Source organism: Zingiber officinale, chromosome 10B (assembly GCF_018446385.1).
Source record: "Zingiber officinale cultivar Zhangliang chromosome 10B, Zo_v1.1, whole genome shotgun sequence".
Lineage (NCBI taxonomy): Eukaryota > Viridiplantae > Streptophyta > Magnoliopsida > Zingiberales > Zingiberaceae > Zingiber > Zingiber officinale.
In genome coordinates this window covers 38,777,607-38,849,695 of record NC_056005.1, presented here as the reverse complement: position 1 = coordinate 38,849,695, position 72,089 = coordinate 38,777,607, and the positions used below count along the sequence as shown (strand labels likewise).

Sequence of the window (72,089 nt, the reverse complement as noted above, 5' to 3'; positions counted from 1 at the left end):
ATTTTTAAGCCTTATTCATCTCACCCGATCTATATTATCAATCAGGGAATCCTATGATTTTGTGAGATGAAATTGGTTTGATTACAGAGTTTTGGTTTAACTTGTGTTAGATTCAGACTTAGCTTTGGTTTCCACAAATAGGCATTTTTCGGATAAACTTCTAAGCTTGGTGAGTCACAAGGACATCATTAGAAGTAACCAACCTTTCGAGGTTTTCCGAATAGTCCTATCCACGGAACTTAGTACTAAATCTTGGTCTAACTGGTTAGGATTCGTTTAAGGGTAGCTTCGGTCAGTTCCACTTGGCCAAATGCACCAGATCGAAACCATATCTTTCTAGACATGCGATGCCCAAGTTTCCCTAACGTACTATCATCCAAAAATTTCACCAATACCATGATTCAAGTTAAACTTGGTCTCTAATTCTAATTGCCCTGCCGGGTTTGTTAGATTTGGGTTACCCTGTCGGGTAAGTTAGTTTTGGAGGTGCCAGCTATTCTGAAGCCTCCCCCTGAATTATTGGCTATTAATTTAAGTTTTGATTTTAGGCTTGTGTCGATTCTTTTATAGTTATAGTTAACTTGGTGATAATTTTGTTGTTTTTTAAACTGTTTAGATTTTGAATTTGATTTAGGTTTGTATTTTGGATTTTGGTTTGGTTTATTTAATTTTATATAATGTATTTTTTCTTTAGGTATATAATATTGATTAAGTCCTACTTGCGTGGTTAGACACGCTTTCGGAACCCAAGCTAGATTGGTTGACTTGTATTGGGTTATTAATGATTTGGAAGTTTTATTTGAATTCGACTTATATCCTAGTCCGGTTTTATTATAACATGCTTTTTGATTATTTAGGATTAAGTCTAAATTTTTTGATCTTGTTGTGAATTTTTCTAACATCTCCTTTAAATTGTCTATTTCATTTTTTAATGATAAATTCTCCTCCTCAAGTGTTAGATCTTGAGTTGGATTTGAATTTTTTAATTGTTCCTTGAGGTTTTGATTTTCCTCAAGAAGTAATTTGTTTTCATTTTCTACTTTGGTTAATTTACTATTTAAACAAGAAATGATTCTAAAAAACTTTTTGTTTAAATTAAAATATACCTCATTCGAGCCTTCGGAAATGAGTACGGACTCGTGGCTTGTTTCGGGTTCAGACCCGTCTTCATCTTCCGACTCATTTTCAGTTTCGGCTTCGCGGGCCATCAGTGCGAGGTGGCTCTCTGATTCGTCCGAGGAGTCGTCCCACGTTGCTTTGAGTGCTTTCTTTTTTGTTGGCTTTGGTTTGTCGAACTTTAGTTTTGGGCATTCGTTCTTGTAATGTCCCTTTTTGTTGCAGCCGTAGCAAGTCACGTTCTTTTGTTCTGAGGGAGAGCTGATCTTTTGAAGATCATTTTTGCTGAAGCTCCTCTTTCTCCTGGTGAACATTTTTCTTACCAAGTTCACCAGGTGTTCTTCATTTTCGGAGTCTTGGTCAGATTCTTCTTCAAATTCAGGCTTGCTTTTCTTTTCTTTGGAGGACCCTGCAAATAGAGCTATACCTTTCTCGGCTCCAGCATTAGTTTGTTCATGTAATTCTAATTCACAGAAAAGCTCATCTAATTTTAAGTTAAAAAGATCCTTAGAAATTTTGTAGGCATCCACTATTGATGCCCACAAACTATTACGTGGAAAGGCGTTTAATGCGTACCTTATTAAGTCTCTGTTCTCCATCTGGTTGCCTATCGCATGGAGCCCGTTGAGGATGTCCTTGATCCTCGCGTGTAGTTGATTCGCTGTTTCACCTTCCTGCATTTTTATATTAAAAATTTTATTTAAGAGAAGGTCTCGTTTTGTTACCTTGGCGTCGCTCGTTCCCTCGTCAATTCGATCAACTTGTCCCATAGCTCTTTAGCGTTTTTGTGTGGACCGACTCTGTTCAGTTCTTCTCTTGTCAATCCGCATTGTAGAGTGTTGATCGCCTTATTTTCTGTTGATGCTTTTTTCTTGAGATCTGCTGTCCAGTCTTCAGGATCCACTAGATTCCCGGCGTTGTCCACTGGAATTTTGTAGGGTCTCGTGATGCTCATCCACTGGTCGAAGTCTGTTTTGAGGTAGACCTCCATGCGCTTCTTCCAGTAAGGGAAGTCGTCCCCGTTGAAGAGTGGAGGTCGCACTGTGCTGAATCCTTCTTGTTGGGACATTCTGTGCACAGGTAAATAACCAAAAAAAACCCAAGACTTGGTCTTGGATTAGTAGTGCGGGAAGAGAAAAATAGAAAGGAATCTAGATTCGTGTTGCACTAATTTAAATTGATTAGAGAAATATTAAGTTAACGAAACAACAGTTTTAAAGTTAATTTAAAAAAAATTCACCCCTTGTCTGATTGGTGGTTGCACCAAATCAGAGCGGTACCTGCTCTGATACCACTTGTAGGACCGTTAGATTCGATAGAGGGGGGGGGTGAATATCGATTCGAAAAACAAGAGTATAAGCGCAGCGGAAAAGTAAAATAGACACAGTTGTTTTACTTCGTTCGGAGCCTGTGACGACTCCTACTCGAAGGCCCGTGGTCCTTGACCACTTTCGTTGGGCAATCACTAGCAATTCGAAATAATGATTACAAAAGAACCGTACAGTGAATGCTAATGAAAACTAAAAACAAAATACCGACAAGAAGGGAAAAGAATGGAGCGTAGTGTCGGAGCTTTGTTGGCGTCCCACTGAACGTTGAGCAGCAAGACCAGCAATAGAAGAATTCTCAGCTTGATTGATTGATCCTGAAGCTCCTGTCTGGGGCTTCTTTTATATGATGTTCCAGGCGCCTGGATCCCTTCCGGGCGCCTGGAATGTGACGTAGCTGCACAAACCATGATGCTCCACGTGGCGACGACTCGGCTGGATAGAATTCATCTTCCGGGAGCCCGGATCCCTTCCGGGCGCCCGGACCACCTTGTTCCAGAAACCTCCTTTTTCCTGCAAAACAAAGTTAGTCCGAGGCAAATGTATATCCTGTAACACAGATTGTCAGCACAGTTAAAGTTCAACAGATAAATAAAAAGAGTATGACTTAGATTCCGTCTTTCCGAGACCGGAATCTAGTCACGATCTCGACTTAGACATCCGAAATGGATCTAAGCCGGATCGACGCCTAATGTCCCCTTCCCGGGAACGCGTCCTCACAGTCACTCCCGTCGAGTGACTTACCTCACTTACCTGCCAGACGTCCGGTCAGCCCGTCGACCCGTCTGGACTTCTCGCCAAGCGTCCGGTCAGCCCGTCGACCCGCTTGGACTTCTCGCCAGCTATCCGGTCAGCCCGTCGACCTAGCTGGACTTCTCCTGCACACTCGATCAAAGTGTCAGACAACAACAAGACTAACTTAATCTATTTGTCATTCATCAAAACCTAGGTTAAATCGTTAGTGCTAGCCGCACCAACAGTTGGTAATAGGATATGGGAGTTATTAAGGAAGATCTTGGTTTAATCCCGTGACCTAATTACCTTACCTTTCTCTCTCGCGGCGCGTCAGCGCTTCTCGTCTCGGGCGAAATCGCAGCAAGAAGCAAGGGCTTCTCCGACGGCCGGCCAAAGGGGATTTTATTCCACGAGCTCTTTTCGGATCCGAGCTCCTCTCGTCAAGAAGGAACGGTGAGGACAAGAGGAGGCCGGAAAGCTCGAGCTAACTGGAAACCCTAGAGCTCTTCTTCTTGGGTTTGAGTCCAAAAAGCAAGGTAAGTTGCTACTCACCTGCGGTAAGGGTAGTTTCAAGCTTAAATTCTTCTTTCCTTGCTTCGGAATGTTGAATAGAATTGAGGATGTTGGAATTTTGTTTTTTTTTCCTTGCCTTCGGATCATACCGTGCAGTATTGGGATAATTAGAGGCTTTAAGGGTAGCAATCGTTTTCTTTTGCTTTCCTTCTTCTTTCTCTTGTAGTAGGATTAAAGGTTCGGTTGCATATGAAATTTTCGAGATTGGTTACAATGAAGATGGGTATTTTGCTTCGGTTCTTTTGCCAATTAATTAGACATGTACAGGCAAGTGTTAAGCATTGCAGATTTTATTATGCATTAAGCTTCTAGTTTCCTTTAGTATATGCAGTAGGGGTGAATCGCAATTATAGCATTTCAGTATATCTCCTTTAACAGTGTAGATTCTTTGTTTTATTTTGAAGCATGCTTAAAGAATTCAGATTTGCTTCCCTTTGTTTTAATTCTAACATAGCATGCTTAAGGAATTCAGATGTGGTTTCCTTTATTTAATTCTGTTGTAGCATACTTGAAGAAGTCAAATTTGCTTTCCTTTGTTTTAATTCTGACGTAGCATGCTTAAGGAATTCAGACGTGGGTTCCTTTATTTTATTCTGATGTAGCATGCTTGAAGAATTCAAATTTGCTTTTCTTTGTTTTAATTCTGCTGTAGCAAGCTTAAACCCTCTTAAGAGTTCAAGAGGGATTGTAGGTAAGGAAACACCAAGGTCTTGATAGAGTCCCAATTTCCAAAAATTTCGGATCAGCAACAGACCAAGTGCTTGTAGAAATGCCAAGGCATTTTATTATAAGAGTATTAAAAGATAACAAGTATTTTATTTTAAGAGGCTAGTACCTGACTTCCAAGGTTGTCGTAAAACTAAATCTAGGTGACCAATTCCGAGGTCTTGGCCCTGGTAAGACCAAGGTCTTTACCCTCGTAGGACTGGTGGCTCTCTACCTCAGTCTCTATTTAGGGAGCGCGCTTGGTACTACGGCTAGGGCCTAAAAGAAAAGTTGATTATTATTTTGAAATATTAATCTATATGTATTTGGACTAGCAAAGCAAGTGTCATAGAAGTTTAATTCAGCAAGTTAGCTTCTTTATTCCCAAGTTCAACAAGTTAGAACTGTTTGTTCCTTTTAGCACTGCAAACCTTAGTTTAATTGCTATTTTTATTGTGCATGAGCAAATTTTTCCACTTTACTATTAGTAGAGCTCGAGTAGTATCTTTTTCTAGCTTTTCCCTTTGCTATTGAATATGCATGATCAACTTTCATTTTTCTATTTCATTGCTATAAGTTTGAGCATGAGCAGTATTGGATCTTATTTCCATTTCTATGCTATGGATTTGAGCATGAGCAGTATTGAATTATATTGCTATTTCCTTGCTATAGATGCAAGCATGAGCAGTATTAATTTTAGATTTCTAGATTTCTTTGCTATTAGATTAACATGAGCAGCTATATATGTTTTATTTTAGAGCATTCAGTTTCTAGTTCTTCTCGTATACATGCACATTCGAGTTTTTGTGAGTTAGATAGCGCTTACTAAGCATTCGCTTATAGTTGCATTTCCTCTTACCGCAGATAAAGGAAAGGAAAAGCTATAGCAAAGGAAGACGACGAGGAGGTGCGGATGGTGTGTGATGCCAGGACTATGGGAGAGACTTGGGATGTTATTGAGTTTTCATGTTTTAGTGGATAAGAAACATTTGAGATGCATTTTATATTCCATGTCATTTGAGATTATATTTTATACTCCATGTCATTTGAGTTCATTCTTGTTTTAGATTACATGCTGAGATGAGTTCTGTTTAATAAGTAGATACTATTGTGTTTGCATTGAGATATAGTGTGTATGGTTTCTGTTATTATGTGTTATATATGCATGTCAGTATTGTATTGCATTTTAGTCCTGCTGTACTGCATACACTCTGCCGAAATTTTAAGTTTTCTGGAAAAAAAAACTTAAGTACAGTTTGTCATACTAGTTAAGTAAGAATTTATAGTAGTTAAGTAACGGTCACCCTTAGAGAGTAGTAGTAAGAAGGGTGGTCGTTACAGTTGGTATCAGAGCAGTTCCTATTCTCCAGCATCACACATCAGCACCAGCCTTGCCGTCTTCAAGTAAGAAAGTATTTAAAAATTTATTTTATTAGTATTCTTTTCCTTATTATTTGTGGTATTGAGAAATCAATAGATATATCTGCTTATATGCATTTAAGTGAGAAGAAAATTTTTGTTTTATTTTTCTATGTTTTAATACATATGTCTAAGAAGAATAGAGGCGATTTAGTTTTGTTTCCTTTTTCACATAACTAGATGTCAAGAAGAGGACGCCTCGTACCGTTCGTACTGAGGACCGAGCACAGGAGAACGAAGAGCCCAGAACAGTTGAACCAAATCTCTCTGAAGTTGTTGCTCAACTCCAGAGACAAGTGGTGGAGCAGCAACAAGTGATCGTCAATCTGATGGCGAATCAGTAGCCAGTCCCTCCCACTCCTCCAACTATTAATGTGGAGACACCAGTGGTGACTGAGGTTCCACCAGCCGCCCTGGAAGTCCCCACAGCACCTAGAAGACAAGAAGCATACCTGATACAGTGGCTGAAGCTGAAGCCAGAAAGTTTCTCAGGCACGACTGAGCCCTGGGATGCCCAGGCTTGGTTCAAGACACTAAAGAGCACCATGGAGCTTTTTGACTGGCCAGAAGTTGAGAAGGTCAAGTGTGTCTCTTTCTGCCTATCAGGAAATGCTCGTATGTGGTGAGAGAGAGAGTTAATAGCAAGAGAGTAGTCAATCAGATGAGCTGGACTGACTCCGAGACAGAGTTTCACGAAGAATTCTTCCGCCAACGGATCACCAATAAACATTATGAAGAGTTTATAAAATTCAGAAGGTGAACCATCCTTTGAGTTCACGGGAGTGCCGAAGAGGAAGACCCAAAAATTTCTCTCTTCCCTCACAGCTCACCAAATGTTAGCTAAAGGGTGTACTGGTTTTCTTGCGTATATTGTGAATGCAGAAGAACAAGAAAGACCCAAGCAGGAAGATGTTCGGGTGGTCTGTGAGTATCCAGAGGTATTCCCAGAAGAGCTACCTAGACTACCTCCCAACCGAGAATTGGAGTTTGAAATTGAGTTGGTTCCTAGCACCGGTCCAATTTCAAAAGCTCCATACCGCATGTCTCCAGCAGAGCTGAAAGAGTTACAAGAACAACTTCAGGAGCTGCTTGACAAAGGCTTCATCCGCCCTAGTCATTCACCATGGGGAGCTCTTGTGTTGTTCATCAAGAAGAAGGATGGATCTATGCGGATGTGCATAGATTATAGGGCTATGAATCAAGTGACAATCAAGAACAAGTACCCACTGCCCAGAATCGACGACTTATTTGATCAATTGAAAGGGGCAACAGTGTTCTCCAAGATAGACCTGCGCTCTGGGTACCATCAGTTGAAAGTGAAGGAAAGTGATATACCCAGAACAGCTTTTAGGACCAGATACGGACACTATGAGTTCGTAGTCATGCCTTTTGGTGTGACTAATGCACCTGCAGTCTTCATGGACTTGATGAATAGAGTGTTCAGAGAATACCTTGACAAATTTGTCATCGTGTTCATTGACGACATTCTAGTCTATTCCAGAACCCCAGAGGAGCATGACACGCACTTGAGAATAGTCCTGCAGACCCTACAACAGAAACAACTTTATGCCAAATTCTCTAAGTGCGAGTTCTGGTTAAATTAGGTGATGTTTCTAGGTCACATTATTTCTAAAGAAGGCATCCAGGTGGATCCTGCCAAGATAGAGGCAGTCAATAATTGGCATAGGCCCAAGAACATTAGAGAGATCAGAAGTCTCCTTGGTTTAGTTGGGTATTACAGAAAATGTATGGAGGACTTTTCCAAGATATCCTCTCCACTAACATCCCTAACGAGGAAGGACAAGAAGTTTAAATGGTCAGACAAATGTGAGCAGAGTTTCCAAGAGTTAAAGAAGAGACTGACCAGTGCTCCCATCCTGATAGTTCCAGAAAGTGACAATAGTTTTGACATCTACAGTGATGCTTCCAAGATGGGCCTAGGAGCTGTACTCATGCAAGAAGGAAAAGTTATAGCTTATGCTTCCAGGCAACTCAAAGACTACGAGAAGAACTACCCCACTCATGATCTTGAGCTAGCAGCTGTGGTCTTTGCACTAAAACTCTGGCGATATTATTTGTATAGAGTTCAGTGCAGAATCTTCACCGAGCATCAGAGTTTAAAGTATTTCTTTACTCAGAAAGATTTAAACATGAGACAGCGCAGGTGGCTAGAGTTAGTCAAAGACTATGACTATGAAATCCTCTACCACCCAGGCAAGGCTAACAAAGTGGCAAATGCACTAAGAAGAAAATCCAGTGCATCCCTGATGTCTTTGTCATCATTAGCCCTACCACTGCAGAAGGAGTTGTCAGACTTTGGAATGAAAATTATTTATGGGCAACTCTCTGCATTGACCTTAGAGTCAACCCTGCTTGAGGATATACAAAGAAAGCAAAGTGAAGATACAGATATCCAAAAGATCAAGCAAGGGGTACAAAAAGGGGAAAATTCAGAGTTTCGAGTATCAGACGATGGAATTCTTTATCAGGGGAGCCGCCTTTATGTCCCCAATGATGAAGAACTGAGAAAGAAAATTTTAGAGGAAGCTCATAGTACACCTTACTCCATGCATCCTGGTTCCACCAAGATGTATCAGGACGTGAAACAGTGGTTATGGTGGTCTGGACTCAAAAGAGATGTTGTGAAATATGACAGTACTTGCCTGACATGCCAGAGAGTCAAAGAAGAGCACCAGAGACCAGGAGGAGTCCTGCAACCCCTCCCAATACCAGAATGGAAGTGGGAAGACATATCCATGGACTTTATAATAGGTCTTCCAAGAACCACGAACGAATATGATGCGATATCGGTAATAGCGGACAGGTTGACAAAGTCTGCCCATTTTCTAGCCATCAAGGTGTCCCATTCTATAGAGTAGTTGGCACAACTGTATGTTAAGGAAGTGATCAGACTTCATGGAGTTTCAAAATCTATTGTGTCTGATAGAGATGGGCGCTTCACCTCTCATTTTTGGGAGTGTGTTCAGAATGCACTAGGCACCAAACTCAAGTGGAGCACAGCCTTCCATCCTCAGACTGATGGATTGACAGAGCGAGTAAATCAGATTTTAGAAGATATGCTCAGAGCTTGTGCACTAGATTTCAAGGGAAGTGAGTGCAAGTATCTGTGCTTAGCTGAGTTTGCCTATAACAATAGCTATCAGGCCACCATCAAGATGGCACCTTATGAGGCGATGTATGGCAGGAAGTGTAGATCACCCATTTGCTGGCAAGAGGCAGGTGAAAGAAAAGAAATGGAAGTGGAACTGGGCATCCAGACAGAGATGATAGATTAGACCACTCAGGCTATCCAGAAGATCAAACAGAGAATTGAGACTGCCCAGAGTAGATAGAAAAGTATGCTGACACATGCCGTAGGCCACTTGAGTTCCAAGTAGGGGACTCAGTTTTTCTCAAAGTCGCTCCTATGAAGGGAGTGATGAGATTTGGGAAGGTAGCATACAAGCTGGATTTACCTCAAGACATGTCAGCAATACATAATATATTTCATGTTTCCATGCTAAAGAAGTGTCTCCACGACCCTAGCCAAGTGATTCAGCCTCAGTCAGTGCAGATCCAGGAGGATCTTAGCTATGAGAGCAAACCTACACAGATAGTGGACAGAGCAGTTAAGAGACTAAGAAACAAAGAAGTGCCACTAGTGAAGGTCATCTGGCAGAACCAGAAGCATGAGGAAGTCACTTGGGAGCGTGAGGACAGTATGAGACAGAAATATCCAGAACTATTCTAAGTTCGAGGACGAACTTTTTATAAGGTATGGGGGATTGTAACGATCCAAATTTCCTTGTCTTAAGTTCTAAAAGTCCTTATTAATAACTTAGAAATGTTATAGAAATATTCTAGAGATTTTTAGAAATTTTTAGAGTATTTTTATGTAATTTTTGGAGTTCGTTTGGTATTTTTACCAAAAGGATGAAGTTTCAAAAAAATAAATAGGTTTAGCCGAGGTACGAACCCGTGACCTCCGGCCGGGCCAACTCTTAAGCGAATCCGGCTGACCAACTGTCCAAGCGGACGTTGCTGATTAAGGAAGGAGCAACCTTTATTTAAGAAGTAGTTGGTAATAGGATATGGGAGTTATTAAGGAAGAGCTTGGTTTAGTCCCGTGACCTAATTACCTTACCTTTCTCTCTCACGGCGCGTCGACGCTTCTCATCTCGGGCGAAATCGCAACAGGAAGCAAGGGCTTCTGCGTCGGCTGACCAAAGGGGATTTTTTCCGCGAGCTCTTCTCAGATTCGAGCTCCTCTCTTTAAGAAGGAACGGTGAGCACAAGAGGAGGCCGGAAAGCTCGAGCTAATCGGAAACCCTAGAGCTCTTCTTCTCGGTTTTGAGTCCAAAAAGCATGGTAAGTTGCTACTCACCTGCGGTAAGGGTAGTTTCGAGCTTAAATTCTTCTTTCCTTGCTTTGGAATGCTAAACAGAATTGAGGATGTTGGAATTTTGTTTTTTTTCCCTTGCTTTCGGATCATACCATGCAGTATTGGGATAATTAGAGGCTTTAAGGGTAGCAATCGTTTTATTTTGCTTTCCTTCTTCTATCTCTTGTAGCAGGATTAAAGGTTTTGTTGCATATGAAATTTTCAAGATTGGTTACAATGAAATGGGTATTTTGCTTCGGTTCTTTTGCCAATTAATTAGACGTGTACAACCAAGTGTTAAGCATAGCAGATTTTATTATGCATTAAGCTTCTAGTTTCCTTTAGTATATGCAGTAGGGGTGAATCACAATTGTAGCATTGCAGTTTATCTCCTTTAGTTGTGTAGATTCTTTGTTTTATTTTGAAGCATGCTTAAAGAATTCAGATTTGCTTCCCTTTGTTTTAATTCTAACGTTGCATGCTTAAGGAATTCAGATGTGGTTTCCTTTATTTAATTCTGTTGTAGCAAAGAAGTCAGATTTGTTTTCCTTTGTTTTAATTCTGACGTAGCATGCTTAAGGAATTCAGACGTGGGTTCCTTTATTTTATTCTGACGTAGCATGCTTGAAGAATTCAAATTTGCTTTTCTTTATTTTAATTCTGCTGTAGCAAGCTTAAACCCTCTTAAGAGTTCAAGAGGGATTGTAGGTAAGGAAAGACCAAGGTCTTGATAGGGTCCCAATTTCCAGAAATTTCAGATCAACAGCAGGCCAAGTGCTTGTAGAAATGCCAAGGCATTTTATTATAAGAGTATTAAAAGATAACAAGTATTTTATTTTAAGAGGATAGTACCCGACTTCCAAGGTTGTCGTAAAACTAAATCCAGGTGACCAATTTCGAGGTCTTGGCCCTGGTAAGACCAAGGTCTTTACCCTCGTAGGACTGGTGGCTCGCTACCTCAGTCTCTATTTAGGGTGTCGCCAAATCTTCAAAGCAAAGATAATAGTGGCTAGCTCCAAATCATTTACTGGGTAGTTTTTCTCATGCTTCTTCAACTGACGAGAAGCATAGGAGACTACCCTGCTGTTCTGCATCAAAACAGCGCCCAAACCCTGTAGAGAAGCATTGGTGTAGAGCTCAAATCTGTCCTCTCCAAGGGAAAAACCAAAACTGGTGCCGACGTTAATCTCCTCTTCAACTCCTCGAAGTTGGTCTCGCAGGCTTCTAACCATGTGAATTTCACGTCTTTCCTAGTCAGGCGTGTTAGTGGCATAGCAATATTAGAGAAACCCTCAACAAACCATCTGTAATATTCGGCCAGCCCTAAGAAACTGCGAATCTCCTGGACTAATTTCGGCTACTCCCAACTGATGATAGCCTCGATCTTCTAAGGGTCTACGAAAATACCTCGGCTAGACACCACGTGTCCTAGAAAATCGACTGAGGATACCCAAAAAACACACTTGTTGAACTTCACATATAGTTGATGTCGTCGAAGAGTCTCCAAGACTATACGAAGATGCTGTGCATGTTCCTCCTCGGAACATGAGTAGATCAAAATGCCATTGATAAAAATGATAACAAACTGATCTAGATACTCTAGGATGATGCAGTTCATCAAATCCACAAATACCACTAAAGCTTTGGTAAGCCCAAATGACATTACCAAAAACTCATAATGTCTATATCTGGTGCGGAATGCTGTCTTCTGAATATCAAAATCTTTGACTCTCAGTTGATGATATCCAGACCGCAGATCAATCTTAAAATACACTGATGTACCTTTGAGCTGATCAAACAAATCCTTGATCTGTGATAAGGGGTATTTATTTTTGACAGTCATTGTATTCAGCTGTCTATAATCGATGCACAACCTTAGAGTACCATCGTTTTTCTTGACGAACAATACCGGAGAACCCCACAAAGATACACTAGGGTGAATAAATCCCCTTTCCAATAACTCTTGAAGTTGGACCATTAGCTCATCCAACTCTTTCAGTGCCATACGGTAAGGAGCATTCGATGACAGCGCGGTCCCCAGAATTAGCTCAATAGCAAACTCCACTTGCCTTCAGGGAGGCAAGCCTAGTAGCTCATCTAGAAATACATCCAGATACTCTTGAGCCACTGGAATGTTTGAGAGATGAGATCTCACTACAACACAAACCTTCATAGACATCGGTTTTCCACCGGTGTCTATTTGATTTTCGACCGATGTCTATGAAGCCGATGTTAAAAGTCTGCCATTTTAGACATCGGGTTAAAACCGGTGTAGTATCACTTAACGACACCGGTCTTCGAATCGGTTATTAACCGGTGTAGTATCACTTAACGACACCGTTTCATCAACGGTGTAAAACCGATGTAATATTGTATGTTAATAACACCAGTTTTGGTAGCGGTAAATGACCGATGTAATATTACTTTATAACACCGGTTTTACATCGGTGGAAAACCGATGTAATATGTATATTTTTTAACAGCACAGATTTGATTTTAAAATCGATAATAACAAAAAAAAATACACAAATATTCACAAATTGTACAAATATTCTTCATTCAATAATATCCATAAAATACACAAATATTCACAAATTATATAAATAATTTTCTTACAACAATATCCATAAGATACCCAAACATTCTTTTTACATCAAAAGCTAACTAATAGATATCAAAATCAAAGTATAACATTCTGTTAACACATCAAGGTACAACTGTCTCAAATGTAATCTAGCATGCATTCAGCCCACTCGAACCGCACTTCATCAATTTCAACTCTGGAGTACTTGAGATTTGTAAACTGTAAAAACACATAAATCCACCATATGTCAAATAACTAAAACAAATGTGTGCATGTATCAAATAAAATAGAATACTGAGTTTTTAAAGGCTGCTGTGGAAGATAACGAATATAACAGTGAAGGAAGCATAGAAGAACAAAGAAAATGTTCATAGTTAACAAGCAAATGAAGAGATATACTATTTATTGTACTACCTCTGATGCCATCTTCCAAATCTCATAAGTAAGAATGCAACTGTGCCCTTTGTATACACATGGCTAATAGACATAATACAATAAGGAGCAAAAGCTATAAAATTCACCATCACCACGCAATCAATGAAGCAGGCAAACACAAGGTGGGTTGATATGCAGTGAAAGTGTTAATTAAGTGGAACTGCAGCAAATCATGACTCAAGTCTGAGCTTTTTTTGCGGCTTTCATCTCTCCCAGATAATTCCTTCAGTGATTTTTGCTGCTAACTTGGTTTTTGTTTTTTCACATCTTTGTATTAGCGGAATGGATTAAGATTATAAAACCCTCTTACATTTCTTTTGCAGTTGGTCGATTTTGAGAGCTGGAAAATTATTTTCTCAGAATCTAAGAAAAGTGCTGGTTACTTCAGCAGAGTCTCTCTTCCAGAATATAACATTATCTTCCCTTTGGAGATTCATTAGTTGGAAAAGACATAACATTGTTTGCCCTTTGGGTTCGCTAGTCTCAAGATATATCCTTCTTGATCCAACAGTTTGTGATTCATATTAGTATATTCATGCTATATATCCACGGCTCATTGTTCTTCTATGTTATACAGGCCACAAAGTATCTTCAAAACCCAGAAGAGATAAGTAAACTAGTAGACCCTGAACTGAAAAACACAAAGTCAGAAGACCTCGCGGGTTACAGTTAGCCATGTGCATGAAGATGGGGGATTAGTATTGATTACCCATTTATCTTAATAGGTTAGGTTAAATTCAAGTATCAATGTGTTAGATATTTAGAGGAAGTTGAGCAGGTTTAAAAAATGTAATCAATCCTTTAATCCTAAGGTTACCATTTAAGATAGCTTATCCAGCCACTCTACTCACTGCATCTCCTAATCTCTAATTCCTTTCTTCTTAGGCAATCATTTAGTCTCCAACTAGTATCTGGTTTGTAACAAAAGCATAGCATTCGGTTTGTATAAAAAAATCATTGTAACAAAAGCATAGCATCCGGTTTGTATCAAAAAATCATAGCAAGCACCAGGGGAACTAAATCGAAATTATCAAAATCACCAGGGGTAAATATTGTATTATTACCATTGCTGGAAGTGAATCCTTGTGGTCAACTCCAAAATTTTCAATTATATCTTTCATATATCGCATGATATAAAAATCACATTGCTCCGCATCCGGTTGTTGAGGAGCCTATGTTAGAAAAGAAATATTGGAATAACTCCTTCAAGGATAGTGAAACAGTTGCTAATCAAAAGGACATACCTTGACAGCTACCCATGTTGGTTTTTTTTTCCCTTTCCTTCCAGCCTCCGCATTATACATTTTCAAGGCCCTACATGCATATAACCCGTGGGAATTGTATTGCCACATCAAAATACTTACATGTTTCAACAAAGGTAAGAAAAGAAGCCAAAAAACTTACATGTTGACAACATATTTCCAATCTTGATCACGAATGCGGTGACTAAGAGGATCCAACAAAAAAATAATCTCGTTCTCAACATTGATGATAGTCAAAATCTAGTGAAAACTACACAAAGAAATATAATTAGTGTATATATGCATCTTGCAAGTTCTCAAAATATGCAAGTGAGAGTGATATATAATGTTATTCTTACTCACCCAACGTTGCATGGAACAACAACCAATTGACCAGATGAGGTACCAATTAGCCTACTGCTTAAGTAACAAGCCCTTTTATTCAACTATTCTTGGATGAAATCTCTATTCTGATTTCTTGATGGTACATATTCCACAAGCACTGGATCCACCAATCTGAAATCTTGCAGCAACATCTTTTCCTGCATCTTTCTATATAGATGCCTACAAAGAGTGGATCTGAGCTCAAGAATGGTTATTTGCAATAACCACGCAATGGATGAGAATGTCACTAGGCTACACATTCTAAACGTCGAGAGCTAATATTAAAATGTGGTTCCAGGGCATTCAATCTCGGAACTCTAATGTTGTCTATATTTCTCCCTTATACATAGTTTGGTTTGTCAATAATGTTTCCACAGGTTTTGGTACTAACATCCATGTGATTAGATAATCTTGCTATCAAGTAGACATGGTAATAATTCATATTTATGCTTTAAAATGCTTCATGCCTTTCGGGAACCCGTGGCAAGTGTGTCTGCATCCATGAGGTGGTAAGCAGCTTAAATCATTCTATCGCTAGACTTTAATACCTAGTACAGTGCCACAACAACATGTTCTCTCTATCATAATTCACTATATGCTTTCTGAAACTATTGAGTTCACAAATCTGTAAATTAGAGATATAATTTCCTAGTTTGAGTGAATGATCCAAACTGAATCCTGATCACTCAATATGGTGTACAAAGAGTACAAAGTGTTTCATCTGTATGAAAGATTGAAATTCTAGGTGACTGGGAAGTTGTACAAAAACTTGAGGCAGCATGCATTCATAGGGAGGCAACATTTGGTGAATCTGTGTAATGAGATATAGTAAACAAGCCATGATTCATCAAAATGTCAAACATAAAGACTACAAGGATTACAAGAGAGGAGACTAGTGAGACAGAAAATATCCCAAAAAAATGATGAAATCTAAATTAATGAAACACATAAATAAAGTCCAATTCAATTGAAAGCTTACCACATATACACAACTATGCAAGTGTCTGTGATTGGCTTCAATTCACAAAAGGGAAATATGTCATCGCAATTAACATGGACTGTGCGCTCCATGCCAAATACATCAGGAACTAATTCCAAAATCACATTCTCTGTTTCATCAAGACGCTGAAAATAACTATATAAGATGTGTAAGGGTCTTGGCACATTGGACGATTGTAACTTAGACTTCTCTTGTCTGTTGTCAACTTGTTTCTTCCTGGTCTTCTACATATGTAGATGCAACCATATATATATTAGATATGTGACATACTTTAAATGTACACAAAATTTAGACAACACTTTATCACATTTACCTCATCCCGCATGCTGATTATGTGCACAGGCCAAGCCACATGGCCACCTACAGCATCCCCAATACTCTGACATACAGACGGGATTGCAATAGGCAGTGGTGCTGATTGATCAATTGCTTTATCAATGGCAATCCTCATGCAATTCACAGGTAATGGAACATCATCAATAAAGTTGCCAGGTCCATTAACAGAGACAATTGTCCCATATGCAACAGTCTTGTCGTTAGGCTTCAATAACAACATCACTGCTTTTCCCTATAAGACAAACAATTTATGAATCTTCAACATCACTGCCAGATTCATTAGATACTAACGATGGGATAATAATATCAACGTGAAATATAAATTTAACCTGTAAAGCCGAATCCTTCTCAATAACTTTCACATCATCATCATCATGTTCTTCTAGGCCTTCATTTGAGAGGCGCGTATGACATTCAACTTCAGGTTTTATATCGAGGAGGCATTGTGGTTTAACTGAGCAGCTACCCTTCTCCTCACTCTCAAATTCTCGACCAGAAAGTTTCAACACCATTTCTTCCAATTTTTCTATTCTGTCACCTTGATCAGAAAGCATAGCTTTTGCCTCCTTAAACTCTTTCTGTTGCCTTTCATAGGCAGCCTTATCAATTTGCACCTTCCCTCTTGCAAGCTTGAAGAAGGATGATGGAGTGACATTTGCTCCTATGCCTCTCACACGTCCACCATGTTCGTTAGAATTCAAGGCCTTTGTGAGAATATCCTCAAATGGTTTGGTAAAGGGCATCTTACCATCCTTCTTTTGGACAATATAATCATCCTGTCATGCATCCAAATACAATAACTTTAAATATATACATATATCATATATGTACAAAATAAGCAATTTATGTATACTTTTGCTTACAATCTTATTCACTGTTTGCTTCAACTCATCGCCAACATATTCCCCAGCTTTGTTGAGCCGCCCTTTCTTCCAGAGGATGGCTCTGTTTATCTCTTCGTCATCACATAAAACACTGGACTGATACCAAAAACCACATGAAGTCAACCTACTCAACACCAACTATGACAACCATAAGTAGGAATTTATTAATGTTAACTAAATACTTACTATTTCTTCAGACAAACTCGCATATCCTTTTCGAGAAAGACGATGAGGGTATAAGTTTGCCTTGCTTCTCTGACTTTGTAGTTCACTTTTCCTCTACATAGTGATAGATGAATTATAACCACATATATCAACTAGAATTTAAAAAGACCACCTTAAACAACTTACTATAAAGTCTTCAGAGATCCGATTAATCACAAAACTACTCCAATCTTCACGTGAAATGCAATGCCCTTGAGGTACCTTATTGAGAAGCTTCGGATTATTTCTATTTGGCTGGATGAATTTCCTGGTGAGGTGAGTTTTATACTGACGCCACTTGGTGTTTGCAGAGATCAAACACCCATTCCTCCATTTTGGGTCCAGTTGGTATGTCAACTACACAAACAAATATCTTAAGTATATAAATAACAGAACAGAAAAAAATGCATCACATAAGAAAGTTTCATGTTACTTACATTGACGGATTCCCATATCATGTTCTTAACTTCATTCAGCACTTGCTTCCAAGAGTTGTAATTAATATTAACTTTTTCTCGAGCAAGCACACCAATAAAACTTTGCAATTCAGAAGCCTTTTCGCCAACTGGCTGTCCATACTCATTAAATTTGACACTTTGTTTGACTCCCTGAATCCTTTAAACAACAAGCTTATTCATTTGTGTACGACATCTTTTTGATCTTGTTGTTTGGGCCGTCCCGTCTGATCCTATGTCCTGGCTATCCTCAGCACCCTCTTTTTGATCTTGTTCTTTGTCTTTTGCATTTGTGTGTGAATACTTATCATCTTCACGTGCTAAATGGGCCTTTTTTCTAGTGTTCATTGTGTCGAAAACCTAATGATAACAGTGAGCATTTGAAATAGAGCAGAGCATATCATTCAAAATCACAACAAAGTAAACATTCGTATATTTAAAAAAAAAAACTAATACCAAACAATGAACCAAAGTTACCAAAATAAAGTAAATAGTCACATATATAAACCATACATAAAGTTACCAAACTAAAAATTCTCATTATCAACCCAAATCCCATCACAATCTCCACGAATACAGGATGGTTCATTGTCATCAGTTTCGTCAATATCCATTGATGGCATCCCTTTTGTGAAGCATTGGTAGTGGATTGAAGGATCTCCCAACTTATCATCAGTGATGTATTCAAAATACTCTCTATTTGTAGTTGAAAGTACAATAGACCATGTGGGATCTTGAGGGTCTTCTACATAAAATACTTGCTTTGCTTGAGTGGCCAAGATAAATGGGTCGGATTTGAATCCCATTCTCTTAAGATTTACCAAGGTGAAACCATTATCATCTACTCTAATACCAGTGTTATTCTCTACCCAATCACACTTAAACATTGGAACTCGAAAATCATGGTAATTGAGCTCCCATATTTCTTGTATCACACCATAATACATCATGTCTGTTATAATTGGATTCTTATCCTTTGAACTTGCAACTTGCATTGTTTGTGCCAGCAAGCTTACACTCGAGTTTTGAACAACTGTAACATTATCACGTTCTTTCGTGTAATAAGTGACCCCATCGATCATATAACTAGAGTATTTTAGCACTTGCTTGCTAGGTCCATTTGCCAACAGCTTCACTCTTTTTGATAATTGATTGGAGGAAGATGATGTTGTATTTGTAACCTACAATTCATCATAAGGGGGTTTAATTATTAAAAGTCTTAAAGTTCTTGTGTTCAATAATAAACATGCTAATATTTATGGTACTTACATGTTCATGGAACCAAGAAATAAAACTTCTGTGGTGTTTATCTTGTAACCACTTTGCACCTTTAATAGGAAATTTTTGCTTCAAGTGTGTCATATGTTCCCTAATCAAAAAATTTTGAAGAGATTAATCATATATTTTTTTAAACAATTTCAGGAGATTATTACTGAATTAGAGGGCTTACACAATGTAAGGATCAACCTCAGCTTCATTTTCCAATACATACCGATGTGCTTGTTCCCACTCATCGTGACAACATAAGTGCACCTTGGCACCTGACAAGGACTTAGTGAGTATTGTTTCACGATGCTTTGATGGAATCCCTATCGTGTTCATATTAGATAGAAATTCTGAGCAAAACTCTACAGCTTCTTCAGCAATATAACATTCAGCCATGCATCCTTCTGGTCGATTTCTATTCCGCACATAACCTTTCAATGTTTTCATATATCTTTCAAATGGAAACATCCATCTATACCAAACTGGTCCACACAACTTGACCTCACGCACGAGATGAACTGTTAAGTGAACCATTATATCAAAAAATGAAGGTGGAAAATACTTTTCAAACAGACACAACGTCGTCACAATTTCTATTTGTACTTTATCCAACTTTGAGGAATCTATTACTTTGTTACATAACACATTGAATAAGAAACAAAACCTTGTGATAGCATTTATGACATGCTTGGGTAGAATACCACGGATGGCAATTGGAAGCAAATGTTGCATTAAGGTGTGATAGTCATGTGATTTAAGACCAACCAGTTTTAGGTCCTTCATTGAGACAAAGTTTTTGATGTTGGAGGAGTAACCCGTGGGTACCTTAATTCCGAACAATGAATTACAAAGTCTTCTTTTCTCATCCTTGCTTAATGTATAACATGCTGGGGGCAAAAATGTCCTTTTCTCCCCTTTTTGTGGTGCTAATTCTCCCCTAATTTTCATATCCACTAGATCGTTTCTTGCTGCAATTCCATCTTTTGTCTTTCCTGGCATATCAAGTAATGTACCAATCAAACTTTCGCAAACGTTTTTCTCTATGTGCATCACATCAAGAACATGTCGAACATGCAGATCTTTCCAATACTCAAGTTCAAAGAATATTGATTTTTTTTTCCAGCAGGACTTACCATCATTTTCCATTGATTGAAAATTTGCTCTAATTTTTCCCCATCAGCATGTAATTCCTTCTACTTTTTTTAAAACTTCATCACCGCTTAGTGATTTTGGGGCCATAGTAAAGTCTTGCGTCCCATCAAATGCCTTCTTCTGCCTTCGATAAGGATGATCTCTACGAAGAAACCGTCTATGACCTGTAAATGACATTTTTTTACTATGCTTCAACCTTTTTGCACAAGTTTCCTCACCACAGATAGGGCATGCTTGATATCCTTTTACAGTGCATCCTGCCAGGTTTCCATATGCCGGAAAATCATTAATTGTCCACAATAGGACAGCTCTAAGCAAGAATCTTTCTTCTCGGTGTGCATCATATGCTTCAACACCAACTTCCCATAATTCTTTTTAAATCGTCAATCAAAGGTGCCAAGTACACATCAATGTTATTTCCCGGCTGTTTGGGACCAGAAATCAACAACGTGAGCATCATATATTTTCTCTTCATACACAACCATGGAGGAAGGTTATAGGTGATCATTATAACTGGCCAACAACTATATGTAGAACTCATCAAACTATGAGGATTGATCCCATCAGCTGCTATGGCCAACCTTAGATTTCTTGTCTCAGAAGCAAAATTTGGCCAATTATGATCCACAAGTCTCCAACAAGGTGCATCAGCTGGATGTCGCATATAGGCATCACATACTCTTTTATTAGCATGCCAAATTAACTCCTTAGATATTTCCTTGCTCCGAAACATTCTTTGAAATCTAGGAATAGGAGGAAAGTACCATAAAATTTTTGCAGGGACTCCTTCAATTATCCTAGAATTCTTGGCCAACTTCCACCTTGACACCCCACAAGTAGGACAATCGGTAAAATCCTCATACTCCTTCTAGTATAAGACACAATCATTAGGGCAAGCATGTATTTTCTTATAAGTCATCCCCATTGCACATAAGCTTTTCTTTGCATCATATAAAGATAAAGGCAATTCATTGTCAACGGGAAGCATTTCTCCAAACAATACAAGTAGTTCAATAAAACTATTATCACTCCAATTGTATTTCGCTTTCAAGTTATATAATTGCACAATTGCAGATAACTTTGTAAATTTAGTACACCCAACATACAGGGGTTTCTCAGCATCCTCAAGTAATTTTATAAATTGATCTGGATTCTCTGAACTTTCATATGCAGCGTGTACCATATCTATAGGTTTATCAGCAAAAGAGTTTTCACTTTCTCCAGCTGCATCATTCTCTTTCTTTAAATCTCCTAATACAGATTCTTCCCCATGCCATATCCATTTTTTGTATGTTAAGTCTATACCATTACAGTACACATGTGCCCTTATGATGTTAATATTAGTGTTCCATAGATTGCCACATTTCGTACAAGGACAAGGTATACTAGTAGGATTAGTAGCATGTTGCAGCGCAAATTGCAAGAAAGATTCTAGTCCAAGTTCAAACTCATGTGATAATCTATCCTTTGCCATCCATGCCTTGTCCATTTTGTTGTACTAATGAATCTAGAATCAATCAAAAATATCAAGACAATTACAACAATGAGCCAAAATTCTTAATCCATCATTATACAAATAAATTAACTATGCGGGTCCTCCAAGAAACCAACTACGCTTACCAAGGAAAGGATACGAATAAATTTCATAAACCAGAAACCAACTACTTCATCATTATACCAATAAATTTTATACCAGAAACCAACTATTTCATCATTATACCAATAAATTTCTAAACCAGAAACCATGACATTTCAGTGAAAACAATTAGCCTAGACATAAAAGAAACTTGATAGTTCAAGGATTACATAAAACCAACTTAGCAACAGGAACTAACAACTCCTCAATCTATCAAACAAAAATGATCAAATCAACTCAAGGTAGTGTTTGAGGAAATTCATCAAACACATTGCATGCATCAATCAATTAATACTTGCAAACAAGAGATCAAGAAGATGAAACTGTCGAAGATGAGGAAGAAATTCAGTAGCGATGATGTATAAAGGAAAAATTACCGGAATGTGAAGAAGGGCTCGAGCGGTGGCAGTGAATGCTGGACCGGAGATGGATGAAGCAAAAACTACTGGAATGCGAAGAAGGCCTCCTCTTCTCAACCAAATGGAGGAGTTGGAGGAGATGCAGTGTGGTTGGACGGAGAAGCAAGTTCGTCGTGTCTTGATCCTGATCGGAAGAGGATCTAGGAAGGGGGGAAGAGGGAGATGAGGTTGAGAGAGATGGTCGGAGGTTTAGGTTTAGGCTGAGAGAGATGGTCGGATGGTCGGATGGTCGGAGGTTTAGGTTTCGGTTTAGGTTATCGCGAGAGAGATGGTCGCGCGGAGGAAGGGCGGGATAAAGATTTAGGTTTCGAGGGAATTCACAGTGTGCAGATTTTGGCTTGTGGGGAAAATTAAAATATTTTATTTGGGTTCATTAACATCGGATATTAAAAACCGATGTTAAAATCGGTGTCTATTAACCAAAAAAAGGGCGCTCATAGACATCACCTAAAAAACCGATGTCTATGAGCTAAAATCTGCGCTCATAGACACCGGTTTTTAGAAAAACCGGTGTAAAATACTCAAAGGCATCGGTTTTAGCCTAAAACCGTTGTTGTTCCACTGATGTCTATGAGCGATTTTGTTGTAGTGTCTACTGCTGTTGTCAGTATTAAGTAACGATAATAGAAATCCTTGACAGCAACTTTTGAGCCTGTAATGCAGAAATGGTCGATATACCGTCATCCCTGATACCAATGAAATCCCACGAGGGTTGGTTCAGAGGTCGGAATGTGACCATCCTCGTCTAGCAATCAACTGTGGCATGATATGCTGACAGCCAATCCATGTCAAGGATAATGTCGAACTCGACCATTTCTAGTACCAATAAATCTACAAGGAGTATATGGGTGTTGAAGTCCAATGGGCATCCTCTGACCTCCTGAGTGACGTTTAATGCATCACCAGACAGTAGGGCAACAGTCAGTCGCCGTGGTCTAAGGATAGGTAGTCTACCAATCTCCCTCATAAATACCCAAGAAATAAAGGTATGCGAACTACCAGTATCAATTAGCATATCAACAGAAAATGCATAAAGTAAAATTGTACCGTGAAAAATGGATCCGTTGGCCCGCTGTGCATCCTCTCTGGTAACCGCCTGAATTTGTCCAGTCTCTGGCCTACATGCTCAGTGGATTAAATATCGGTGCCGAAATTTAACTTGGTAGAGGTTTGATACAATGCATTTTATTTGCTCATTACTGTTTGATCAGGGCAATATAAAGAAAAGGTCAACTACAAAAGGATTCTAACCAAGTTTTGAAAATTAGTTCCAAGATAGGTTTCCAATCCCTTGTCAGAATGAGACATTTCAAGTGTCTGAGGTGCTAGTATTGGTCCCTAGCACAATCTCTAAGTGGAGGGAGCTCTTGAATTTTAGTGGTTGTACTAATCACCAACCCTATGTTAGAATGTATACTAAAAGTCTAGCTTTTTGTATAAACATTTATTTTGAAATGAGAATCACATTGGTCAAATGTCTGCATTTAGTTAAATGCAGTTGTCCATTTAATTTATATTGCAGATAACATGGTGTGTGGTGTCACACAGAAGATCATGTTATCAGTTTCTTATAAATTATAAATAGTAGCTCACAACCAAGATGGATTGGGATAAACCATTGGAATGGTTGTAGTGTAATTTGGTACTAATTTATCTTGACTATAAAATTACACTAGTACACTATGTGTGTATTAAGCAGGACCATTTGAGGTTGTTTCTTTTTATACTGACTGCATAAAAGAACATAACCTCTGTTATTATGGATGTACGTACTCTTAATCCTGATATAATAACAAGCACATGCACTTAGTATTTATTTCTTTAATTTATCAAAGAGTGAGATTTATTCGTTAAATCAATAGGCCTGATAAGTTCGAAAATAATATTATTTATATGGTGTGTTGTTAATTATAGAAGGAAACTATGTCCTAGTTATCTAGGTTGATGATGGCCCCTTGAGGAGCTCATAAGGATTGTCATGTAAACCCTGTAGGTGGACTTAGTCCGACATGACAATAAAGTTGAATGGTACTACTCTTGGAGCTAGATGTTAATTAAGTGAGTTATCAGTAGCTCATTTAATTAATGGACATTTGATATCTTAAACACAGAGAGATTAACGCATTCATGATAAGAAGGAGCCCATAATATAATATAGAATTGGTGCGGTAGTTTAATAATAACTCTTTAGTGGTATGAGTTATTATTGATGAACTTGAGTTGGGTGTTCGGGTTGAACACAGGAAGCTCAAGCTCATCAGGAGGCCAATGTCAATTCCTCCTCTAGGTCCCTGTTGTAGCCTCTATAAAGCCTCGCATTCACCCGTTTTGATTTTCCTTCCTACCCAAGTGAGGGGTCGGCCACATCCATGCTTGGTACCCAAGCAAGTGGTCGGCCAAGCCTTGCTTGGTGCCCAAGCAAGGGGTCGGCCACAAGGGAATTAAAAGGGAGTTTTAATTTTTAAATCTTTCCTTTCATAGCCATCCTCTAAGGGATTTAAAAGAGAGGTTTTAATTGTAAAAATCTTTCCTTTTAGTAGCTATCCCATAAGGGATTTAAAAGAGAGATTTTAATTTTTAAAACTTTCCTTTTATAGTCATCCACAAAGAGATTTAAAAAAGATATTTTAATTCTAAAATCTTTCCTTTTTATAGTCATCTAAAATTGTTTAAAAGAGAGATTTTAATTTTAAAACATTCCTTTTATATCCATCCACAAAGGGATTTAAAAGAGAAATTTTAATTTTAAAATTTTTCCTTTTATGGCTATCCACAAAGGGGTTTAAAAGAGAGATTTAATTTTAAAGTTTTTTTTTTTTGCCCAAGCTATGGCCGACCATGATTGGAATTAAAAGGAAGTTTTAATTATGTTTTATTTTTTCCTTTTTAGCATTCACCAAGGATTATAAAAGAGAGGTAGATGGTACCTTATAGTGTAACACAACCTAAAGTTCTCTCTTCTATTTTCCTTGGTGGTCGGCCCCCTTTCTCCTCTTCTCCCTTTGCTTTCTATCCTTAAGACAGGCGGCACATCAAGGCTTCACCTCCTTGTGGCCATTTTCTTGGAGAAGAAGAAGAAGAGAAGGAGGCTCCCTATTCTAGCATCCCTTGGTGGTCATAGAAGTGGTTCGGGTGGTGTTGTCTTGGTAGATCGTCGCCTACACGATGTCCAAGAGGAGGAGAGAAATGCAACAGAAGATCAAGAGGTCTTTAGCTACAAGGAAAGGTACAATTAGTTCTTTATTCCGCTGTGAACTAGTTTAGTTTTTCTTTATATGGATCCTGAAATACCAACACAAGAGGCTAGCAATTTTGTGTTATGATTTTGTGCTTTGATTTTATGTTTCGATCTTGTGCTTCGATTGAGGTCTCTTTAGTTAAACCTAGGGTTTACTATAAGGAGTTTAAATATTCAATTTCTTTGAAAGGCTTTGTCTAGGAAGTGGTGGATGATCCCATAACCAAGAAGGTCGAGTGCCTCGCCAACAACTTGGAAGCCAATCCTTGAAATAGATATTTAATCAACTTCTGTAATATGATTTAACTTCTAAAGAACACATGAGTTGAACTTGGAGTAAAAATGTTAAGTTTCGTTTCCCATCCAAGTTTAACTTATGAAGAACACATGGTTTGAACTTGGAGTAAAAATGTTAAGTTTCGTTTCCAATCCAAGTTTAAGAATACATGGGTTGCTAGGAAAAGTTCTGTGCTTGTACAAATTTTTATACAGGGGAAATAGAACGGAATTTCAAGTAGCACCCAACACCCTAGATGTAGGAGGAGGAGGACTAGGCAAAGAAATAGGAATCACATAACTCATGTAAGTGTGTTGTAGAGGAGGTAAGAAAAGGATAGGGAAAGCAAAGGAATGAATGTCGGAATCAAATACAAGAAGGAAAGGATATTTTAGGAAGTCCAACCAGTTATCCTTGTGGAATAGTACAGGTAAAAGCCCGTACCAAATAGACCCAAATGAATGCATGGTCCAATTAGATGCACATCACTTAAATCCTTTCATGCAATCTTACCTTGATACCTGCTCTCGTGATTGCTGAAATTCACCTCTTTATTTCCTTCGTGGTCGTCTTTTGCTGGCCCATTCATTAGCTTTACATTTCATTTCTAATTTAAGTAGCTTAATATTACAAAATCATGAAAATCAACAATTTAGACCCAATTTATTCAGGTTAGTAATGCTTTCTCAAACTAGAGTGACTCCGTTATCTAAACACTTTCATCCCTACTCTTAAAGTTATCCCGTGTTTCCCCTTAGCTATCATACAGTAACTTCTACAATAACCCCACTAAATTAAAATGCCTAACTACTGAAAATCTTTATAACTACATAGTATTAACACAATACGCATATGGTTTCTAATTATAACTAAGATAGTCTAATTGAGGTCATTCGTGCTCCTATAAAGCATCACACCATGTCTTACTAACAATGAAGCTAATTCCAATATAGACTACATATCTCTTTATGACCAATAAGGATATCTATGTTACCCAAGTATTAATACGGGTACCATAATTATAAATTTAATCATTTTACCTATTTGCTGTCTGGAGATGTTCCGTTGCTGCCCAGTCCCCGATTATGACCTTTCCTTGACGAGGTCAAAAAATATCTCAGAATTCCAAAATAAGAAAAATCGATGAAAATCCATATAAATCCAAAAATACCCAGATTAACTCACAAAACCTGGGATCTGATACCAAATAAATTGTCACGCCCCGGGGGAGTCCCTGCTAGAGGAAATTTCAGCAGCATCTCCCCTGTACGGGTGACAATATGGGACCTAACTGTTGGATTTTTCGGGCCGCGAAAACCGCTTTTTCGGGCCACGAAAACCGCTTTTTCGGGCCGCGAAAACTGCTTTTTCGCGTCACGGAAACCACGAATCACCCAAAGCCGTAGATCCGTGCAAGGAAAAACCGAATGATATACAAGTACGAGTTTCAAAACTTTAGATCTACTCCTAGATCTATATGTTGAGAGCTTTTACCTTTGAAGCGTGCCCTCGCAAAATTCCCGCTCGTCCAAGGTACGTGTCGGATCTCCAAAGTATCAAGGTAGATACTTCTCTAGTGATATCCACACGAACAAGGAGTGCTCTCTAGCACTCAAGGATGGAGAAGAGAGCCCCAAGTGTGCTAGCACTTTCTAGAGCTCTCGGATAGAATTTGAAAAAGGAGAAAAAGAGAGAAAACAAGAAGACTCTCACATACTCAACTAGTAGTATCCTCTTCTTGTGTCCTTCACACTCTCTTATCTTTTCTTGGATGAAACTCAACACCTTCTCCTCACCATGGAAGTCACGGCAACAGCAAGAGGGAGAGGAGGAAGAAGCATCCAAGGAAGAAGAAACTAGAACGAATGCAAATCAATTGCATTCACACATCATCAAGTGTGTGGCCGGCCACACAAATGTAACCCCCTCATTTAATGTGGTCGGCCACATTAAAAGGAATGGGTGTGTAACCTCCATGAGGTGGCACACCATTATGAGGTGGTGATGATGTGGCAAGGATGTGTCATGCCATGTAGGATGAGTCAACCTACATGATGTGGCAATGCATCAAGTCAAACTTGATGTTTCAACTTCCATTTGGTCAAGTCAAAATTGACCAATTTCTTCCTTGTTGAGTTAAATCCAACATTTGATTCAGGTCAATTTCAATTTAATGAATCTCAATTCATTAATATAAATTGACTCAATGAATCAAATTTAAATTAGACTCATTCAACAATTGAATCTAATTGAGTCTAACTCAATAAGTCTAATTTGAATCCAATCTTTGGTGCATCAAATGAACCCAATCCAATTGGTTCATCATATGAACCTAATCTCCATCCACATGTTCTTTGTGTGTGACCCAATAGGTTCTTGTAACGTTGGCAATGCCCCTAAACTCATTTAGAAGCATAAGTAATGAGCGGTATCTAGCAATACATCATTGCTACCCAAGTTACAAGAATGTTGAGATCCAACATCACCTTGTGACTACTAATTGTGACTCCTCACAATATGTGACATTGTCCTTCTATCCTAGACATCTAGATTGATCAATATGAGGCATAGACCGTGTCATCCTCTAATCAATCTAAATCTTGAACTCCAAGTAGACTCACTCGATCAAATGAGCTCAACATCTAATGTTGACTCATTTGGGCATGGCCATGCACTTAGTGGTCTCACTCTATCAAGAATACCGATGTCGCTCCCATCATATGGGAGGGATAGATCCCATCTACATCACTCACATCCCTCTACATAATTCGTTATATACCCAGTAATCGCCTTTATAGTCCACCCAGTTACGGGTGACGTTTGACGAAACCAAAGTACATAACTCCTTATGTAGGGATCCATGGTGACTTCAGGTCTAAGGACTAATAGTCATACTAATAGCCACATGAGAAAGTATATGACACTCATATAACGATCCATGATACTTTCTCATGGTGGGTCATTCAGTATACATTCTCCAATGCATACCCATGTGTCAACTTGATATCTCCATATCCATGACTTGTGAGATCAAGTCATCGAGTTGACCTACATGTTAGTCTTATTGCATTAACATTGTTCCTGAATGTTAATACCCGACTAGGAATGATTAAGAGTAGTGTTCCCTATATCATCTCACTATCGGTTCAACTAACCGATTGATATAGGTGAGAACCATCTACTCAAGGACATTATTATACTTAGTTTATTTGGCACCAATACAAGTAAGTATAATAACCAAAATCCAAATGCCTTTATTAATATACAAGAATATGATACAATGAGTCCATACAATCATCAAATGATTGGTTCTAGGGCTCTAACTAACAATCTCCAACTAGCACTCGTGCCAATCAGTATAGGCTCTAAGGCCTAATGACCTAGTGTGACCATCATGCTTTCTCTGTGCCAAAGCCTTGGTCAAGGGATCTGCGATGTTAGCCTCTGTAGGTACTCTGCAAATCTTCACATCTCCTCTATCGATAATCTCTCGAATGAGATGGAAGCGCCGTAGTATGTGCTTGGTCCGCTGGTGTGAGCGAGGTTCCTTAGCCTGTGCTATAGCTCCATTGTTGTCACAATAGAGCTCAATAGGGTCAGCGATATTAGGAACCACCCCAAGTTCAGTGACGAACTTGTGGATCCAAACTGCCTCCTTTGCTGCCTCTGATGCAGCAATGTACTCGGCCTCTGTTGTAGAATCAGCGACCGTGTCTTACTTCGAACTCTTCCAGCTCACAGCACCACCATTAATGCAAAACACGAACCCTGACTGCGATCGAAAATCATCCTGGTCGGTCTGGAAGATGGCATCACTGAACCCGTTACAACTAGCTCATCATTACCTCTATATATCAAAAAATATTCCTTAGTCCTTATTAAGTACTTAAGAATATTCTTGACTGCTATCCAGTGACTTTCACCTGGATCTGACTGGTATCTGCTCGTCATGCTCAAAGCATACGAGATATCAGGTCGAGTACATAGCATGGCATACATGATCGATCCTATGGCTGAGGCATAAGGGATCTGATCCATGCGGTCTCTCTCCTCCCTAGAAGAGGGACCTTGAGTCTTCGAAAGACTCACGCCATGTGACATCGGTAGAAATCCCTTCTTGGAGTTCTGCATGGCAAACCGAAGGAGTACCTTGTCAATATATGTACTCTGACTTAGGCCAAGCAATCTCTTAGATCTATCTCTATAGATCTGTATCCCTAGAATGCGGGATGCCTCACCTAAGTCCTTCATTGAGAAGCAACTCCCTAGCCAGGTCTTGACAGACTGAAGCATAGGGGTGTCCTTCCCAATGAGTAGTATGTCATCCACATACAATATGAGAAAGACAACTTTATCCCCTACAACCTTCTTGTAGACACAAGGCTCATCTTCATTCTTGATGAAACCAAACTATTTGATTGCATCATCGAATCGAAGATTCCAGCTCCGAGAAGCTTGCTTTAGTCCATAAATGGACCTATGCAGCTCAGTATGCTGTGGATCTACAAAACCCTCAGGTTGTGTCATGTACACATCCTCAAGCAGGTTTCCATTCAAAAACGCAGTTTTGACATCCATCTGCCATATCTCATAGTCATGGTAGGCTGCAATAGCAAGCATGATCCGAATGGACTTAAACATCGCTACTGGAGAAAAAGTTTCATCATAGTCAATACCATGAATCTGCTTGAAACCTTTAGCTACCAAGCGACCCTTATAGATAAGTCCATTCATGTCTTTCTCTTAAAGACCCACTTACACCCAATGGGTTTTACCCTTGGTGGATCAACCAAAGTCCATACTTGGTTGGTGTACATGGATTCCATTCGGATCTCATGGCCTCTAGCCATTTCTCGGAATCTGGTCTCATCACGACTTCGATAGGTGGTAGGCTCATCCTCTATGAGCATAACGTCATCATGGTCGACAAGAGAAATGAGTATCTCTCGGCTGACGACCCTATCAGACCTGCGAAGAGGTATGTCTACTTGAACCGGTTGTTGTTCCTCAACTCCTTGTGGAACAACATCATCCACAACACTTTGTGGTTCCAGTTCAATTTCCATCGAGGCATCAGTGCTATTGTTCGCATCTTGAACTTCTTCAAGATCGAACGTGCTCCCACTCGTCTTTCTAGAAACAAAGTCTCTTTCTAGAAAGACCACAGTCTTTGCCACAACTACCTTGTGTTGACTGGGAATGTAGAAGTAATATCCCTTAGTTTCCTTGGGATATCCGATGAAATAGCACTTGTCGGATTTGGGTCCTAATTTGTCTGAGACTTGACGTCGGACGTAAGCCTCACAGCCCCAAATCCTCATGAAAGACACCTGGGCATCTCTCCCAGTCCATATCCTATATGGTGTCTTTATCACGGCCTTGGATGGAACTCGGTTGAGAATGAAAGCTGCCGTGTCTAGAGCATATCCCCATAGATATGTCGGAAGATCTGTGTGACTCATCATAGATCGTACCATATCTATTAAGGTACGATTCCTCCTTTCGGATACACCATTCCACTGTGGTGTTCCAGGAGGAGTGAGTTGAGATAAAATCCCACACTCAGCTAAGTAGTCACGAAACTCACGGCTTAAGTATTCACCACCTCGATCTGATCGAAGTACCTTAATACTCTTGCCAAGCTGGTTCTGTACTTCATTCTTGAATTCTTTGAACTTTTCAAAGGATTCAGATTTATGTGTCATCAAATACACATAACCATATCTACTGAAGTCATCAGTAAATGTGATGAAGTACCTATAACCGCCTCTAGCAGCGACATTGAAAGGGCCACATACATCACTATGTATGAGTCCTAACAAATCAGTCGCTCTCTCGCTGTGCCCACTAAAGGGAGTCTTGGTCATCTTGCCTCGTAGGCATGACTCGCATATCTCATATGATTCAAAATCAAATGAATCCAGTAAACCATCCTTATGGAGCGGGGATAAGCGCTTGTCATTTATATGACCTAAGCGACAGTGCCAGAGATAGGTGTGGTTCATATTGTTAGATTTGAACCTCTTGGTACTAACGTTATAGATAGAGCTCTCAAGGTCTAGAATATAGAGTCCGTTCATTAGAGGTGCACTACAATAGAAAATATCGTTTAAATAGACAGAACAACATTTGTTCTTTATTATAAACGAGAATCCTTTCTTGTCCAAACAAGAAACTGATATAATGTTCTTAGTCAATGCAGGCACATAACAACAATCGTCTAACTCTAGTATAAGCCCAGAGGGCAGAGATAGAAAATAAGTCCCTACAGCAACAGCAGCAACCCGTGCTCCATTACCTACTCGTAGGTCTATCTCGCCCTTTGTCAATGCTCTACTATTCCTCAGTGCTTGTACATTAGTACAAATGTGCGAAGCACATCCGGTATCTAATACCCACGACGAAGAAATAGAGAGGTTGACTTCTATAACATTTATACCTGAAGTAGAAATCTTATTTCTCTTCTTGTTAAGATCTTCCAGGTATCCTGTGAAGTTCCTCTTCCAGTGCCTTGCTTGTCCTTGATATAGGTGACAAAGATGTTCAACCATATCGTAAGCGCTCATCAACTCATGTTGCTTCTGAAGCTCAAAGTTCATGGTTGCGAGCATTAGACAGGACACATCTAATGCGTCATCTTGATGCTTCTTGTAAGCATCACGGTCTGCTCACGTGGCAGTGGCAGGAGGAGCCTCCGGAATGGGCTGCTCCAGAACGTACAGTTTACGTTCTTGGGTGAGAACTATTCAAAAGTTACTGTACCAGTCCAGGAAATTTGCTCCGTTGAGCTTGTCTTTCTTAAGGACAGTCGCAGAGAGAAGGTGTTCGTATTCGACGTCATGGAAATTCTACAACAGAAATAAATGCAGAAATAAGTATCATATTCTTAAATATTTAATTAGGCCTTTAACTAAATGATGCTCCCACTGAATTCTATAATTCACGTGGGACAAGATCCACATCATACTAACCCTTGAGTTAGCTTTGGCTAATACGCCCAAGCCTTAGTATGATCGGTAGGTAACGATTACCAATTACATCTCTATGCAACTCTTGTTTATAGGATCAAGATCCATATTTATATTAAAACTCGAGTTAGCTTTGGCTAATACGCCCGAGAGTTAATATAAACGTGATTTTGTCCTACCTTTCCAACTATTGGAAGAATGCCTATAGTTGACTCGATCCAATCGAGTAACTAGGAATACTCAATCTAATTGAGTTTGTATTCACCCATGTGTTGATAAGCGGGACCAAGATTGTCCCTCCGTACCCTACCAAGATAATATGTATTGCTCTACTTTGGCAGATTCAACAATACATGTGATCGAGGTAGTGATAGGTATCACGGCACGGTTAGGCATTAGAGTTGAGTCGATTGAGATCTAATCTAATCGAAAAAGGATGCATCTTGTGCACGACTTAGATCTAATCTAATCTACATAATTCGTTATATACCAGTAATCGCCTTTATAGTCCACTCAGTTACGGGTGACATTTGACGAAACCAAAGTACATAACTCCTTATGTAGGGATCCATGGTGACTTCAGGTCTAAGGACTAATAGTCATACTAATAGCCACATGAGAAAGTATATGACACTCATATAACGATCCATGATACTTTCTCATGGCGGGTCATTCAGTATACATTCTCCAATGCATACCCATGTGTCAACTTGATATCTCCATATCCATGACTTGTGAGATCAAGTCATCGAGTTGACCTACATGCTAGTCTTATTGCATTAACATTGTCCCTGAATGTTAATACCCGACTAGGAATGATTAAGAGTAGTGTTCCCTATATCATCTCACTATCGGTTCAACTAACCGATTGATATAGGTGAGAACCATCTACTCAAGGACATTATTATACTTAGTTTATTTGGCACCAATACAAGTAAGTATAATAACCAAAATTCAAATGCCTTTATTAATATACAAGAATATGATACAATGAGTCCATACAATCATCAAATGATTGGCTCTAAGGGCTCTAACTAACACTAACTACATAACCCTCAGGGCTCACAATCATCAGCCAACATGGCTGCAACATATACCATACAATAATAAAACAATCTACGTAGTTAATAATAAATCAGCCTCTGGCTGACTACCCAACCACGCAGTTTATAATAATACGTACTCCACTACAACGATGAAAAACATAACATAACAGAAAACCTTCACAGTGAAAAATATGGGCATCATACCTAAAGCACGATATAAAAATCCATAGGTACAAGAACTACACAACATAAGTATGTAGACATAACAAAACAAGGAAACAAAGAAAGTCCGAAACCAGAAAGCTATCTCGACTCCTAGTGGGGACTAGCGACTGGAATCTCCTGACAGCTTCAACCTGAAATTGGAAAATAAAGCAACAGTGTGAGTTTAACGACTTAGCAGGTATCAAGCTGACATGCATAGTAAAATATATCCAACAGTAATAATCATAGAGTATATTCTCCTGATCAAAAATAGGAAATGCGAAGACTGAATAAGTAAAGAAGCTGTACTCACCTGGGCCTCCTATCGTGACATAAAGGTCATCAGACCAAACCAATTATGTCTCCTGTATGCATGTCAATCATAAGTGACCACAGAAATTTAACACCAATATGCAGCAATCACAAGTAATGAATGCAATCTATGTATATGATGCAAATGATATGGTCACCCATGACACAGTCAACCATCTCACACACGATGGTGAGACCAAGTGGGTAGGGCTATGACAACTGTACACTCTACCATCACTACTCCTCAGTGATTGAGTGGATAGGATACAGTCAGAGTATACCTATTCTCCTACCCCAAACATAGTGGGGGAGCCTAAGCTCTCATCTCCCTGTTTCATAGTCAAGGGGAGGGATCCCTGCCTGCTACATGCTACAGTTATCGCTACCCATGAGAAGACCAGCAGAGCCCTGACAAAGTAAACTACACACACCCTACCTGATGTACCACTAATCCATGAGTGGTTGTGTGTGTAGATCATATAACTGGCGATGTGCTCAACAATAATGAAGCCAACAATCGCTCAATATGCAATCATGTAAAATGGTGCATGACACTAAGCATTTAGATCCTGATAGTATACACCTCCATATAATATGTACCAAAAAGGAAATAAATTCATACAATGATCTAGGTATCATAAATCTAGGTACACAAATAAGATATGTCAAATAACTAGTCTATTCCACAGTAGGGTAATGTATGTCACTATTTCTATGAACAAGAGTACACATGGAAACAATCAAGAAAATATAAGCATGAATGCATAATAGATAACAATAAAGGCATACTACAAGTACTAAGTAGTGAGATATCCAAACAGATGCAAACATAACCATTACTATTAGCTATAACCTACTATGCATATCAAAATGACAATATCAAAAGAGATAAGTCAAAGGTACCCACCTCAAAAGTGGAGATCGTATCCGAAATAGGTGCCACATCGAGACGCTCGTCTCGAATCAACGTCCTGCATATAGTATACACAGTATATCTAAGCTTCATTATAAACACAATAGCTAAACAAATCCTAATCCGATTAAGAAGCTAGGGTTCAATTCCATTTCATAATCTTATCCTTCCTTTATAATTAATATATCTATAGCTATGAACAAGAGTACACATGGAAACAATCAAGAAAATATAAGCATGAATGCATAACAGATAACAATAAAGGCAGACTACAAGTACTAAGTAGTGAGATACTCAAACAAATGCAAACATAACCATTACTATTAGTTATAACCTACTATGCATATCAAAATGACAATATCAAAAGAGATAAGTCAAAGGTACCCACCTCAAAAATGGAGATCGTATCCGAAATAGGTCCCACATTGAGACGCTCGTCTCGAATCAACGTCCTGCATATAGTATACACAGTATATCTAAGCTTCATTATAAACACAATAGCTAAACAAAATCCTAATCCGATTAAAAAGCTAGGGTTCAATTCCATTTGATAATCTTATCCTTCCTTCATAATTAATATTCTTAAACTAATCAACTAGAGATGTCAACTAATAAATGAATCTCTAACCCATAATAAAATAGATTAAGAAATCCTAACTATTTCACCTTCCAATTAGGGGTTTCTTCAAACATAATCAATCCAAAACTCACCAAAATTTGTACTTACCCACTTCTAGAGGAGGTTGCTGCTTGATCCAGTGGCTACAGCAAGGTGGTGTCGCTAATCTCCGCCCAAGTACCCTAAAACACAACCAACCTTAGTATCCAATCATCACCTAATCTAGATCTACATTCATGAATAAACCAATCCAAAAACTCACCCAAGTCGGAGGCTTCCCTGTTGACACACGGCTGAAAACCTTGCTGCTAGTAACTGTTGCCAGAGCGAGGAGAAGCCACTGTCGGTAACTGTGACTGGATCTACCGTGGTCAGAGGTACGCCGCCCAGGTGTTGCGCCAAGGATGGCAATCAGCCGATGCTGAGAGGTACCAAATGATCGAGTGTCGGTGATTTGCTACGAGGTGGAGGGATAGGGTAGAGGGAAAGGGGCCGGTGCTGGAGAAGAGGAAGAGGGCTCGGCCGAGAGAGATGCGACAAAGCTAGGGCACAAGCGACAATTAGAAGAAGGAGATCGTGGTAGGCTTGCCCTCGGGCAGCTACAACGCTGGGCTACACCGACAACTGCAATGGGTGGTGCAGCGTCGGGCGGCGGCGGCATCGAGTGATGAAGAGGAGTCGGGAGATGAGGGCAGGGAAGTCGGTGCGATGGGTACCGAGATTGGGAGGAAGAAGGTGACGGTGACTCGGCGTCACGAGAGGAGAAGAGGTGGCAGGCTTTCGGAAGAGGAGAAAGCTTCGACGTCTCAGAAGCAAAGGGGAAGAGGAGAAGGATCGGCGCGATTTGGGGATCGGGAGGAGAAGATAAAAGGAAAAGAAAAAAAAGAAACGAAAATAAAAACATAAACCTAGATTTTAATTGAAACTTAGGTTTTATTAACTCAATCAACTCTCATATTTGGGTATCCCAAATTGGTTTTTTCCCAAGCCTATAAATGCATCCCCTTAACATACGCGATACGAGCTCCGAAAAATTCTCAGAAAATTTTTAAAAATTCCTAAAAATTCCAATAAGATTATTTCCTCAAATAATATTATTTTATTATTATTTGTTTAGTATTTTACATGTTCAAACACTATTAACCAAATATTTTGGTATCCAAATTTTAGGTCTGGTAGCATCAACAACAAATTTCTTGGGTACCTAAGCTTGCACAATCTTAACCCTTGAAACATGGTTTCTACTAACTAAAGACATGAATTTGATTTCTTTATGTTTTAATTTAAAACCTAAACCCGCTTTGTTGTAAACAACCCTTTGAGCTCCTAGAATCATGTCTAAATATTTAGAACTTGATGTAAACTGTTCTAAAGCACCTTTAAGATCATCAACTTGTAATTTCAATGATGCATTCTCATTCTTAAGGTCATCTAATTCAATCATGTCATTTTCATGATGCATGCGACTTTTACATAGCCCAATTTCAGTCTTAAATGATCTCAATTTATTTTGTAACTTTTTAACCGTATCTTTTGATTTTGCTAGAGCATTAGTTAAACATGTAATGGTAGAATACATCTTATCTAGCTTGGGAGAAATTACCTCATCATCACTAGATGATAACTCACTTGAAGATTCCTCATTCTCCCCATGACTATCTTCACCTTCGCTATCTTCCACATGTCTTAAGGCCATGAGTGCCACGTACCTTGAGCTCTTCCTTTCATCTTCTTCTGATGAGTTTGAAGATGATTCATCCCATGTGGCTTTCAAGGTCTTCTTCTTTTTATTAATCTTTTCTTCTTACTTCTTTAATTTTGGACACTCCGTTTAGTAGTGCCCCTTTTTCTTGCATTCATAGAAAATTATATCAGTTTTAGATTTTGAATCCACAAGAGTTTTACCATTTCTTCTATCAATATTGAAGATCTTCTTGACATTTTTCTTGCTAAACTTCCTTGATTATCTCATCATTCTTCAAACAAAATTTTCCATTTCACTTGATGATATCTCTTCATTACTGATCCTGTCTGAAATCTACGAAGATGAGCACTGGTTCTGATGAATGATGATGACCTCTAATGAAGATGAACCCCGAAGATCTGAAGAAACTCCTCAACGCTCCTGCGCACAGTGAGACGAGCCAACAAAGCATTAGTGACCTAAGACCAGGGTGGGGATCCCTGGCTAGGCCCTTTATTGCTCAAGTCAGTTCCTCTCATAGATGGAAGAAGAAGAAGAAGAAGAGTACCTAAAGTGAAACAGAGTTTTGATGCTAGAATTTGAGTACCTTGCCAACGGAGAGGATCCCCTTTTTTATACCACCTCACGTGGCATTCGTAATCGTGAGGTGTCCCCTAGTTCGTTAGAGTTTGTTAAGAGATGAACTCATCTTCTATATTTCGTGTAATAATCCTTTAAGGAATCTTTTTTGTACCCCAGATGTACCCATTTTATCGTTTATGACTTGTATTAATAATGGGGGCACGTCATCATAATTGAAGAAGCTTCTAGAATATACTTCCCACCAAATATTCTGTTAAGTATGTCTTGGTCGGTCGTTCGAGCCGATCGCATATACTGTTAAGAATGCCTCCTGTTGAATATGTCTTGGTCGGTCATTCAAACTGGTCGTATATACTTTTTAGAATAACCCTGTTAAATATGTCTCAACTGGGGATTCAAGCCGACTACATATACTGTTAAGAATGTCTTCTAATGAATATGTTTCGACCGATCGTTCAAGCCGACCACATTTACTGTTCAAAATACCTCCTGTTAAATATATGCCGGTTGGTTGTTCAAGCCAGTCATATATATTATTCAGAATACCTCCTGTTAAATATGTTTTGGCCGGTCATTCAAGCCGGTCGTATATTGAGAATGTGTCATAAGGCTAAGTGACTTTATGCTCGAGCGGGCTTTGCTCGACCAAGCATATATGAGCGCGGAGGTGCTCTCTCGATCTGCGGTCAGCCGGTGATATGCTGAGAGTTATACATAAGGCTAAATGCCTTTATGCTCAGGCGGGCTTTGTCTGCCTGAGCATATATGAGCACGGAGGTGCTCTCTCGGCCTGCGGTTGGTTGGTTATATGTTGGGAATCTTATATAAGGCTAAGTGCCTTTATGCTTGGGCAGACTTTGCCCGATTGAGCATATATGAGCACGTGGGTGCTCACTCAGCCTGCGGTCGGTCAGTTATATACTAAGAGTTATATTCAAGGCTAAATACCTTTATACTGGGACTGCTTTGTCCGGTCGAGCATATATGAGAATGTGGGTGCTCCCTCGGCTTATAGTCAACCGATTATATGATAAGAATCTTATATAAGGCTAAATTTCTTTATGCTCGAGTGGTTTACCCAACCGAGCATTAATGAGCACATGGGCACTTGCTTGGCCTGCGGTCGACCAGTTATATGTTGAAAATCTTATATAAGACTAAATGCCTTTATGCTTGGGCGGACTTTGTCCGGCCGAGCATATATGAGCGCGGAGGTGCTCTCTTGGCCTACGGTCGGCCGGTTATATACTGAGAATCTTATATAAGGCTAAATTCATTTTTGCTTGGGCGGGCTTTGCCCGACCGAGTACTTATGAGCACGTGGACGCTCGCTCAGCCTATGGTCGGCCGATTATATGTTGAGAGTTATACATAAGGCTAAATGCCTTTATGCTCCGGCGGGCTTCACTCGGCCGAGCAAATATGAGTGTTGAGGCAAAAGACTCCATTTACAACTAATGAACAATAGCAAAAAGACTAGAAACTTATGATGGTGGTCCATGCCATGTAGGATTGCACTTAATTATTGTCAACCCAAGTCCCATCACAATCTTCAACTTGTAGGATTTCATTGGAATCCTCTTTCTCACTTGCTGATTCTTTCATGCCAACTTTTTCCAATATTGTTGATCATTAGTTTCATAATAAATCTAGTCTTCCCCACACCAGCTCCATCAAAAAGTCCAATCTTTCTACCCCTTTGATATGGCACTAGGAGATCAACAACCTATTGATATCAAAAGAAATACACTATTATATATATGAAAAAACTTGTTCTGAAAGAATAATAAACACACATATATTTTTACAACAGTTACCTAAATAAGTACATCATACAAAAGGTATTAGTTGTGAGATGAGTTACTTGAATGCTTGCATGGTTGCACAAGTATAAGTTAAATTTAGTAGGATGGCATATCTTAGAATTGACAACATTCCCTGGAATTTCAAGGATGGAAAGCTCCATTGAGAAAACAAGGTTTGAAAAAAATATACAAAATAGAATTGTCCTAAAAATGATGCATCCATGCTATCAACTAAACTAACCAGGCAATATGTTTCCAATCTTATCAACAAATTAGTGGTCACCGTGATTGTTAGCAAACAGTCTAGTGTGATGATGTTTTTGGACCACCACAAAAAGTCACTGGAGATTGATAGTTTGGTTCTAGAAAGGCATAGGCCTGAAACACAAATGGAGTGTTGAGTACAAAAACACTGAAACAAGAATCGTAGTACAAATGATTGGAAAATTTACTTTTCTGATTGTATCTAGTTCATATAGTAGAACTTGATAGAATTGCCCCTCGCTCACTCCATCCCTGAATGTACAACTTGCTATATTAATCTAAACAATCAAGTATTTTTTTTTATTTTTTCAAAGATTCATACTTGTAGAATATAATCCGTTGAGGCTTTTGTCCAGTAGTCTTTTTGAAGGGAATAAGTAGCTTCCTGGATATTGCATGGCAGATGTTCTATTCAGCCAGGTAAATTGAAAAAGATAACCAACATTCTATTTAAAACTGGTTTTAGATTGTATTTCATACTTTATCATGCCACCAGTAAGAGTTCCTCATTGAGGATCTTGCTAGACCTTAAACAGATCTTGAATTAATTCTTAAAGGGCCTAAGCACTGACCAATCCAGTATATTTTGTCACCTCGAGCCAGTCTTGAGACGCAACAACCTGACAAGCCAAATATAATCAAGATAGTATGGATACATCAAGGCAACTATACATAGAGCAAGAAATGAAGATTCACAAAATTACTTACAACTGCAATAGAAGGGCTAGAATCTTCCCCAGGATGAGGATGTGTTACGTCAGCACCAAATATTATAGTTGGACGATCACTAACAAGAGGAATGCGCCTTGACAATACATCGACAAGAACTACACCCCTTCCTCCAACCTATGAATCAAGCCTTAGTAACACAAAGCAGAACAAGAAAAATAGATCCACCTTCCACGTACTCACCTTTCCATTGATCTAGAGGCCAACATTGGCAGGTACTGTTTGCTCATCTTGAAAACATGCTTTGTCAAACAACATTGTGAAACTAAAGCAAGGCCAGTCTCACATATCTGCTTTTGATCACCTGTAATAACTATGGCATATAATAATAAAGTGAACAAGAAAAGGGAAAAAATTAAAGCTAAAAGATTCAGCCAATTGATATTTGTCAACAAGCAAAATTATCAAGTTGTGTCGAACAAGATCAAGTGCAAGAAAGACATCATACCATAAAGATAACCATCATTATCAGGCAATTTTACAATGAGCAAATCAAGCTCCTTTTCCTGAGGTTGGAGTATGGTCATTGTAGGATCGAAAAGAATATAGATATCTCCACAATGGTATGATATTGTCCACTTTGGGCCTAAGCCCTCATGGTTTTGCTCTTGGGCTCTACCCAAAAGGCCTCATACCAATGGAGATATCTTTCTCTTATAAACCCATGATCTTTTCCATGTGTTTTCAATATGGGACTATGTTTGCAACCTTGCAACCCCAACAGTCATTGCATCATGATAGCATGCTGAAAGCGCTCTTTCAACATGATCAAGCCTAGCAGTTAGAGGATGAAGCAAAGGATCTAGAAAAAATTCCTATAAAACATGTAGATAAAAATAATGATCTATGTGGCTCTTCTTCAAATAAGATAATTAAAAATTAAGTTGCATATTTTAAATCATATGCTGTAGTAAAAATGTTGAAGCTATACCATTCCTGATATCTGGCACATCTGAGCAAGATCATGACAAAATCCCCTAGCGAAATTATCTTGCACATTCTTTGCAAAATTGATACATGTCCAACTATTCACTCTCCCACCATTTACCATTTCTACAAAGTTTAGAACAAGATATGAAGAATAAGATGAGCTTAAATCATCTAAATGGAAATCAATGCTCTCATACATGCATCAGAAATATATATATATATATATATATATATATATATATATATATATATATATATATATATATATATATATATATATATATATAACACCCAACCAATCAAGCTAGAGAGTATTCTTCAACAATCTTGTGACATAATAGACTAGTACACAGTTTTTCTTAGGAAATAATAGCATGCAATGATGTAACAACTAGTGATAGAAAGTAATGACTACGTTGATTTCTAAGATCTCAACTGGAAGGTCAAGATACTTATTAAATCCTAACATGAGTTATCAGTAGCCAAATAGAAATGAAGACCCATTCATATATGCAACTTACAATTCTCTAGGAATCAATGTTTGCAATCCTGAGAGCGTGCTCCATGGCTTCAATGGATGGTTTTCACAATATTGATGTCTTTGGTAGATCAACATTTGGATCAGGTTTCCATAAGTAGCCAATTATGTAGAAGATGTTGGTTGAATATCTTCTCTAGATGAAGAGGATGGTGGGTTTAGTGTCTTAAAGCAAATAACAGTATCAAAACAATCTTCCAGATCCAGCTTCTTAAGCACTTTAGCAGCATGAGCTTGATCACCATTAGTGAATATCCATTCATCCAGGTCGATTCATGAGCTTGTTAGTGAAGTGAAAGAAAAATAAAGTTGAATCAGAGAGTTTTAACATCCATGCCCCAGAAACTCACAACTTTTCGAACTGGAAGGCTCAGCAAGAGTTGACTTATAATAAGATCTGGCTTTAATGTTTCATATGGTAATATTCCATGGACAAAGCTATTAAACCATAGGAAATCAGTAAACTCTTTGCTTCACTAAAACCATAGAATGAAACATGTGAAACAAAGATTAAAAACAACAATGATAGAGTCAAACCTATGGAAATCATCATAATCGAAGTTATAGCCAATATCCTGAAAAACAAGTAGAAAGCTTCTCATTACTACAAGCGCACCTTTGTCGAACATGAATATAACAATTAACTTTAAACCATCCATTGTTGTTCCATAGTTCTTATATAGAACAACACACAACTCTAGTAAATTGCTTTCTTCAACCCCTAATTTTTCAAGCATATATTTTGAAAAATGATAAAATATATGTCTCAATTCTTAGGGAAAAGTTGATATAGAAACAAAATAGAGACCATACCTAAAATATTCTTGTGGCACTCGGCGGCAATTCTAGAACTCAACGGATAGAGGGTGCCATCAAGATTTGAAAAAAAAATTGAAGGCAAGTAATAGTGAATTAAGAAAGGATTCATATGCTATAACTTCAAACCTATCACCAGATAGCCAAATGTGAAAATATACCAAAACAAAGGCAATCATATCCAATATTAGCTTTCGTGCACATCTCCTTTGATAATATATCTATAGCTCACAGCTTCAGAATCATAAACCTAAGGTTAGGAAAAAGCAAAGCATGATGAATAAAGGTTTGATTTGGACCAATCTCTCCCAAAAGATCAAGGTTTGTTCGGGAGAGGAGACGAGGGCCTGGCTGGAAAATTCTTGTGAGGGGAAAATGAGGTCGTTCTCCTCGGATTCTAGGGGCTCATCGAGGATGATGGTGTTAATGTGTGAGATCCGACCAGCACCTGAGGGGTGCAGGGACATGGATTCCACGTGCCAGAGGCAGTTGGAGAATGTGATGCCCACCTTCGAAGACGTCTCCGCCACCGCCGCCTCACCGGTCATCATCACACACCGATCACGACACCCTCCGGAAGAGGAAGAAGGCCGGCGAGGAGGGAAGAGGTTTTGGCGAAGAGGGACTGAGCACAAGCAAGAGAGGAGTCACCGCTGATATATGAGACGCCCTAAGCCCTTCGCGTCCTCTTCCAGGGTGAAGAAGAGGACACAACAAAAGAAGTGCAGATTCATTCCACCTTCCTCTTTCAGGATAAACAAGAGCTCATCGAGGAAGTTGGGGGGATTCTGGTGGCAACGAGGTGGTGGTAGAGGGGGAGGGGGGGAATGCTTAGGGATCGAGAAGAGATCAAGAAATAAAAACATGAAGTAGGTGAAGAGATTGTAGGTTGGACGGAAATCCTAGGGATCAAGAAGGTAAAGGGGCGGAATCCGCGACAAAATATTTCGGAGAGAGGGAAGGAAAAATGCAGCGGCAAAAAATTACGAAGGGGAAAAAGTGGTGAAAGAAAAAAAAAACAACGGTATTCAACAACACTAATAGACAATGGTTTTCAAAAACCGTTATCGTAATCCTAAAAAAAATACACATAGACAACAGTTTTCTAAACCTGTTGTCGTAGCCTTTAAAAATCATTATCATAGCCCCAAAAAGTATAAATAGACAACGGTTTTTAAAAACCATTGTCGTAGGCTAAAAAAATTTATTAAAAGATAACAGGTTTTGTTAAAACTGTTGTTAAAAGGCAAAAAAACAACGATTTGGTATAAAACTGTTATTGTTTGAGTGTTGTTGAATGAGGATTTTCTTGTAGTGAGGCTAAAAGAACTCCTTGCAGGAGATCAATTACTTCTAGGTCTATCACCACACCCATTGAACAGGATCCTCCATTAGTGAGCCTCCCCTCTCCTAATCCTTCTTCACCAGCCTCTGAATATCCTCCTTCCTCTTCTTCACCATTTACAAGTTCTCCTCGCCCTTCTATCTTATTTCAACAAGGTCATAGCTTACCATCTCTGCTCGGTCAGACTCCTACCCCTACTTCTTATGGATTGTTACAACTAAGGGGGGCGCTAGATCAATCTTGGTTGTAGTCTTAGGCACATCTGAGAAGAAGCACCTGTTGGACCCCGTGGTAGTTTTGATGTGATCAACCAAATTAGTTAGGTCCTGCGTTTTGTCTGAACCTTGTGTCTGAGTGTGCAGGAACTTAGGAGCGGTGGAAGTCGAGCGGAAGACGCAGCTAGCGAGAAGGACGGCACGGGAAGGGAGCCGACGAGCTCGGTGCGTCCGAAGGACGAGAGAACTACGGAAGAGTACTCCGGTGGAGCGAGAAGAAAGTGCTTGGTGTTCGAGGGACGAGAAGCCGGACGGAAGCCTACTCGAGGAGAAGGTCGGGAACTAGGTTCGGGTGAGCCCTACTCCGGATGGCCGCAATCACCCAAGGAGCCGAACCGGAGCAAGTCAACTGGAAGTTGACTTGTCAATGGTTGGTCGACCGAACCTATTGATCGGTCGACCGAACCCTTCATTAACCGAAGTCAATCAGCAACCAACCGCCAATGCCACATCAGAAGCCACGTCAGAAGCTGACCATTGGTAAAGTTGATCGGTCGACTGAACCTCCTGATCGGTCGACCGAACCAAAGGTAATCCACATACTTAGTCGAGCAAATTGATCGGGCCTGTCACGCCCCCAAAGGAGTCTCTGCCAGACAAAAATCCGACAGCATCTCCCCTGTACCGGTGACAATATGAAGCATCACTACAAACAAAATATACATCAGCCACATGCGGCTGGAATATTTATATACACAACCACGCAGTTATAATAACAGCCCACTCGGCTGGAATGAAACAATCACAACCACGCAGTTATATATAAAACAGCCCACACGGCTGTACTAAAACACAGCGGAAAAACGATACGAAAGCCCACACAACACAAATAATTACAATGCATGCCGGCACGGCTTAAACACAAATACAACACCAAAACCATAGGATAGCCACATGGCTATACACAAATACAATGCCAAAAATAAGAAAAGAATATACAAAAGAAAACAATCCCGATCTTCGGATGTGACGTAGGACCCGGCAGACAGGATTCTCCGAGCGACACCAACCATCTACAGGCTACCTGAAAACATAAATGTATACATGCGGTGGTGAGTATAGGTAACTCAGCGGGTAATAGAAAAGATAGTGCATGGACAATACATAAATATGGAGATCACAAGTATACAGTCTCAGTAGGGAATAAGAACAGGATCATACTATCATAATCAATGCATCTGAACATACCTGACATAATAACCTGACATAAACTGTACAAACCACAACTAGCATAATGACAGATACATACCCAATCTGGAATCGACACATGGTACCATGATCAGTAAACTCACCGGATCTGCAATAGATATACCCGTGACACCTGTGCAATATAAGTATGACTGCATATACATGTAAAATAAATGACATGTATGCAGCATGGCAACCAAATGCAACAATCATATCGCAAACAAATGCAACATACCACAAATACATGCAACTAGTATCTAGTAGGCATGTATGCAAATATAACCCCCAGATGCACCGTGCATCATATGCTAAAGTGCATGCATGCTCCATGGTCACCCCCGCCACCTCTCCGAACACCACGACCCCTGTATGGCCGAGAGGCTTGGGTCTGTGACGACTGTACTACCCCGCTAATAGCAATCTAGCTAAATAGCATCAGGGTCCCTGACTGCTCACAACGCCGGATCTCACTAAACCTCGTGACCGAGTGGCACGACAGGACGAGCGACAACTGCTCCAGCTACCACTACCCATGAGTGGCCGAGTGTGCGGCGCTAAACCAAACCAACTGACGACTCTCTCACCACAAGGGAGACAATGGTCATCAGATGCAATGAATGATGAACATGATATATATATATATAATCATCATCCATGCAATAACTCCAAACCTCATAAATACCTTCAACATGAGTATAATCGTCGTGATACCTCCACGTATCCCACCAAATATATGTACACCCTACACATGTATAATCAACCAAAAATCTCCAATAATCCCACCAGACACATGTACACAAAAGATAAATACAATCAACATGTATCCTCCAATAAAAACACAACAGACCTGTGTATATACCTCAAACATACAATCAACACAACTCCTCCAAACGTACATAACAAATATGTATGTACACACCACATGTAAATGCACGGTCAACAAGATGACTCCTATAACACATACCCACCTATGTACAGTCAACATCATATACCCAATCAGCATGGTAATACCAACAACCCGACAATCCCTATAAGACATACTCTACACGTGTAATCACAACAGAGTAGATATCAAGAGTGAAGACTGTATATGAATTAAATAGATCATCACAAAGGTCAAGCATAAGTAACATGCAGGAAAAACAACAACCGATCATGATATAAGATAAAGCAGCCTAATTCATCCAATAATAACCATGCACTAAGTACAAGAAAATCTATATAGAGGCCAAGGAAGAAATACCCGCCTTATCTGTCGATCGTCATCTGAAAATCCCATGTCGAGACGCTCGTCCCAAATCCAAATCCTGCGATCAATATATATATATTTTATTTAGCTAAATTCACAAGAATTAAAATAGCTAAATAAAATCCCTGCCTAATTAGGAAACTCCACTAAATCTGATCTCTGATTATTCCTCCAAGTAATTCTTAATTCATCTCCTTTTAGATCCAACATATTCCACAATCTATTAATCAATCCAATGCGCCTTAAATCCTTCAATCTTCTAAACATAACTTCTAATCATTTAATCCATTGAATCAACTATCAACTATTATAAACCCAACAGACATGGTTCGTCCACAAGATTAGTTTAGATTTAATCATATCATCTAACAAATCCATTAATCCTCAAGCAACACCATTGTTTCCTACTCCAATTCTTCCAAGATCAAACCCAAAACCTAGTTATAGAGTAACTAGTTTGCTAAAACCCTAACAAACAGAGACATTACTCACCTTGATAGACCTCCAATCCTTCAGCCGAAACCCTATCAGCTGCAAGTTGTAGAGAACAGTGATCTGCCAAAAGAAATCCATCAAGGTGTTGTTCCTATGCCTTCCCCTAATCCAAGACTACATCAAGATCAAATACCCAAATCTAATCAAATACGCAATATAACCAATCCATAGCACCACTTACCCAAATTGGATTGTTCTTCCCTGTTAATAGCCAATGCCATCCACACCACAACTCCTTCCATTCCTGTCCAGAATTTCGCAGCCCTCACAAGAGATGAAATCATCATGAAAATTCTTCTTGAAACACTTCAAATCTATCCGAAATTACTCAACAGAATCTCACCTTCTCACCCAAGACCTTCACAGCTTCATGAAGGGAAGTTTATAATGACCAGCAACAGGGCAATTCCACAGCACATTGATCCTCTGCTTCCTCTAATCCAGAACAGGAAAATCATCACCAACAACCCAATTAAGCAAGGACTTTGAATTCACAGAATCTTCCAACGAAGCCTTACCTCAATCAATCCGCGCGATCCACCTCAACTGGAGATGATCCGCAACCCCCTCCAATGAATAGGTCAAAGAGAAAAGCTGAGAGGGGCTCGATCCACCAAGAAAGATGCGGATCAACGCCCCCCTGTCGTGCCCTAGCTCCACCGGATCCCCGTCGATCGGCCGCAAGGAAGAAAGAGGACGAAGACCCCACGCCTCGAGAAGGAGAGGGAGGAGGGAGACTCGGCCTAGGCACGCTGGAGGAGGGATTATTGCCGGCGATGAGCTCGTGGCGACCGGCAATCAAGCGAGAAGAAGTCGCGAGAGAGGGCTCGGGAGAAGGGAACTCGCACGAGGGAGAGAAGAAATCGGGGAAGAAGGGAATGGGGGGAAGAAGAATCGGTAGCTGGTAGCCTGCCTCCTCAATGCTCCGGTGGCTGCCCTATGCCGGCGACGCCGAGAGAAGGAGGAGGAGAATCGCCGGTGAGGATCGGGAACGGGGAAGGCTTCGCACGAGAGAGAAAAGGAGAGAGGCTCGGGTTTGAGGAGAATGTCTCGGAAATTAGGGATTATAAACTTAGGTCTAGGTAATTAAAACCTAAGTTAACTCCTCAATCAAATCCCACTTTAATCGGGTTTTCCAAACAGGCTTTATCCGCCCCCGCCGATCGATCCCCTCAAAACCCTCCGTACGAGCTCCGAAAATTTTCCAGAAAATTTCTAAAAATTTTGGAAAAATCCAACAAGATTTTTCGTCCAATAATATTTATTATTAAATCTTTCGATATCTTACAGGGCCAGCGCAGAGGAAGACCGTTGGCTGATCGGTCGACCGAACACAAGGATCGGTCGACCGAACCTGAGATCGATCAAGAGAGACTGCACCTGGATGGAAAGCCGGGCAGGTATAGCAGGTTCGGTCGACCGAACCTGGGGATCGGTCGACCGATCCCTCTTGAGTCAAACCTGATCCCGAAGGATCAGGTCATCTGATAAGCTCAAGAACCCCTATATAAAGAGGGTCTCGGGCAGCTTTAGAGAACAATGATTTCATACAAAAAAACCAACTCTGTAATTCATCTTCGACAACTTCTGTTCTTTCAAAGTGTAAAAGGTTTCTCCGCCTTCAGAGAAGGAGTTTTTCTTACTGAGCCTTTCATCGCCCTGGATTAACAACCCCCTTGGTTATAACCAGGTTAAATTTGTGTGTCTATTTCTCTGATTATTTTATTCTCAATATAGTTGCATTTATTTTAGAGTTGAAATTGCTTGAGGAGGGTATAGTTTGATTTGCAGGCAATTCACCCCCCTCTTGTCGGTCCCCGCCACACCAACAAGTGGTATCAGCGCCTCACAGCCTCAGAAGGACTAACCGCCGTCTGAAGCACAAAGATCATAACAATGGCCAGCATGAACATTCATCCCCCGAAGTTCGACGGAGATTTCGCTACATGGAAGCGAAAAATTGAGGTATTCTTTAAAACAGATTTTGATATTTTAATTACTATGAAATATGGTTTTGCAGCTCCTAAAGACAAAGAAGAAAACACGTGGAGTAAGAAGGAGCAAGCCGACTTCGTCGCCAACGGAAAAGCTGAATTCCACCTCCTCAGCATTCTGTCACCTCTGGAGGTAAGCCGAATCGGAAGCTACAATTCAGCGAATGATCTCTGGGAGATATTTCTGGAGCTTCACGAAGGTACCTCTGAAGCGAAGCTGGCGCGGCGCGATATCCTCCGGACACAACTAACAAACCTCCGGATGAACAACGGCGAGAAGGTAGCGCAACTCCAAGCAAGAATCAAGGAGCTGATAATGCAACTAACGAACCTTGGAGAAGAAGTAACCAACCGGGATTCTATCCGATACGCGCTCAATGCCTTCCCAAGGACTTCAGAATGGGCGTCCATAGTAGATGCTTACTACATCTCTAAGGATTTTGAGGTAAGTAGTTTAGAAAACTTGTTTTCAACTTTCGAACTTCACGAGTCTCGACTTGCAGAAAAACCAGTAGAGAAGTCGAACCTCAACATTGCCTACGAGCTGAAAAGGATGATCCCGACTCCGAAGCGTCAATCGACGAAAACGAAGCTGCGTTAATGGTAAGGCGCTTTAATAAATTTTTTAAATCTAACAAGTTTAGATCGCAGTCAAGTAAGTGTCATCAAAAAGGAAGGACAGTCCGATGCTACAATTGCAATGAAGAAGGGCACATCAAGGTTGATTGCCCAAAATTGAAGAACAAACAGAAAGATAAGGAAAGAAGCAAGAAGCCAGCTCGACCCAAGCACAGAAATCTGAAGGCAACATGGGACGACTCTTCATCCTCCGAGTCAGAAGTCGAAAAATTCTCGAGACTAGCACTGATGGCCAACCATCAGCTAGAAGAAACATCTAGCTCAGAAATGAGCATTGATAAAGGGGGAGGAACATCAGAAGAAGAAAGCAGCAATGAAGGGGGAGCGTCACCAGACCAGGTAAGTAAGGTACGCAATCTAACCCCGACTCAATCTTTTAAATTTATTAAAGCTCTTTATAAAGAATTAGATAAATTAGAAAAAGAAAATAAAAATTTGAAATCAGAAAATGAAAATTTAAAATTGGAAATTGAAAATTTGAAATCTGATGCATGCTTAAAGATAAATGTTTTTCCAAAATCAAAACTTAAAATTTATGTAAAATTAAACTGGTATATAAGGAAGCACAAGGTCAACTTAGAAAAATTCCTAAAAATTATGTACCCCCTAAGTTTTTGACTAATCCTGTAGGAAGGAACCTTTATTGGGTTCCAAAATCTGTGCTAAATTAAACATATAATTAAAAGCTTTATAGAGAGAAAATTAAACATTTTCCTTATGAAAGCTTTGTCTAAGGAAGTGGTTGTTGCTTCAATAACCAAGAAGGCCTAGTGCCTCGCCACGACCTGGAAGCTGAAATATTGAAACAAAATGTTTAATTAACTTTCCGAAAAAGCATTAAAAGTAGAATTAAAATGCTTTGAAAGTATACAAATAATTTTTTTCTTTTCTAAGTTTTGGATTTTTACTTAGAAATTTTTTTTCTATCTTAAGAACTTGCTTCCCCGTTTTTGCTGTAATCAAAGGGGGAGAGAAAAGTACAAGTTTAGGGGGAGTTAAGAAAATTAGAAGTTTAATTTTTTAGTATTTTTCTAAATACTGTTGCAATTTTATTTATTGCAAATCTTATGCTTAATATGCTAGTTTAGTAATTCAAAATTACTTTTTGTGTCTGTTTTATCCTAACTTGAACTTGGATTGATGCACATCAAAAATGGAGAGATTGTTGGACCCCCGTGGTAGTTTTGATGTGATCAACCAAGTTAATTAGGTCCTGCGTTTTGTCTGAACCCTGTGTCTAAGTGTGCAGGAACTTAGGAGCGCAGGAAGTCGAGCGGAAGATGCAGCTAGCGAGAAGGACGGCACGGGAAGGGAGCCGACGGGCTCGGTGCATCCGAAGGACGAGAGAGCTGCGGAAGAGTACTCCGGTGGAGCGAGAAGAATGTGCGCGGCGTTCGAGGGATGAGAAGCCGGACGGAAGCCTGCTCGAGGAGAAGGTCGGGAACTGGGTTCGGGTGAGCCATATTCCGGATGGCCGCAATCACCCAAGGAGCCGAATTGGAGCAAGTCAACTGGAAGTTGACTTGTCAACGGTTCGATCGACCGAACCTATTGATCGGTCGACCGAACCCTTCATTAACCAAAGTCAATCAGCAGCTAACCGCCAATGCCACGTTAGAATCCACGTCAGAAGCTGATCGTTGGTAAAGCTGATCGGTCGACCGAACCTCCTGATCGGTCGACCAAACCAAAGGTAATCCTCAGACTTAGTCGAGCAAACTGATCGGGCCAGCGCAGAGGAAGACCGTTGGCTGATCAGTCGACCGAACACAAGGATCCGTCGACCGAACCTGAGCTCGATCAACAGAGACTGCACTTGGACGGAAAGCCGGGCAGGTACAACAGGTTCGGTCGACCAAACTTGGGGATCAGTCGACCGATCCCTCTCGAGTCAAACCTGATCCCGAAGGATCAGGTGATCTGATAAGCTCGAGAACCCCTATATAAAGAAGGTCTTGAGCAGCTTTAGAGAACAACGATTTCATACGAAAAACAAACTCTGTAATTCATCTTCTGCAACTTCTATGCTTTCAAAGTGTAAAAGGCTTCTCCGCCTTCAGAGAAGGAGTTTTTCTTACTGAGCCTTTCATCGCCCTAGATTAACAACCCCATTGGTTGTAACCAGGTTAAATTTGTGTGTCTATTTCTCTGATTATTTTATTCTCAATATAGTTGCATTTATTTTAGAGTTGAAATTACTTGAGGAGGGTATAGTTTGATTTGTAGGCAATTCACCCCCTCTTGCCGGTCCCCGCTGCACCAACAACACCTTCATTGAGCGTGCCAATGACCATAATTGTCAAGCCACTGCAGTAAGTTTTTGAACCTCACTCCCTCATTTTTACCTAGAAAATGTAACTCTACTACCATTTTATCCAGTTATATGCTTTGAGCCTACATTTGGGCAAGCTAGTTGTAGATTTGGAGAGGACCAATCAAACTCTAAAAGACAAGGTGGAAGAATTACAAGCTGCCTCCAACCTCCCCAATAACGAACTCCTTCAACTATGGGATAGGGTGAAGTCACAAGCTGAGTTCACTGCTAATTTAGAAAAGACTCTCCAAGACACCCGCCAGATGCTACAATCTCGAGAGGAGGAAAAAAGAAACTTAGAGTTACAGCTAGAGGGGCTTAATTCTACACTTAGCGTTGAAAGGGCCTAAAAAGATAAAGCCCTCTCGGATGTTACTCACAAAATCACCCTGCTGAACCAACTAGAACAGTCGCTTGGTTCAGGGTCTCCTGAGTTAGCCCCAGAATTGGCCTCCAAAGACTTTGCCTTGTTTCAACAACAAGAAAAATTGTGAGCCCAAGATCTACAAATAAGCTTGCTTCTACAAGAACTAGCAGAGGCCAAGGTAGAGAAGACTACTTTACAAGGGGAGAAAGATAGCCTACAATCTGAATTTCAAGCATACAAAGCAGGTGAGGAAGAGCGCTGGCAAAGCAGGTGAAAAACCTATTTAAATTCTCCTAAATTTGGTGAGGAGTATGCTAGACGAATTGTAGGAACTCTGACTTACTCAGTTGAAGGAGTAATCCAACAACTGAAAGAGGGAGGTTATTTATCTGAAATCCCTCCTCCCTTGTTTATAGATCGTCGGTGACTCAACTAAGAACTCACAAAGACCTTTTGAGAGAATTTGAGTAGATTTGGAATTTTGTATTTGCATTTTATCATAATTTCATGATTGATGTATACCATTTGCTATTTATGAAATGTTAATGAAAGTTCATACTTACCAACTTTCCCTTGTGTGATTTCCTTTTCTTCAAAACCACCCAATATGCTCAGCATATGTAGAGAAATCCCGTAGAAAAATTATAATCAAAGAAAGTAACTCTCCTAATTATCCTCTGAGTGATATATAATGATGAATGAGCTTTTTCCTGATGATTTCCAATTTCATATGATAAATTAAACACCTTGCTTATATATATATATGAAGCATTTTCAACTTGTCCCATGTACCAGTCAGATTCATATACCCGAGTAAAATTGAATATCTACTATGTAAATGTTACTTCAAGCTTCCTGACTGTGTATAAGACCAGTCGGATTTATATGCCTGAGCGAAATTGAATGTATGCTATATAAATGTTCCTTCGGGCTTTCCCGACTACATAAAAGACCGGTCGAGTTTGTGCGCTCGAGCGAAATTTAATATATGCTATATAAATGTTCCTTCGAGCTTTCCCGATTGCATAGAAGATCGGTCGAGTTTGTTTGCCCGAGTGAATTTTGAATATCAATAAGTACTGTTAATATCAAAACCCAAGGTTGATCTTGGAGAAGTATTAAAGTCCCTGATTCCCCTAAGGAAGCCAGGCCAATCACTCCTTAGGGGCCCTGATCGATTGTTATGGAGGTTTAAAGTCTCTGATTTCCCCTAAGGAAGCTAGGCCAGTCACTCCTTAGGGTCCCCAATCGACTATTATGGAGGATTAAAGTCTTCGGTTCCCCCTAAGGAAGCTAGGCTGGTCACTCCTTAGGGTCCCCGATTGACTATTATAGAGGTTTAAAGTCTCTGGTCCCCCCTAAGGAAATCAGGTCGGTGACTCCTTAGGGCCCCTGATCGATTATTATGGAGGTTTAAAGTCTCCGGTTCCCCCTAAGGAAGCCAAGCCGGTCACTCCTTAGGGTCCCCGATCAACTGCTATGGAGGTTTAAAGTCTCTGGTTCCCACTAAGAAAGTCAGGCCGACCACTTCTTAGGGTCCCCGATTGACTGTTATGGATATTTAAAGTCTCCAGTTCCCCCTAAGGAAGCCAAGCCGGTCACTCCTTAGAGTCCCCGATCGACTGTTGTGGAGGTTTAAAGTCTCCGGTCCCCCCTGAGAAATCTAGGCCGATCACTCCTTAGGGTCCCCGATTAACTTTTATGGAGGTTTAAAGTCTCCGATTACCCCTAAGGAAGCCAGGTCGGTCACTCCTTAGGGTCCTCGATTGACTGTTATGGAGGTTTAAAGTCTCCGATTACCCCTAAGGAAGTTAGGCCGGTCACTCCTTAGAGTCCCCGATCGACTATTATGGAGGTTTAAAGTCTCCAGTTCCCCCTAAGGAAGTCAGGTTAGTCACTCCTTTGGGTCTCTAGTCGACTGTTATGGAGGTTTAAAGTCTCTGGTTCCCCCTAAGAAAGCCAGGCCGATCACTCCTTAGGGTCCCCGATCAACTATTATGGAGGTTTAAAGTCTCCGGTTACCCCTAAGGAAGTCAGACCGGTCATTCCTTAGGGTCCCCAATCGACTGTTATGGAGGTTTAAAGTCTCCTGTTCCCCCTAAGGAAGTCAGGCTAGTCACTCTTTAGGATCCCCGATCGACTGTGAGGGAGATTTAAAGAAAAGTATGTATCTCTCCCAAATAATATTGCCTACATTTTATATATTAAAAAATGTTTGAACAAAATACATAAATGACTTACAGGCATATTTGTTAAGTTCTATATGGTTGCAAATGATTAGCACTCCAAGGCCACTCGAGTTTTCTCCCTTCTGCATCTTGAAGGTAATAGGCACCTGATACAAGTTTCTGTATGATTTTGTAAGGTCCTCCCCATTAAGGTTTTAGCTTGTTAACATCTTCTACGGGCTTGATACACTTCCATACCAGATCACCTACATGAAAGAACCTTGGGATAACTCTCTTGTTGTAATGCTGTCTCATTCTTTGCCGATAAGAAATAAGCCGGGTTGCTGCTTTATCCTGCGTTTCCTCTATTAAATCAAGCTCCATAAGGTGTTGATCTGCATTGTTGTCTTCATAAAGCCTTCTTCAATCAGGCTCCACCCCAATTTCAATTGGAATCACTACCTCACCAATATAAACCAGATAAAAATGAGTGATTCCTGTAACTTCTCAAGGAGTAGTATGATATGCCCACAATACACTAGGTAGTTCATCTACCCAGCTGCCACCAACATGATCCAACTTGGTTTTGAGTCCTATGATAATTTTCCTATTAGTTACTTCATCTTGTCCATTACTCTGTGGATATGCCATAGATGTAAAAGCTTGTATAATGTCATAATCAGAACACCATTTTTTAATTTTCCTCCCTTGATATTGCCTTCCATTATCAAAAACTATTTTATGTGGAATACTAAATCTACAAATAATATGCTACCATAGAAATTTGATAACCGCATGTTTAGTAATTCTAGCCAATGGTTCTGCTTCCACTCATTTGAAGAAATAATCCACTGCTACCAACAAGAACCTTCTTTGAGTAGGCACAAGAGGGAAAGACCCTACTATGTCCATACCCCATTGATCAAAAGGATAAGATACTATAGAAGTCTTCAATAACTCAGTAGGATGATGAGAAATATTTTGATATTTCTGACAGGACAAACAAGTTCTCACCAGCTGAGCAGCATCTGCTTGTAAAGTAGGCCAAAATTATCTAGCTAATAATATCTTTCTAGTAAGAGACCTATCTCCCATATGACTGTCACAAGAACCTTGATGCACTTCTTGTAGAATATACAATATGTTATCTGATCCCACATATTTGAGCAGAGGACTAGAGAAGGCCCTTTAATATAAGTGATCTCCAATCATAGTATATTGGCTTGTCATTTTCTTGAATACCCTATCTTGTTTTGCATTAGTGGGTAGAATTCCTTATCGTAAAAATAGAATGATTGGTGTTCTCCAATCACCTTGAATTTCTAGATTATCCAATTGTTCAACACAAGATACTAATAATGTTTGTTCCACTGGTCTATCGAAATCCTAAGGCACAATTGCATAAGCTAATTTTGTTAACTCATCTGCTACCTGATTATCTGTCTGAGAGATTTTCTTTATACTTACTTCATGAAAGTCAACCTTCAATTTATCAAAGGCCTCTACATATAGCTTGAGTCTTTCATTATTAATTTCAAAGCTACCCATCAATTGTTGTGCTGCCAATTGAGAATCAGAATGAATCACCACACTAGCAGCTCCTACATATTTAGTAGCTTGTACGCCTGCTATCAATGCTTCATACTCAGCCTCATTATTGGTGGCTCTGCAATTCAATTTAACAGATAACTGTATTCGATCTTCCCTAGGAGATATAAGAAGGACTCCAATTACACTACCTTGTCGAATAGAAGATCCATCCACATAGATAATCCAGGTTTCCTCTGTTTCGGGACTAGGTTTTTATGTTATAAAAACTGCTAAAGCTTGGGCTTTGATGGTCGCTCGAGACTGATATTATATATCATACTCACTGAGTTCAGTCGTCCACTTAATCAATCTTTCAGATGCCTCTGGGTTAACAAGCATCCAACCGAGAGTGTCGTTAGTTAATACTATAATTGGACGTGATAGAAAATAAGGGTGTAACCTCCGAGCTGCTAGAACCAATCCATAAGCTAACTTCTCGAGTGTCGTATATCGACACTCTGCTCCCTTTAATAAATGGTTCAAAAAATACACAGGTAATTGTTCTTTTTCTTCCTACCTCTCTAATATAGAGCCAACAACATGCTCGTTGGCAGATAAGTACACTCACAAAATTTCTCCTACTATTGGTTTAGCTAATACAGAAAGAGTAGACAAATATTCTTTTAATTCTTCGAATGTCTTGCTGCAATCCTCATCCCATTGGAACTTAGTTGTGTGGTTAGCACTAATGGTCTAACTCAAGTTTTGATGAATGACAAAGTAGGTTAAGTTAGTTTCGCTGTGATCTAACACTTTGATGAAGTGTGCAGAAGAAGTCCAGCTAGGTCGACGGGTTGAACTGATAGCTGGCACGAAGTCTAGACTGGTCGACGGGCTGACCGGATGTCTGGCACGAAGTCTAGCTAGGTCGCTTGCTGACCTGATAGCTGGCACAAAGTCCAGACTGGTCGACGGGCTAACCGGATGTCTGGAACGAAGTTCAGCTAGGTCGACAGGCCGATCGAAAGCTGGCACAAAGTCCAGACGAGTCGACAAGCTAACCGGACGTCTAGCAAGTAAGTTAAGGTAAGTCACTGGAGGGAAGTTACATGGTGAGGATGTGTTCCCAGTTAAAGAACTTAGGTGTTGATCCAACTTAGATCCATTTCGGAAGTATAAGTTGAGATCGTGACTAGATTCTGGTCTCGGTGAGACAGAATCTAATTATTATCATGTTTTATTATATTTGTGCTAACTTTTGTTTTGCAGGGTAGTATAACTTTTATTTTTGCCTTCGATTAACATTTTCTTGTAGGAAAAAGAGTTTTCTAGAAAATGGTCGTCCGGGCGTCCGGAAGGGATCCGGGCGCTCGAAAGGCAAAACTCATCTCGTCGCAGATATGAAGCGCGCTGATTGGTTGGACCTACATCATAGTCCGGGCGCTCGGAAGGGATCCAGGCGCTCAGAAGGTATCCGGGCACCTAGAAGGGATCCGGGCGCTCGTAGCATGTCTATAAAAGAAGGCCTCCACAGAGCATCAAAATAACAACTCCTTCTACAACTACTCTGTTGCACTCTGCCCCTGCGATGCTACGAAGCTACTCCGACAACTTACAATTCAAGTTTTTTTTCTTTATTGTTGTCAGTATTTTAATTTAATAGTTCATGTACCTTCTGTTGTAATCAATTTATGAACTATTAGTGATTGCCCAATGAAAGAACTCAACGAGTGCGGGCCTTAGAGTAGGAGTCGACGAAGGCTTTGAACCAAGTAAAACTGGTTCTTGTTAGCATTGTGATTTTCTTTTTTCCGCTGCGTACTCGCGCCGAATTTTTCAATCGCTATTCACCCCCCCCCCTCCCCCTCTAGTGCTTTCATGATCCAACAAGTTGCTTTTCGGATTACCTTGAAGAAAGGGATACTCCGATCGGGCGATCGAGAGATGAAGCGAAACAGGGCGGTAATCCTCCCTTTCAATCTCTGAGCCTCCTTCAAGTTCTTTGGGGGAGTCATGTCCTGCAATGCTTTCACCTTGCTGGGATTGCCTTTTATTCCTCATTCGGTCACCATATATCCTAGGAACTTCCCACTCTTGGCTCCGAATAAATACTTTTTGGCATTGAGCTTGAGCCCATACCTCCTCAAGGTCCTACAAGTTTCTTCAATATCAGCACATAAACTAGATGCCTATATAGTTTTAATAAGAATGTCATCAACATAAACTTCTATATTCCTTCTAATCTGCTTCTGGAAAACCTTGCTCATAAGTCGTTGATAAGTAGCTCCTGCATTCTTTAGACCAAAAGGCATAATATATAGCAATAAGTACCTTCAGCGATTATAAAGCTAATCTTTTCCTGATCTGCCTTAGCAAGTGGAATTTGATGATACTCTTGATAAGCATCCAGCATACTAATAAACTCGCAGCTAGCCATGGGATCTACCACTTGATCTATGTGGGGTAGAGGATAATAGTCTTTTGGGCAAGCCTTGTCGAGATCTCTGAAATCAATACATACTCGCCACTTGTTACCCGGCTTAGAAACCAGAACCACATTAGCCAGCCATCTTGAGAATTGTAGTTCCCAAATGTATCCAGCTTCCAGTAACTTGTCTACTTCCTCTTTGATAATCTTATTCTAGTCAGCCCCGAAGTCCCTCTTTTTTAGTTTGACCAGCCGGGCGTAAGAATAAATGTGAAGAGCGTGTTCCATAACTATTGGCGCAACACCTTTCACTTCCTTAGGTGTCCAAGCAAATACATCACTATTTTTTGTCAAGAATTTATTAAATGTTCTCTGAGGTCAGAATCCAGGTTGGAAGCGATATGTGTAGTAGCTTCTGGTCGTCCAGGTTGTATTTGTACTTCCTCCTCTTTATATACAAGGGTGGGCGCCCTTTCTTGAATGGCGTTGATATCCATCCTCTAAGCTTTTCGGGCGGCACTAGCTTCTGCCCTTATAATCTCCACATAACATTTACATGTTGTTATTTGGTCTTCCTTAACTTCTCCTACTTGATCGTCCACAGGGAATTTTATTTTTTGGCAGAAGGTAGAAATGACTACCCCGAATTCATTCAAGGTCGGTCGACCCAAGATAACATTATAGGATGATATAGCATCCACAACTATAAAGACTGACCGGCGCATCCGCTTAAGAGGCTCCTCCCCTAAGGATATGACCAATTTTATCTGACCCAGTGGTTGTACCTCATTTCTTGTGATCCCGTATAATAGAGTAACCATAGGCTGAAGCTCATTCCGGTCGATCTGCAACTAGTCAAAATCTTATTTAAAGATAATGTTAATAGAACTACCAGTATCAATAAAAGTACATGAAATGTTATAATTGACTATAACAGCCTTGATTATCAATGCATCATCATGGGGTACTTCTACCTCCACTAGATGTCTGGGTTCAAAACTAATCTCTGACCCTGACGCCTTCTCAGCACTACATCCGATGGCATGAATAGTTATACGTCGAGCATCCGATTTCCTAGCCCGATTAGAATCACCATCAGTGCGTCCTCCTGTTATCATGCTAATTTTGACCCGAGCGGCATTACTGTGATTTTTTTCTTGTCGCGTCGATGATGGCTCTGATTATGCCTGGCTGGGTGATTGAGCTTCCACCACAGGGGGAGGTAATATTCCCTCTTGCGATCCGCTCGGTTGATATTTGATTTTATGTGGGTTGTTCTATCAAGGATATCGTCGGTGATTTAGGATTGGAGAACACCGACGATATCGAGTGTTGCTTGCTTGTTGATTCTTCAAAGTGAAACAATTTTTAGTATCATGATGATTAGTCAGATGGTATGTGTGCCATCTTTGAGAAAACTGCTGGAACTCCCACATGTTGCACTACTTGGGCCCGTGGCTCGGGATGACGATGGGGTAGGTCTGCGTGAGGTTCTTTAGGAGGCTGGGTAGGTCCCACCGGGTGACCCACTGCTGGAACCGATACAAGGGTATTAACATCTTTCCTTCGGGCAACTTAAGCCTCTTCCACATTGATAAACTTCGAAGCCCGTTCAATTAATATATCAAAATTGGTAGGAGGATTCCTAACTAAATTCTTGAAAAAATCATTATCATTAAGCTCCTGAGAGAAGGTGTTTACCAAGACCTCTGTAGTGGTCGATGGAACATCAATAGCCACATGATTAAATCTCTTAATATAAGCCCTAATAGGATCTTTAGGGTGTTGCTTGATAGAAAAGAGAATCTATGGAGTTTTATGATACCTCCGATTCCTGGAAAAATGATGCAAGAATACCTTGCAAAAATCCTTGAAGTGACGAATAGAATTCTCCGGCAGTTGCTTAAACCATCTTTAAGCTGCTCCTCCAAAAGTAGTAAGAAACATCCGACATTTAACCCCATCAATGAATTGTTGGAGAAGTACTACATGCTCAAACATGAGAAGATGATCTTCGGGATCAGTTGTTCCTGAATATTCTCCAACATTTAAATTCTGATAATGCTTTGGCAACTGATCATTCAACACCCGTTGAGAAAATGGAGTGATAATATTTTCAGGAGAACTATCTCTAGCCACCACCTTCCCCTTTCTCTTTTCCCTTACAAGGGTTTCTCCAGAGGATTCCTGAACAGATGCTCTTCATCCTCCTTGTTCCATAGGTGTCCGAAAATAAGTTTTAGGATGTTGAGGGGGAGAGAGAGAGGAGTTGAGAGCAGATAAGCCGGATCTCCCCCCTTTGTTTTCCCTTTCTTGGTGGTGGGAAGTTACCGACATTGCTGGAGGTGGCATAGCAGGTAACGTACTGCTGGTATTAACTTATTGTTGTTGTTGTAGTAGTATCTTCTGTACTATGCCGTTGATGAGTAACTCCGGATCATCTTGCGAGATAGTGATGGTATTGGGTTTACCTGCTTTCTCCATCTTCGTAGACTCAGATCCAGGTGGATAGTTCCCACATACAACGTCAAATTTGATCCTATCTAAAATATACGAAGATGAGCACTTGTTCTAATGAATAATGATGACCTCCGATGAAGATGAACCCTGAAGATCTGAAGAAACTCCTCAACTCTCCTATGCACAGTGAGATGAGCCAACAAAGCGTTAGTGACCTAAGACCGGGGTGGGGATCCCTGGCTAGGCCCTCCGAGGCTCAAGTCAGTTCCTCTCACAGAGGGAAGAAGAAGAGTAACTGAAGTGAAATAGAGTTTTGATGCTAGAATTAGCGTACCTTGCCAACGGAGAGGATCCCCTTTTTTATACCACATCACGTGACCTCTGTAATCATGAGATGGTCCCCGGTTCGTTAGAGTTTGTTAAGAGATAAAGTCATCTTCTATACTTCGTGTAATATTCTTATAAGGAATCTTTTTTGTACCCCAGATGTATCTATTTTGTCGTTTATGACTTGTATTAATAATGGGGACATGTCATCATAATTGAAGAAGCTTCTAGAAGATATTTCCCGCCAAATATTTTGTTAAGCATGTCTCAGTCAGTCGTTCGAGCCGACCGCATATACTGTTAAGAATGCCTCTTGTTGAATATGTCTTGTCCGATCGTTCAAACCGGTCGTATATACTATTTAGAACACCCCTGTTAAATATGTCTTGGTCGGTCGTTCAAGCCGACCACATATACTATTAAGAATGCCTCCTGTTGAATATGTTTCAGCCGGTCGTTCAAGCTGGCCGCATATACTGTTTAGAATACCTCCTGTTAAATATGTTTCGGCTGGTTGGTTAAGCTGGCATCATTACTGTTCAGAATACCTCCTGTTAAATATGTTTCGACTGGTCGTTCAAGCTGGTCGTATATTGAGAATGTGTCATAAGGCTAAGTGACTTTATGCTCTAGTGGGCTTTGCCCGACCGAGCATATATGAGCACGGAGGCACTTTCTCAGTCTGTGGTCAGCCGGTGATATGATGAGAGTTATACATAAGGCTAAAAACCTTTATGCTCGGGCGGTCTTTGCTCGGCCGAGCATATATGAGTGCAGAGGCACTCTCTTGATCTACGATTGGTTGATTATAAGCTGAGAATCTTATATTAGGCTAAATACCTTTATGCTCGTGCGGGCTTTGCCCGGTCGAGCATATATGAGCACGTAGGTGCTCGCTTGGCCTGCGGTCGATCGATTATATACTGAGAGTTATATAGAAGGCTAAATACCTTTATGCTCGGGTGGGCTTTGCCCGATCGAACATATATGAGCACATGGGTGCTCCTCGACTTGCAGCTGGCTGATTATATGCTCAAAATCTTATATAAGGCTAAATGCCTTTATGCTCGAACGGGCATTGCCCGGTCGAGCATTTATGAGCATGTGGGCACTTGCTCAGCCTGCAATCGACCAGTTATATGCTAATCTTATATAAGGCTAAATGCCTTTATGCTAGGGCGGGTTTTCTCCGGTCGAGCATATTTGAGCGCGGAGGCGCTCTCTCTGCCTACAGTAGGCAGGTTATATACTGAGAATCTTATATAAGGCTAAATGCCTTTATGCTCAAACAGGTTTTGCCCGACCGAGCATTTATGAGCACGTGGATGCTCGCTCGGCCTATGGTCGGTCGATTATATGTTGAGAGTTATACATAAGGCTAAATATCTTTATGATCAGGCGGGCTTCACTCGGTTGAGCATATATGAGCACTGAAGCACTCGCTTGGCCTTTATTCTGCCGATGATATACCGTTCCTATCTTTCTAGACTTAAATCCCTCCACTTACTTAGCTCATCTAACATAACCCGTATCAATTACTATCACTATCACTATCTTGCTCGGATTCTAAAGATGACTCCTCCTTCTCCTTCTTTTTTTCTTTGTACTTCTTCTTACTCTTTTCACCTTCAACCAATGTTATACCTTTCTTTTTATGGCTTGTGTTAGCTTGTTCATGTAATTCAAGTTCACAAAATAATTCATCTAACTTTACTATTGACAAATCCCATGAAACCTTATAGGCATCCACCATGGATGACCATAATGAGTTTCTTGGGAAAGATTTTAGTGCATACCTTATGAGATCCCGATTCTCCACACTTTGTCCAATTGAATGGAGATAGTTTAGGAGTTCCTTGAATTTCCCATGTAGGGAGTGATGTGTGGTAACCGTAAGTGCATGGTTGTCATCAAGTAATAAAATTTATAAGTCGATCCCACGAGGATTGAAACTTAAATGCTACTTGGTCCTACACTTCGAATCTAACTAGATAAAATCGATAATAGGTTGTTTTGAGCTTTTTGATCAAATGCAAAAGTAAAAGAAAATAAATTGAGGAAGTCTCTAGTTTAGCAAATGTTCTAGGTCGAAGGTTTCATTGTAATGGTGGATGTTGTGCTATGAATTAGCCTATTCCTAGTCATCAATTTGTATGTTTGATAGATAGTCTAAACGGCTACCGAATTCCACCTTGAGACGGTGTATCAGAGTATTTCCCCTACCAGTAACCAAGTATGCCATCAAGTGAAGAAATAACTTAGAGAGTCCGAGTTTTAGTAGAGTACCTCCTGTCATAAGGTCTCCCCCGGGTATACGTCTATAGATTACGTAGGTCACTTGCGTAGCACATGATTAGGGGAAGTCCATTAGGTAAAGTGATAGACTTATCGATACATAGAATCATTCTCTCCTAGGTGGTTACTGTTGGATCGTGGAAGTCACTAGAGGGGGGGTGAATAGTGATTGAAAATTCATTATCAAATTAGAGTAAGCATCGAAAAAAGTACAAAACACAATGCTAACACGAACTAGTTTTACTTGGTCCGGAGCCTTCGTCGACTCCTACTCCAAGCTTGCACTCGTCGAATGCTTTCATTGGGCAATTCACTAGTACTTCGAAAAGTGTTTACAAATGAAAGTACAAGAATTCATTTAGAAATAAAAAATATACTAACAACAATTAAAAATAACTTGAGCCGCAAGGTTTCGGAGATGCATCGTCGCATCGCAAGAGCAGAGCGCAATAGAGAAGTCATAGGATGCAGTTATTGTATTTCAGCTTTGGCGGTAGGCTCCATATATAGGAGTGCTTCGGGCGCCCAGACCGTGATGTCGGCCCTACCAATCAACGCACTCCATGTTGCGACGAGATAAGTTTTAGCCTTCCGGGCACCCGGACCAACTTCGGGCGCCCGGATCCCTTCCGAGTGCTCTCACCACCATTTTCCAGAAATTCCTTTTCCTGTAAGAAAATATTAGTTCAAGGCAAAATAAAGATTAACTACCCTACAAAACAAATGTTAGTAGAAATATAATAAAATAGGGTAATAATAAGATTCTATCTCACTAAGACCGGAATCTAGTCACGATCTCAACTTTGATTCCCGAAATGGTTCTAAGTTGGATTGATGCCTAAGTTCCTTAACTGAGAACGCGTCCTCACCAAGTCACTCCCCTCTAGTGACTTACCTTAACTTACCTGCCAGACTTTTGGTCAGCCCGTCGACCTAGTTGGACTTCGTGCCAGACATCCAATCAGCCCGTCGACCAGTCTAGACTTTGTGTCAGCTATCCAATCGGTCCGTTGACCTAGCTGGGCTTCATGCTAGTTATCCAGTTGGCTTGTCTACCTAGCTGGGCTTCTCCTACACACTTAGTCAAAGTGTTAGATCATAATGAAACTAACTTAATCTACTTTATCATTCATCAAAACCTGAGTTAGACCGTCAGTGCTAACCGCACCAACAATCTCCTTCTTTTTGATGCAATGACAACCTATATTAAGTTAGTGAAAAAATATGCAAAACATAAGCGATTATATGAAATGACATGGTTTTTTGAGTTAGCCTTGTTTTTTATTTGGTATTTTGTTGCTAACTAACTTAACCCACCGAACGCTCCCCTTTTGGCATTCATGAAAAATAGAAAACATAGATAAGTAAAGAAAAATGGCAAAGTAAAAGAAAATAAATTTGACAACAAAAAATTTTGATAAAATAAAATTTTTAGGTTGACTTGGGGGAGTTAACTTAGAAAAATAAGTTAGTGGAAAATATTTTGAAAAAGTCGTTTAAGGAAAAAATGTAAGCTTTAAACTTTTGATATTAGAAACAATTATCAACATCATAAATAATTTTCAAATAAATTATTTTCTAAAATAATCTTGTAAAATTAAATTAATTTTCAGATTGATTTTCAAAAATAAGCTTGCAAAATTAATGCAATTTTCAAAAATAAGTTTATAAAAGCCAATTTTTAAAAATAAGTTTGTAAAATTAAAGTAATTTTTAAAAACATTTATCAAAAACAAATTTATAAAATCTAATTTTCAAAAATAAGTTTGTAAAATTAAAGCAATTTTTCAAAATATTTATGCTCAAAAATAATTTTTACAAAACATTTTCATAGAAAAAAATAATTTTGTTACAAATAGTTTTACTAAGTATGAAAATAATTTTGAATTAATCCTTCCCCTGAACCTGACAATAAAACAAAACAAAAAAACTTCAATTGTCTAACCATTAGTTATTTACTGACTATCAGAAGATAACAACTTTCACTTGGTTAGTCGGCTTAAGTTGATTATATTCAGTTAGTGCTTGACTAAGCTGAAATACTTAACCTAATTAATATTTGATTAGTTTTTAACACCCAGACTTATGTCGATGCACTGATATAAGCATCTTTAAGTTTATGCAATCTACCTATACATCTCACCCCCTTCTAAGTTCAGAAATACACAAACAAGTTAACCCTAATATGTTGGTGAGATGCTCAAACCTTAGATTTATAGGAGCATGCTTTCTAAGGGATTGATCTATTCTAAGGCTAAAATAGATTTCAAAAATTCTAAAAATAGGGAATGTGAGATATCAAAAATTTTAAATGAATTAGGGTTATGTTTGAATTGAATTTAGAATGGAACATGTGGTAGATCATGTGTAATGGGATTAGGTTTTGGATTTCTATCTAATGGATTGTTTGGGGTTAAGGTAACTAACCCTAATTGACCATTGGATTTAATTAGGGTGTATTGATTGAGGTTGTGTTGATTAGGATTTTTGCCCTAATTTATTTTTAGGAATTTTATTTAGCTATTTATTTGGATTTATCTAAATAAAATATACATATATATATATATATATATATATATATATATGTATATATATATATATATATATATATATATATGTATATATATATATATATTGTTTGACGCAGGATTCTGATTCGAGACTGGCATCTCGACTTTGGATTGCTTGACAGTATCTTCTATTTGAGGCGGGTACCCTTTGACTTATCTCTTGATAGTATTTTATGATATGTGTAGTATATATATAATTACTAGTGATTGGTAGATTCATCACTTCCTTGGTTATAGTTTATTTGATACTTGTTACATGCTTCAATTGTTAGCGGTTATACATTAGACTTATATGCTCTTAGTTATTGTTATGTGTACCTTTGCTCTTTGAGGTGATGATATGTTGTGCTTCTGTATACTGGATTAATTGCTAGACATATTGGATATGTGATCTTGTATTCATGTTGCTTATATCATTGTTATATATGCGTTTATTTTTTTGACACATATATATGGAGGAGGATATGTTCAGGTATGACATACTGTAGCATCATGCACCATCCCGCATGATTGCATATTGGACGATTGATGACTCCATTATTGTTGAGCTCGTCGGCCGGCTACATGGGCCTGCACACAACGTGACCACTGCATGGGTAGTGGCACAGCACCTAGGGTGTGTATGGCAGTTAGCTCTATAAGGCTCCGCTGGTCCGCTCATGGTTAGTGTGACGCAGCATGGTAGCAGGACAGGGATCCCTCCCCGTCATCACGTACCGGGAGATGAGAGCATTGCTCTCCCTCACTATGTTTGAGGTAGGAGGATAGGTGTACTCTGATAGCATCCCGCCCACTCGGTCACTCTTCAGGAGTAGTGGTGGCAGAGTGCACTGTTGTTACAGCCCTACCCACTCGGTCTCACCATCACGTGTGAGATGGCTGACTGGCGTTAGGGGTGACCAGGACATGTCATTTGTATCATATGCACAGATTACATTTATTGTGATTATTGCATATTGGATGATGCATTTTGGTGACTACATATGATTGACATATATACTGGATACATGCTTATTTGCTCTGACTATTTTTATCTGTGTATGTTCACAATCATATGCTCAAGCCTCGCAGGTGAGTATAGTTTATTTCAGTTATGCATTTCTTATTATTCTTGCTGTATACTGTATTACATGCTTATTGTTAGTTACTACAGTTTATTCAGTTGTGCATACCTGTTTTATTGTTAGGACACTGTACTATAGGTTATTGCTAGTAGTTATATGTTATTGTACATATCTATTGGTTATCTGCTGAGTTCTTTGAACTCACATCGTTGCATTACTACTTTTCAAGTTGAGGTCGTCAAGAGATTCCAATCTCTAGCCCCCTTTGTCAAGACAATTTTCGGTTGTAGACTTTGGTATTTGTTTCTATGTCGACATATACCTGTGATGTGGGTTCTTGTACTTTAAACTTTGTGTTGAACATTCAGGTTTACTACTCTTGTTTTCCGCTGTGGATATTTTATTACTTCATGGATTTCATTTCCTTCGTTGTAGTGGAGTAGGATTTACATATATCTGTAATGATTTTTATATCGTCTTTTCTTTTAGTTATATTTCTAATCAGCCGGAGGCTGCATTATAAACTGTGTGGATTGACTATAAATTTCATGGATTGTTTTATTTCAGTATAGTATTGTTACGGCCGTGTAGGCCGAGGTATGGATCGTTGTAGTGGAGTAGGATTTGCATATATTTGTAATGATTTTTATATCATCTTTTCTTTTAGTTATATTTGTTGTCAGCCGGAGGCTGCATTATAAACTGCGTGGATTGACTATAAATTGCATGGATTGTTTTATTTCAGTATAGTATTGTTCCGGCCATGTAGGCCGAGGTATGGATATATGTATCTCAGGATTCATATTGTCACCCGTATAGGGGAGATAATGCCGAAATTTTATCGGCGGGTGTAACACCCGTGGGGTTCCTAGCAAGTTCATATATTTTGCCATGGTTAGAAAGTAGGCCTTATGTGGGAATTTCCAAAAAAAAATAATAATAATAAAATGGAACCAAAAAAAAAAAAAGAAAGAGATGACCAAGGTTTGAACCTTGGACCTTTTACTAGATACATGTATGCGATAACCATTAGACCAAGAGAAAGAATTGTTATAAAAGGAAGAGGCATAATAATTAAGAGTAAGGAAAGGCTCCCTTTATTGGTGAGAAAAGTTGGAGTTGCCTTCTTCCTCTCGAATGAAAAGAGGAGTTTTGCTTCCTCCCTTCATTATGGATGAGAAAAAGGAAAGGGAAGGCAAAATCCATGTTGTCTTCTTCCTCTCCTTTGGAATAAAAGGAGAAAGGAAAGAGAGAATTTCATTTTTTTCTCCTCCTCTCCACCGAAACCTCTCCCTCCTCCACACCATTGCAGAACCAAGCAAGAGGGTTTCCTCTTTAGGAAGGCTCCACAAGCAAGGGTTCTTCTCCTAAGTAAATCAAACACAAGGATGTAAGTATCCCCTCACCTGTGGTACAAGTTGTTTACAAAATTTCCGTAAGGTTAGAATGCTTGAGGAAAAAAAAAGAAAAGAAAAAGAAACCCATGCTCATGGATCTCATTATGTTATGATATGGACTTAGTTAGAGATTTATGTTGGATGTTGTTTAGAGCTTGATCTCTTTCTTTATATGTTTCGGCCATGAATATTCTAGGGCTTTAAGAAGCTTAAAACATAATCTAACATGCTTATAGATTCCCTTATGATATGATAAGAACTTGGCTAGGTATTCATGTTTGTATGTTGCTTGGAAATTTATTTTCCTTTCCTTGAAGGTTCGGCCATGATAGATTTAGGGTTTCAAGAAGCTTAAAACCTAATCTAACATGCTTATAGATTCCCTTATGATATGATAAGAACTTGGCTAGGTATTCATGTTTGTATGTTGCTCGGAAATTTATTTTCCTTTCCTTGAAATTTCGGCAATGATAGATTTAGGGTTTCAAGAAGCTTAAAACCTAAACTAACATGCTCATAGATTCCCTTATGATATGATAAGAACTTGGCTAGGTATTCATGTTTGTATGTTGCTTGGAAATTTATTTTCCTTTCCTTGAAGTCTCGGCCATGATAGATTTTAGGGCTTCAAGAAGCTTAAACCCAATCTAACATGCTTATAGACTCCCTTATGATATGATATGAACTTGGCTAGATATTTATGTTGTATGTTGCTGAAAAAAGAATTTATTTCCTTCATTGTAAGGGTTCTACCATGGATATATTCTAGGGTTCAAGGAGGTTAAATTTAAAGCCTAGCATGCACATGAATCTTCTCATGATATGATATGAATGTAACTCAATATTTATGCTTGTATGTTTGTTAGAGCTTACTTTTCCCTTTCATGAACTTTCGGCCATGACTATATTCTAGGGTTCAAGGAAGTTTAAATTTAAACTTAGCAAGCTCAAGGATTCCCTTATGATATGATATGAAGTTAGCTTGGTATTCTTATGCTTGTATAGAACTTAGTTTCATGCTCTTAAAGGTTTGGCCCCAACAAAGTTAAAAGGCCTAGGAAGCTTCGAACCTAAACTACCTATGCTCATGACATTCTTTATAGTTATGATATTTTAAGGTTCACAAGCTTATATGTTGTTGTAACCTAGAACCAAGCATGGTAACTTTCGGCCACTATATGTAACTAGGGTTAGAGACCCAATTATGATTTTGCTAGGTGTCTCACATACTATGATATGAATTAGGAGATGCTAGTGGATGTTTTCCATGTATGATTATGTTTCCCTATGATGCATTATATGCCCATTTAAGTATGCTTATGAACCATGTACGGTGACGACCCTTATGGTGTATTTTATGCTTAAGTATGCATGCTTTTGGGTAAGACAAGTAATATGCTCATTTATGTGTGCTTATGAACCATGCATGAAATGATTCTTATGATGACTATGTGCCCAAGTATGTATGATTTCAAATATGTTGCATGCTCATTTATATAAGCTTATGAACCAGGCATGAAAATGATTTTTATGATGGCTATGTGCCCAAGTATGCATGCCTTATGATATGATAAGAAAATGGCTAAGAGTTGCTTCCCTTAAGTTGGGATTAAGAGCACTCTTCATGGTAAGACAAGAGCATGACATTTATGATGATATGATATGACAATTATGATGATATGATATGCACGACATGTATTTTACTTTGTTTGGCTTGTACCAAGGGTGGGCTCCATAAGCGCCCCTAGGCCGACGGACTATGAACGGGTCTAGTAAAATGGGATGGGCTCCTTAGTACGCCCCTAGGCCGATGGACTATGAACGGGTCTAGAACCCTAGTAGGTTCGGGGCTAGCTACCCTGTCCTAGGGATTGCGCATATTTATGTATGTATGTGGTACAAGCCAGGCCCTCATGATGATGATATTATGTTTAAGTATTAAAAGATATGTTTAAAGACATCTTGCACCTGATATGGCATATGTTTTAAAAAAAAGGGCATTCTGCATGATGCACCCATTCATGATATATGATATGTTTTTTTTTATGAATTATATGACATGATGTTATGCTATGCTCTTATGACTTACAGGACATGATGTTATGAGATGTTTTTGATTCATATGACTTGATGATATGTTATGCTTCTATGATTCACATTACATGATGCCTTTATTTATGATATGTTAGAGTATGATGTTTCTTAATGATATGATATGATAGGAGGCTATGTTCACATGATATAATGTTAGATGATTATGTCTCCATTGTTATATGCTTATATGACTATGCTATGAAATATGGTTTTTGTGAGTAGGAAAGGATCTTACTGAGCCTGTGTGCTCATAGCTTAATTTCCTTGTACCACATATAAAGGCAAGGAATGGATGACCTAAGGGAGCTGCAGGAGAGGCAAGGAGATGAGTGTGGCAGTGGCTCGGCTAAGACAAATAAAGACCTACTTATGTTATTTTGTTATGTTTGACATGAACCAAGTGTATTATGTTAATGTCCCGTATAACTTCATGATATTTCCACTGCTTTACTTCACTAGAAAGAAATTTTAAATATGCATGTGTGTCCTGGAATAGTCAAGTAAGTAAGTAACCCCGTCCCTTTAGTAGCAGGGAGGGCGAGCGTTCCAGTTTGGTATCAGAGCCAAGTTAGCCTTCTCACTACACACACATCAAGCCTCTTTCTGCCGCTCCAAGTAAGAAATTCTATGCTTATTTATTTCTTTTTATGTATGAAAAGTAATGTCTTAATTTAAGTATGCTTGTTATTTT

At 39.5% G+C, this 72,089-nt stretch overlaps 1 long non-coding RNA gene and 2 pseudogenes across 1 annotated transcript; all 3 read right to left on the bottom strand.

Moving 5' to 3' along the window:
• Positions 1 to 39,930: 39,930 nt before the first annotated feature.
• LOC122029096 lies at positions 39,931 to 41,966 on the bottom strand (annotated as a pseudogene).
• Positions 41,967 to 42,372: 406 nt separating this feature from the next.
• LOC122029094 lies at positions 42,373 to 43,747 on the bottom strand (annotated as a pseudogene).
• A 4,000-nt stretch (positions 43,748 to 47,747) lies between these two features.
• On the bottom strand, positions 47,748 to 48,193 carry LOC122028852. The gene is made up of 3 exons (XR_006124978.1): positions 48,095 to 48,193; positions 47,933 to 47,995; positions 47,748 to 47,811 (listed from the first exon to the last, which is right to left on the bottom strand). It is a non-coding gene; the product is annotated as an uncharacterized LOC122028852 (long non-coding RNA).
• Positions 48,194 to 72,089: the final 23,896 nt, after the last annotated feature.